This window comes from Ammospiza caudacuta, chromosome 6, assembly GCF_027887145.1.
Source record: "Ammospiza caudacuta isolate bAmmCau1 chromosome 6, bAmmCau1.pri, whole genome shotgun sequence".
NCBI classification, from domain to species: domain Eukaryota; kingdom Metazoa; phylum Chordata; class Aves; order Passeriformes; family Passerellidae; genus Ammospiza; species Ammospiza caudacuta.
The window spans coordinates 61,517,303-61,577,886 of record NC_080598.1 but is presented as its reverse complement, the minus strand read 5'-3'; the positions used below and the strand labels follow the sequence as shown (position 1 = coordinate 61,577,886).

Here is a 60,584-nt window from a genome sequence, read left to right as displayed (position 1 = left end):
TTCTGTTCCTAAAATCACAATATTCTGAGTTGGAAGGGAGCCAGAAGGATCATCAGGTCCAGGATCAGACCCATGAGTTTGGTGTTTGTAGCACACACTGTGAGCTGCTAAAGGGACTGAAGGTTGTCTTTGTGTGGCCACACCACCCATCCACGCCTCTGATCCTTTCAGTGACAGCCACTCACAGCTGGGGACAGGAGCTGGAACCACCCACAGCCACATTTCAGGGCACAGTGAGAAGAGCAGGACCAGCTGTGCATATTTAAAAGAAAAAATTGAAGGAATATGAAAAGCTAGAGGTGCACAGCCACCTACTTGCTTATCCAAAATCTCCAAATAACTACTTCTTGGAGAACATGGCAATCTAAAAAGCTCCTTTGAGGATCAACACTTAATTTTTCTGTACCTTTTCACCACAAGCAAAAAGTCCCATGAAAAGCAATTTCAAGAGGCTGTACATGCAAAGTGCTCCCCAGTGTCTTGACTGTCATGGCAAAGTTTAGTTAATACCAAGAAGGTTATTACTGTCAGATTATTTTCCAAATTTAATCATTAATTTACCAGAGTCCTGTTGATGAAAATTTTATGGTAAGGAAAAAAACCTACTTTCATTTCTACTGACTGCAGATGGGGAAAGAAAAAAATGAGCATTAGAAAGTGAGAAATTTGCTTTTTTTGGGAGGGGAGGGAGGGTCAAAGAGGAAACAGAAAACCAGCAGAATTCTTTTTGATCACAGGTTCAGCATTGCTTCCTCTTGTCAGCAAGGCCCAGGAACATTAGAACAGATTTCTAGCCCAACTCATTCCAGCAGAAAACTACTGCAACTCCCCTGTGACAACTATTTTTGTAACCCTGCAGTTCCATGAGGCAACCACACTGTATTTAACAAGTAACTCATTAATTTTAGTCACTTGAAAATTAACTAATTATACAGTAGTGCATTAGTCATCATAATGTTTCAGTAATTTAGTCCACAGCTGATAGGCTAAACAGAAACTTGAATGAGTTTTGCTACTGACAATTATTTACTTTTTGCTGTGTCAAACACTGGAGTTGAGAAGGGGAAGAAATGTTTAAAAAAGAAGGAAGTGGCTGCTATGGCCACACTGACCAAATGAACTAAAAATGCAGTGGGACAGCAAAACATGATTAAACTTTAATTTATGTTGAGGACCATTTTATTCTTAATAGATGGAGCTGTCTGAAGGAAATCACTTGGTGAACAAGTTCCAGAAAGGCTCAAGCTGGATCTGAGATTATTTAGGTGACAACTAGATCTGTTCCAGAACAAGACAAAAGAACATTAAATTGCAAACAACCAAAAAGCTTATATTTAGCAGAGGCTCTCTTTTAACTACAGGACTAGGGGGGGAAATCTGGCTGTGTTATAGATGCTCCCATATCCTGCAGGCTTAAACAACATCTAAGGACAGGAGTTTGATTTAAGCCCAGAGAACAACACCTGCTCAGGCAGCCAAGGTTTGAAAGGCAGCATGCATTCCTATAGAAGGAAGGCTTGGATCCCCTTCCCTAAAATTAAAATTAGCTTTTGCAGCTGGCTTGAAAATGGTCAATTGTAACTTCAGTGTAACTAAAATGTAGAAATGTTTTGCAAGGCAAACAAATGGCAGGGTGAAATCTTCTGAATTAGAGATTTGAGCAAGAGGTGAGTCTGAGAGTCTTGCTGGGTTATTTCTGCCCAAAGCACTGGGAAGTTCCAGATCTAAAGATAGCAGAAAAGCAGCACTGCTTCCTCCAGGCTCCACAAGTAACCTACTTTGTCCTACTCTGGCCATTTATGGGAACACATCAGACAGCACAAAGTTAAATTCCCACTTGGAATGCAGAACTCCAGTCCTTGCTGTGCTGAAACACTGCAGGGTTTCAGTGGGGTGTCCTTGCTCAGGACCCAAAGCACGGGGCTGACAGGACAGCAGGAAGGAAGAGGCTACAGCCCAAATCATCCCTGAGCTCCAAGTCATCCCTCCACCCAAGGAGTGGTTCAGAAGCTCAGATCCAAGGATGACACAAGAGCAGCCTGTTCAGTGAGATGCTTCCTCCTCCCCAAGTCTCTCACATCCACTGGCTGTTACTCAGCACCTGATGAATCACTACTCTGCTGTTTATTGAGGCTGGATATGTCACATTCCTGTTACAATTATTTAGTCAGCAAGTCCACATACAGCAGCTCGGCTCAAGGAAATTAAGAAGGGAACTAGGTGACAAATGACAAAACTACAGGCTCCAGTATCTGGTTATTTTATCCATCTCCATGACTGCACCAGGGCAGATTTTAGAATATGAAAGTGCACTTACACAGTTCAAAAAACAACTTTAGGCTATTGCATCAAGATAATTAATTTTATGCTACTCTAATAAGGTCATAAAAGTTATTGGCTTGGATAATAGCCTCTTTACAACTGCTAGTAGTGCTGATGAAATGATGGCAAGATTGTCAGAAGTAACCCATATATGAAATATTCTGTGTGGCATACATCCACGAGGCCATCTCCAAAAGAAATCCTACTCATCTGTATTTGGTGCTGACTCTCAGAAAGGAAACTTTCCAAGCAGAACGTGCCTTATGCAGATCTGAAGTATGCCAAGCATTGGGTCATTCATTTGTAACTTCTCAGCACCAAAAATAGCTCCATGGCCTGAGGTTAAAGCCCCACATGCTGAGGGTGTGATGGCCATGTGGAAGCAGCACTGCTGGGATGTTCCTGCCTGTGCAGTCCCAGGCACCCTTAAGGAAGGAGATTTGGAACAACTCCAGGGCTGTTTTGCAAGTCTCTTCCTGAAGATAAAACCACAGCCATAGAAGGGAACACAAAACAGCCAATTCAGTAATGCATCTCAGCGTGACCTTAAAATTAAGTACGCAGTTGAAAGATTACAAAGAGAAAAAATAGTTTGGATTGTCATGACAATTCTGATGCTGTAATTGCACCAAAAATACAGCAGAAAGTCTGTTCTCTCCCCCTCATTTTCTTCTTTCAGTTGCATGTCTGTAAGACAAGGACCAGCTTTTCCTCTGCCCACCAGTTCTTCAAGTTGCATGCAGCAAGGAAGTTTCTTCTACTTAAGAACTGAGAGCTATTTTGAGATGCCAACTGCTTGTAACTTTCCTTTCTAGAGATCTTGCTGGCTATTATGTCTAATTACCCAGAGTTGCAGAAAACAAGTGGTAGCAGAGTTAAGCCTTGCCTGACTGTAAATACATTCTAGTATTTTAGAACACAGGATCTACAACCAAGTTTCCTTTTTCCAGATGGATGCAGCCACCCCCTCACAGTGCTCTTTCATCTTCAGTACATTGCTATTAAAGGACTCTGAAACACTTGTTTAAAAATGGTTCTTAGAGTTGCTGTGCCAACCAAAAATGGACAACTAGAATGAAGCAGGCAGCAGCATCACACAGTTTGTAGTCCAAACACATGCATATCTTCAGATACAGGAAAAAACTGAAATCCCCTCAAGTCTCCCCTAAAAACAGTGTAGGAACTGCCCACTGGTAATACCATTTTAGGCAATGTGATAAAACAAGCCAATCAAAGGTTTAGAAAGAACATGGTGTGCTTTATTGCTTCATAAAATTAGATATCATTTGGTTCACACAGTGTCTGCATATCCAAAATCAGTCATTAGGATTCCAATTTCACCAGATTAGGAGTAAGTTCAATTATAGTGAATTCACCCAAAAACTGATGCATTCCAAACACACCCACACACCCCCAAAACCCCTCCAAGTGATGCCTAAATATTTGTAAGTTAAAATTTATCTTGTTTGTTGGGGTTTTAGAGGAGCAGGAAATCTGCTCCTTTCATTACCTTCAGAAAGAACAGAGAGCTGTTCCATGAGACTGCATTAACAGGTGACAGGAGCAGCACAGGAAGCAGCAGCTACTTTAGCAGAATGTTCAAAGCTCACTTTCAATTCTAACCCCAGGTGCTCCCACAGCCAACAAAGCCCACCAAGGAGAGCCTATTTCCCCCAAACACTTCTGTGCACATCAGGAACAGAAACAAACCTGAAACCTGTTTGAGGCTGAAGCAAAATGTACTAAATGTGTTTTCCATCAGTTGGTTTAACAAGAGCTGCTTCCCCCAGCTTGTGTCTACCCTCACACCAGTGTATCCTGTTGTGCTGCTTGCAAGGACAAGACAGATCACTCCCACAAATACATCTTCCATTGATCCAGAATAACAAAACCCTCTAAAAAGCCATGTATTTTGCTCTGTCAGAGTTCTGAATGTCACACAGCTCTGTTTAGAGCTGTAGCTAATGAGGTGACACTGCACAGGAGCCCTGCAGGGGAAGGCACATCCCTGAAGGTACCAACTCCAGCAAACAGCACAGTCTGGCAATTAATTAACAGCTTTAGTGTTGATGGGGCAGCCAACTCCCTGGGCACCTGGAAATGAGCTAGCTGGAATAACAGCCTCCAAAAACACACACAAATGAAAAATGGCTTTGGAAAAGATGGCTGAGCAGGAAAAAAAAATAATCAGAATTTAATCACTGGCTGAACTGTAGGTTCTCACCAACAGCAGCTACTTACAGCTCAAAACATTTAATTCAAAAGACTGAAGGCATTAATACTTTTAAGTAAGAATCAATACTGACCAACTGCAGTCTTATTAGCTGAGGCTGAAAAGTAAATTAGCCTGCAGTGACTGAAATAATTTGGACAAGCAAAAGCCCTGGAAGAAAGGCCATGCAAGCACTGCCCTCACCAGCTTTCTTTTGCTGAGCAGCCATGCTGAACAGCAGCGCTGCTGCTTCCCTCTCTGTGCCAGGCTGCAGGCTGGCAGTGCCACACAAACTGCAGTGTCACACACACACTTCAGGGACACACAGAGCCCTGGAGGGTCAGAGGAAGGACTGGGAATCCACAGTCCTGATCCTGCTGGATCACACTGCTCTACACTCTGCATGTGTAACAATAAAGGATTTTAATCAGCAGCTTATCAGTGCTGGCAGGCCTGAGACACCCCTGGTGTGCAGGGGCACCACGTCCAAGGACTCACCAGCAGTGCAGGACCCTGTTCTTTATCTGCACAAGTATGAAAGATGCCTTTTACTTAAAGTCTGAACCCTGCAAGCCACTTGCACAAGCTTTTTCAGACACTGGTGCATGAGAACATGACTCAAAACCTTTATTTCCTTCTTGGACTTTTATTATATGGCTACTGCTGCAGGAAAAAGTCTTCACAGGAAACAGTGAGGAAAAAAAAAATCAGTCTAAAATATAAACCAGCAACAGGTAGGAGAAAAGGATAAACAGGGAATATTGTTATATATATAAGAATATATATTTAAATATGTACTTATATACAAATACAACCAGCAACAGGTAGGATAAAAGGATAAGCAGGGAAGATTCTTATATATATAATATATATTTATATATGTATTTATATATTATATATAAATACAAACCAGCAACAGGTAGGAGAAAAGGATAAGCAAGGAACATTCTTATATATTATATAGAAATATAAACCAGCAACAGGTAGGATAAAAGGATAAGCAGGGAAGATTCTTATAATATATATTTATGTGTGTATTTATATATTATATATAAATACAAACCAGCAACAGGTAGGAGAAAAGGATAAGCAAGGAACATTCTTATATATATAATATATATTTATATATGTATTTATATATTATATAGAAATATAAACCTGCAACAGGTAGGAAAAAAGGATAAACAGGGAAGATTCTTATATATATAAGAATATATATTTATATATGTATTTATATATTATATAGAAATATAAACCAGCAACAGGTAGGATAAAAGGATAAACAAGGAACATTCTTATATATATATATAAAAAATATATTTATATATGTATTTTTATATTATATAGAAATATAAACCAGCAACAGGTAGGAGAAAAGGATAAACAGGGAAGATTCTTATATATATAAGAACATATATTTATATATGTATTTATATATTATATAGAAATATAAACCAGCAACAGGTAGGAGAAAAGGATAAACAGGGAAGATTCTTATATTTATATATTATATATAAATACAAACCAGCAACAGGTAGGATAAAAGGATAAGCAGGAAAGATTCTTATATATATAATATATATTTATATATGTATTTATATCTTTAATAGAAATATAAACCAACAACAGGTGGGACAAAAGGATAAACAGGGAAGATTCTTACTTCAGATTGGCCATGACAGATCACTGAACTACAGACAAAGAAGAGCCTGAATCTAACAGAGGTAAAGAAATGAATCCAGCCAGTCAGTTCTCCACACCCATCTGAGCCATGGGCAGCACAGACACCTCTCAGGGAACATTTCCTCCCAGTGGGGTATCACAAAAGGCTGGAAAAGTGACCACACTTGCTACAAAGTAGATCTTAGAAGTTAAATATTTATGGAGGAGTAGCTTCTATTTCAGCATCTTAATTTACTCAAAGACTGCAGTAGGGTTCTTCAAATACAACAGGCAGAACTTCAAAGAGTTTTTCTCCTGCTGGTTTTCATAGCAATGAAATCAGTAATTGCCACTCCCAAAGCCACATGGGTTTTGCTTTCAAGTTTTACCCTGTACATTTGATTTAGATGGGAGTTTACTAAAGCAGCAGTAATTATAAACCAGAGATTTGACTTTGGTAGGAAGAATACAGACTATTTAGAGATTCAGGTAGAAGTTTAAATGTTTGCCATTTATTTCAAGAACATAAAATCTATTCAACCTGTAGATGCGTAACTGTATTTACCAACAAAACTATTCCTTCAATCCTGTAAAAAACATATTTTCTCCCCTTTGAAAGATCAAAACTTTCACAGATAAAGAATTTACATCAGAAATAAGGTTTTCACCTCAGAAGCCAAGAAAAAGGCTGCATGATGCAGAGATAATTTGGAAGCCAGTTAAAAAGCACTGAGAGCTAAAAAAAATTTAATTTACAACATTGGAATGTTTGATGCACTGTTGCAGCCTGAACATGCACAAAATACATTTCTGGTACTAATCACTGTCTTGTGCCTGCCATGAAAAATGTTACTCAGAAAGCCTGAAAGGGAACTAATGACAGGTAGATATAAATATCTGATCCTTCACCTTTACTGCTGGCATCCAAAGTGTTCTTTTGAAAAACATGTAAGAACATTCTCCTGTGAGCAGTGCTACCCAGAACAGTAACTAAATTCTCATTTGACTTCAAGCACCTACTTCAAGTTTTGAAAGACAGGCTGATCACTTGATTGCAGGTGATGACAGAATCCTTTGCCACATCTAAATTAAAGCTGCTGCACAAATCTCCAGCTTCCCTGCAGTGCTGTGCAGTTGTTTTGCAACACTGCATGACTTCCCCAGGATAGCTGTAACTATCCTCACCAACGTGAACTTGCAGTCCTGGGAAATAACACAAGAAATTCAGTGTATTTGTAAACAAATTCCATATCCTGCATCCCTTTATTGACAACAAAACAGAAATTAAACATTTACATTCAGATAACTTAACAGCACTTGCCAAAACATGCAGAAACTGGCTTTAGAATCCATGCTGAAGTAAACCCTGGCAATAAGCATGTAGTTCCTAAATTAGCCAACATTAACATTTGATACAAATATGTCAGCTATCATAAAATTCCATACCAGAAAGAATAAAAATAGCCTCTTACAACACAGCTCTTGTTCTGTCCAAACACAAGATTACCAAATCAGTCTTAAAACAAGGAACATTTTCTGTGTGGCATTCAAAGCTTGCCTGACAGATGTCAGAGCTGGGGGAAGGAGCAGCTCCAGGAGCTGAGAGGGCTTTGATTCCTGCACACCCTGCTCACACCTGCAGCCACAAAGCACAAAAAATCTTTATTTTTTTATTCAGAAATCTTTGTTGTGCACATGGTTTATTCAGGAAACGGGGCTGCTGCTCCCTGGACATCACTGAGGCTGCTGCCAGAGCTGGGCCAGCTGAGCACAGATCACTTTACTGGTGTTACTGGGAAAAGCAACTACAAAATAAGTGTTATTTCTGCAGAGCTGATAGAAATGCCAATTCTGAGATTTTTCTCACACAAATATTTCTGACAGTGCTCTGCATCACAAATATTTCCATCATTACTCATGTCCAGAAGACACTGCACTGCTGTAAAACACCCAAGAAATCAGCACTGAACTTTAGTGAGGAAATGCATCAATTTTCAGGCCTCCTGAGGGCTGCCAGGCTTTGTGTCTCCAGTGAGAACCCTCCCAAGGCAATGATTAAAATCAGCATGAAGTTATGCTTGAATAATTAAATGTCTAAATAATTAAATGTCCATTATCTGAACTTGAGGACAGGAATGTCCCAGAGCTGGGGAAAATCTAAGTAAGCATTTAACAGGTTTCATTCAAGTTGGTTTGGTTTTTCCCCCCTCCTCACACATGATTATAAAAATGAAGGAAGTTAATTCTGATAGTTTAATTTTTCTGTGACCAGGAAAGGTATGATCTTCCATTTTTACAATCCAGCTATTCCTGACTGATCTTTTTGCTGTCAACTTCAAATTTATTGGGATTTTTTTCTCTTTACACATGCACTTCACAACTTCTTACCATGCTCCTGTGAGCAGTTTGCAATCACTTAGATAATAAAGCTTTGTGGGAAGCATGTGACCTTAGTTTGTACAGAAATACTGCAGTTCCACACAGGCAACACTTCTGCAGATTCTCTGTCTATATAACTACAGAAACACCAAGGAAAAGGTGATTAAAAAAGAACAATAGAAACAGAAAGAAAAGCTAAAAGTCTCCTGAACTGCAAAGTCAGAGCAGCACTGTACTTCACTACATAGAGAGAAGCTCAGTGTTAAAATAAGATCTAATATTTTTAATATTTCTACAGGATTTTGGCTGCAATTGTACATGTATTCTGAGTTCTTTTAGCTACAAAAAAAATCCAGTGTGTCAAGAGCAGGATGTGATTACTGAACAGAATAAAACCATCTCACTTATCCCAGAAATCTCCTTACTTTATCTGTGATCTGAAGGAAGCCATGTGCTACATTCAGCAGTTCTGCTGTTCTTATAAGGAGCTGAGATACAGAAATTCCTAAATTTGCTTTTTCTTATCCAGTGCCACATGTGTGGAAGACTTTGGGCAAGATTTCTGGAATAAGTTTATTCTGCAACTAATGCACCAAACACATTTTCAAGTGCTTAAGTGGATTATTTTTATTAATTTACTTACTGCCATCACTCAGAATTCCATGTGACCAATGGCCAGTGCCATGCTTACAGTGCCTTAATGCTTTTAATTGTTTTTCAATGAAGAAGCCTTTAATTTGTTCAAGCTAAACTCAAATGCATTTTCCCAGGCAAACCTCCCATGCTGTATCTACAAGACCTTTGGCACTAACAGAGTACAGATAACCCAGCACTGCTGCTTTCAACAGTGATCTAAAAAATGAAATATTTTTACCTCACAGTGTGTCTGTTTACAGAGAGATTAGATCCTAAAGGACTCACTGTGAGTGTCCCACTCTAGAGCTTCTCAGCTGTTAACTCTGTGCAGGGAACACTCCAGGCCATGGTAAAAAGGCTCCAAGTCACCTCCTCTGCTCATTTCTTCCACTCATTCCCAGAGTTTCCCTCTAAGGGTTTGCACAGGGGGATGGGGCACAAAGATCCAGCACAGCCAGGAAGGCTGCAAGTTTCAGAGCTGTTTAACAATGACATTTAGGATGAAAAATTTCAGTACCATGGAGCAACCCTTGAGCCCTGAAGTTCATATTCCAATGAAAAGATATTTAAATCAAAATTAGATTTTTTTCCTGCCTTGCCAAAAGCACAGTGTTCTCATTCCATCACACCAGACATCATCCCTAAGCTGAGTGAGAACATTTGTGCTGTGCTGAGCTGCCCACTGGGCATTCTTAGGTGCTCAAAATACCATAAAAGAACAAGTCACCTCTCCTGCTCACTGGCTATAGAGAAATAAAGTCCTTTTGCTCACAGCAGCTTGGTGGGTGATGTGCCATGAGCCTCCCAATTGTGCTGGCTGTAACTGCTACATCCACAGGGGCAGGATTTTTATGCTAGAAATCAGAAACAAGACTGATTAGTTCAATCACAAACTGTTATTTATTGAATGGTTCTACACCCAGTACAGATACAAACCATGCCTCAGGAACAGCTCACAATCCAAGCCAGGATTTCCCCAATACATTCCACAGAGATCACAGGTTCACATTCAAATGGAATTTTGGAAGTTTTGTTAACATTTGGGTTAGACATAATATATTCTAAGTCACAGAAGCAGAGAATGGTTTGGGTTGGAAAGAACATTAAAAACATCTTCCAATTCCAACCCCCCTGCCATGGCAGGGACATTTTCCACTATCCCAGAGTGGCCCAAACCCCATCCAAACCCCAACCCTGGCCTTGGGCACTGCCAGGGACCAGGGGCAGCAACAGCTTCTCTGTGCCAGGGCCTCTCACCCTCACAGGCAGGAATTCCTTCCTCTATGGAAGCTCTCAGTCAGTGCAAAGCCATTGCCCCATCCTGTCACTCCATGCCCTTGGCCAAAGTCCCTGTCCAGGTCTCCTCTAGGTTCCCCTCTGACACTCTCCAGTTTATCCCCTGCATAAAACAGAATGACAGCACAGAATCAAAGCTCCCTCAACACTAAATGCCTCAACTTCTACTTATTCTGTAGAGATCTTCAGTTATCTTTATACTTGCAACCCAGATCCAAACACCAAAATTCCAGACCTTTCCTCCATGTCAGGCATTGCCTGCAGTCAATTCCAAACAAATCCTGTGTGCTTTGTGTATTATCAAGCCTTCAGAGCTTACCTGCACCACCTCTGCTCACTGACCTCTCTAGAGAATTCTTCCACTACTTGCCAATTTCTAAAGCATCAGATTTAATAATATTAAAAAAAATACAAAAGCCATCTTCAAAGCAGAACTTACATGGGGACCATACATAAATTAATAATCTATTTCTGTATTTCTGTCAATTAACACAATGGTCCCCCACTGTTGCTTTAGGTAACCCTTAGAGATACCTTTCAGCTCACAGTGAGCACTGTCAAACAGATGCTCATCACTCTGGAATAAAAATTATGCATCCATTACTTCAGAATAAAAACTATGCATAAGTATTGCCATAAAGCACAGAAAAAATTCTGCATAGTAGGTCAAAATCTGAAACTAAATTTAAAGCATTTGGTTTCATCATAGGCTTCGGCCTGTAACTCCTACTTAGCAAAGTGAAAGCCCGTCTCTAACACCGAACTCCCTCAGATACCCTGACGGGTGTGGATGTCCCGCCTCGTACGGCCGCACTCCAGGCCAGGAAGCACATCCCCCATCTCCCAGAGGGATCCCTCATGTCCCCCGCACTGCTCATGGCTGTCCCTGCAGAGAGAACCGTGAGGAAGCGCTGGAGCAGCAGAGCCGGGCGCGCTCCCTCCCCACACGCGTCTCGGGGCCGCTGCCGGGCGGCGGAGCCGCGCCCTCCCCCGCGGGAAGGCGGCGCGGGCCGGCAGCCCCTACCTGCACCCCGGGCGTGTCTCTGCGGGCGCTCGGGCCGCCCCGGCGGCTCCGCGCCCTCACGGCGGGCGGTCCCGGCGCCTCCATGGCGGCCGCTCCACTTCCGGCTCCGGCCGGGCCCGCTCCTGCGCCATCGCCGCCGCAAGCGGGGTCGCCACCGAGACCCGGAGAAGGGGTCGTGCCGCCGGGAAGAGACGCGGTGCCGCCTCAGTGGAGCTCAGGATAAACCTCCCGGCCGTTCGCTCCGCCGTTCCCGCGGGCGCTCCCGCTCCTCCCTCTCCCCGCGGCCTAAAATGGGAAAGAGCCGCGCACAAAATGGCGCCTGCGACGCTGCGGCCGCCGCGCCTGCGCGCCGCTCGCGCCGGCTCCGCCCCCACCGCCGCCGTCCCGCCCCCTCCCCGTCCTTCCCCCTCCCTCCCGCCCGTCCCGCCCCGAGCCAATCGCATCGCGCCGTTCCCCTTCCGGTCCCCGCCGCCGGCCAATCCCGTGCTCCCGGGCCCGCGCCGCCACCCAATGGGGGTGCTGTCCGCGGCGGCCCAATGCGCGCGGGGCGCCGGGGCGGCGGCCAATGGGATCGGCCCCGCTCCCGCCGCTTGTTTATTGGGGCTCGCGCTGCGGCGCGGGGCGGGTCCGCGCGCGCGGGGGGGGGAGGGGGGCGGGAGAGAGGGGGGGCGGAGCGGGGGCCGCGCTCAGCCGGGGCCGCCGCCGTCTGCGGAGGGGCCCGGGCGGCGCGGGGGCTGCGGAACGAGGAGTTCGCAGGTATGAAGGGACGGGCGAGGAGGAGGAGGAGGAAGGGAGAAGGAGGAAGAGGAGGCGGCGGTGGCGGCGGCGGAGTTGCGGCTGCCGCGCCGCCGTCCCGGGGGAGGGGACGCGAAGCGGCTCCGGGAGCTGCGCTTTAAACCCCCCCCGCCCCCCCTCCCCCGCTCTGTGGGAGCGCACGGGCGCGCGCGCCGCCCCCCTCACGGAGCGGGACCCCCGGGACCGGGACCCCCCAACTCTGTGCCGGTATCCCCGGGATCGGCCCCCGCGCTCCTTGGGCCGGGGGGCTGCGGCGCTGCCCCGGGGGGCGGGAGGCACAAGTCCCGGGAGGAGGAGGGGGCCCGGCGGGGCCGCGGAAAGTTGAGAGGGGGCCGGGGCGGGTGGGGGGCGGCGGCCCCTGAGCCCCGCGGAGCAAATGGCGACGTGACACACACCGAGCGCGGGGCCGCCCGGCGGGAAGCGGCGGCCGCGCTCCCTCGGCGCGGCCGGGACGGGCGGCGGCTCCTTCCCTCCGTCCGTCCCTCCCTCCCTTCGCCGAGCCTTGCCCGGGCTCCCCCCGCCGCCCCTCGCGGGGAGCCCCGCGCTCAGCCCTCAGCCTCCCCCGCTGTTGTTTTGCAGTGTTGCCCGTGCGAGGAGAAGTCCCGGAGCTGGAATCGCTCGCATAACCCTGAAAGATGAAGGTAGGCGGCTCCGGCGGGAGCGGGGATCGCCGCCCTGCTCGCCCGCCGCTCCGGAGATTTCATTTTTAATCGCTCTCCGTCTGGGCACGGCAGCAGCGGGAGAACGCGGGGTTCGCTGCGTGCTGTGAGCGCTGCTCCCGCTCCCCGGCGAGGTGCAGGTGATTTAAAGCTCTCACCGCCGTGCAGGAGCGCTCGGAACATCCTCATCGCCTCTGAGTTGTTGTTGTCCTTCGGGCTCCCGTCTTTAAACGCTTCCTGTATCAGCAGCTGCTATGGCAAGTTTGCAAAACCACAGCTTTTGTCCCGCCTTTGCCGTTGCAGGTTTGCTCAGTACAAAGGCTGAACAATTGCAGTATAATTTACAAAACTTTTCCTTTTCCCTTCAGAGTTGAATGAAATAATCAGGTTATAAAAAAAGCCCTGTCCATATCCCATTTTATTTTAGATTCTGCACCCATTTCCTGTCTTTTCAATGTGGTTATTTTGTCCTTGTTTATCGGTTGCAATGAGCACAGTAAAGTGAAATGTTGAGTATGAAAGTTCAGCTTAAGGAAAACGTGATGAATATTTCTCTTTAAAAACGCACTGGCAATTAAGCTTTAATAAAGGCATTCCAGGAAAGAAAAATAATTGTTAATAGCTGTTTGAAAGATTGCAACAGATTTCTCTAGAGGTCTCCTTTTAGTCACCAGGAAAGAAATCCTATATATAGAATGTTATAGACTTAATTGTAAGTGTTGGGATGACACCAATCTCAAACGTTTTAAATAATCTGTGTCATTGGATTGCTTATAGCTGAAAAAACACAGCTGTCTGTTGCCTTTTTGTACAAGTAGTTGAGTTAATAGTTGCTCCTTTACTTTGTTGCCCTTTTTATAAGCAGTCTTCAGAATCAATGTGAACATCCTCAAAAACATTTCTGGGAGAGGCTGGCAATGAATTGACAGGAGGTGTGTGTCAACATCAGTGACAAACCAAAACTTCCTGTAACTTGTTTGTTGGTTTTTTTTGTTTTTTTTTCCTCTCCCTTTTGAAGAACTCTGTGCTGGCAATCTCTAGGACAGACAGTTTATCAATTAAAAAGTCAACAGGTCTAAAAGCCTAGGTGTAAAACGAAATAAATAACGATGCAGCTGTAAGTTTAAGCAAGAGCTGAAGTTTGTTTTTGTGTTTTTTGTTCCCCTGCAGGCAGCAGATGAGCCTGCCTACCTGACAGTGGGGACTGATGTCAGTGCCAAGTACCGAGGTGCCTTCTGTGAGGCAAAGATCAAGACGGTGAAGAGGCTTGTGAAAGTCAAGGTGAGTGTCTGAGACTGCTGCTGCTTTTGGTGAAACATTGTGCTGAAAGGAGTTCCTACTCCTGAAGATTAGGAAATGTTCATCTCTTCACTGTATGAATTTTAAACACTTAAATATGTGTTTTTTCATATTTTGTTTTTTTTTTCATTCAGAATGAGTTTTTTGGGGTTTTTTTGCCTCATTTTGCTATTTTTATTTGGTTTTTTTATTATATTTTTTAGTGGGATGCTGGAACAAAAATGAGCATTCTTGCTTCTTTTTTCCTGACTGCATTTGTTTTCTGTTTTTGAATGCATCAGTTTCCCAGCAATAAGTTTTCATGTCACAAATACAGGATTATGGCTTTACATGAATAATAAGGAATAAGAGCAACCTCTTCAGAAGCAAAAGTTCTATTTCATTCCAGCTGGCACTCTCACTTTTACAATTTGGAACTGAAAAGGCAATGCAAAAATAAGTTAACAGCAAGAGAATTGGCAATAATTTGTTTCTTAGGCCAGGTTTTAGCAATGCCTAGGGTAATATTTGAGTTTTGAGCATCTTTATTCAGCTCTAGAGCAGCTTGATCCTAAAGCAGCGTGCCCTGGCTGTAGCTGAGTATTTGTGCATGGATAGTGTTGGCACATAGTATTCATTCACATTTGCAGGGCTTTTGGAAAAACAAAGTTGTCATTTTGGTGTTGTAATACTGTTGTAAATGCCACTATGTGAGAATAAGAATAAAACATTGTTAAATGCAAGTTAAAACTGAAAGTAAATACAGAAGTTGTTGTTGTTCTTTGTCTTGTTAAAGTCTTCCTACTTCCTACTTTAGTGCCTGCTGGCCAAGATATGTAAATAAGTCCTTAGTGACCCAAAATCCCCAAGAATTGAGGTGAAAGCTGCTTTTTGTAACCATACATCCAAGCTTTTGTGTGCTTTAATGCTTACATCAAGTAGAACAATCCTCAGCCTCTTCAGTTACATATATGGATCATATCACTTTATCAGAGTGCTTTTCATCAATAGAAAAAAGTGTAATTCAGATCCTGGAGTCTTTTGCTTGTTCTTAATAAGTACTTGGGGGAACTTGTGGTGTTCTTTGAAATGTGTGTTAATGAGAAGCTCTGTAGGAAGCAGTGTGCAGGTCTGACAGGCTTCATTTTGTCTGCATCTTTGGTCTGGTAGAGTATTTAGCTGTTAATAGGTAGGAATTGCTTTTTCTCATTAGAATCAGGTGCTTTATTGCTCCATGATAAGATTTGGAATTACACCAGGCTGCTGGGACTTGGTGGAAATTCCTGTCACTGCCTCTCAGTTCTGTTATAACAATAGGAGTTTTAACAAGCTGAGCCTGATACTGTCATTAAGATGTGTAGGCACACCCTGGCATGCTTGCCAAGAGTGCAAAAAGTCCAAAACATCCCCTGGCCTTTTCCTGAGCAGCAGCACAACCTGTATTCATCCCTCTGCCATTTTATTTGAAATTTTGTATCAGCATTGAGTGCTTTTTGAACCTGAATGTGTGTTAATACTGCTGCTGGTTTGGCATGCCACTGGTGTTGTGTTTATAAATACAGTGCAGTGGAGTCTGTGCTTGCAGGATCATTGGGGGAGCCAGAAAACTGAACATCACTATCAAAGCAAACTTCTGGAGCTTTTGCTTCCTGAAAACAAATAGAAATTTTGGATTTTTGAAAATTAAACTGCATAGGATGATGTTAACTCTGTTTCCTCACTGTTCTCCTCTAGAATGTAGGATTTTTAAAGGCAGAAGCAAAGTTTACTTACACTGTAACTAATCCTTATTTTCATCAGGTGGGTGGTGTTCCACATCTTTGCCATAAAAAGTTGCTCAAGGTGGCAGAAATGCTGTTATCATGGCCAGTTTGGTGATTTTTTGATACATTCTTAATAAAGAGAGGTTTTTATTTTGGTTGTAGTTTAGTATTGAAAGTGTTGTCAGTGAAATGCTACAGTTGAATCAGAGAGAAAAAAAAAAAACCTGCTTAATCTCATCTGGAAGCCCAGTTCCAGGTTTGCCCTGGATTGTGTCAAATTCTAAACTCACCTAAAAATGTATTTTCTTTTTTTCTTTCCTTTGGAATGACTGGTGTTTGATTTGCCCTATTCTTTAGTTGTGATGTTTCAGATTAAAAATTAAATGTGATACTTGGGGCTTTGTGTCAGTAAAATTAGCCATGCCAAGTGTTTTCTGTTGAGTAACATTTGAGTCTAATTGATAATCTTAATGTGGATAATAAGATTTTTTATACATACACACATTTTCTTGTGTTTTTTGTTTATTAAATAATCAGATGTGTATTAAAAAGTTGATGAATATTTTTCAGGTGGTGTTGAAGGGGGATAACTCAACTCAGTTAGTGCAAGATGACCAAGTGAAAGGACCTCTAAGAGTATGTATATTGCATGCCTTCTTTTGGTAATCACATAAATGTCCTAAAACTCTTAAATGTTGAAGTTCTTTAGGTGGGTACCTGTTCTTCAGGATTGAAATCAACAGAAGGAGACTTATCACTTTAGATGGGTTCTGAGGAATTAGTCTTAATTTTTGTAGCTGTTTATGCTTCTCTGTGTTGTGTACTTGATGCACAGTTTTGCCTGCACAGGAATTTTTGTATCTTCTCATAAAATACAAAACTTCCTATAAATAATGAAACCTTGAAACTTCTCAGAAGTAATTAACATCTTGAGTGCCAAGCCATGTTCATGCCCATTAGACAAGAGTAAATACAATTACTCAGTGCTTTAGAATAGTTGATATATTTTACATAAAAAGGTGTTTGTATTTTCATTTTATGTAACAGTTGTGTGCTAAAATGCAGAGCTGTGTCATGAACACTGAATGCAAATAGAGTTCTCCAGAGAAGGTCATCTTGTATTTGTCTTTTCTGTGTTGCTCCTGCAGGAGCACCAAGGCTGCTACTGAATTTCTGATCTAGCTGACACTAGAACTGTGTTTAAAGTATAAGAAATACTACTAATTGAATGATTATCACCAATGAATTAATGACTTTGGATATTTGTTTTCTATTGGCTTTTTATTTCTTGAGATGATGAAATCATGCTGAATTAGATGTTCTGAGTTTCTCAGTGCTTTGGTGTCTGCTTGTAGTTCAGCCTTCCTGCTGAAGGACCTTTGTTCTTACCTGTAACTAAACAGGATCTTACAATAACTAAACTTTCAAAGCACACTTAACTAAATGGAGTCTTTACAAGCAAATCTGCCTTGCTGGGAGGGTCAATGTGTTTTTATCAATTTTCTGAGTGTGGGATTCCAGGTAACCTTGAGCTGCTTCTTGTTGCAGGTTGGAGCAATGGTTGAGACCAAGATGCCTGATGGATCTTTTCAGGAAGCAGTTATCAGCAAGCTGACAGATGCCAGCTGGTACACTGTGGGTGAGTGGCCACGTTTCATTTATGGGCTGTAATCTTTGAACAATGTATTTCTAATGACAGGTAACAATGTCAGTAATTTACATCTTGTTTTGCATAATCTCAGATAGTTTTTGGAGGGGACTTTTTTTAAGCTTGTCCACATATTGATTCCTTTTCCATTTCAAGCAGGATAATAATTAATTGTTGTTCAGGGAGGCTTTTGCACAGATAATTGCAGGGCTGAATAGTAAAGTTTTGTTTGATACAATGTACCTGTAATGATAGAGGTTGCACTCAGTGAAATTCAGAATCATTTGTGCAGATTTTAAGACATAAACCTTGTAAAATCATTCTTCCAGCTGAAAATCTGTGGCATGAAATAAAGGCCTGAAATATATGAGCCTCCTTGCATTGTATGCAAGCTTGTACACAAGGAAAACAGGGATAGAAGACAGAATCTATTTCTTTTTAAGAGAAGAATCACATACCACACAATAAAAGAGGAGACATTCATTTATAGTGTGAATAGCTGTTTCCTTTAATATAATTTTTGAATAATGATCTAAAGAAAAATAGAAAACTACTTTTCTCCTCATGTTGGAGGCTCATGTGGTGTTAAGTGGTTGAAATAAAAAGTTCAGAATGCAGGGTCAGCGAAATGTCAGTGTTGAACAAGAATTCATTGTAAGACAAGTTTCCTTATTTTCAATAATTCTGATCTCCAGGTTTTTCTGAAACAGCTTTAAGAACAGAATGACAAAACTCAGGGACATTCAAGTATTAGTACAGAAGCAAATATAAAAGAACAATATTTGAATCAGAGGGCTTTGCAAGCACCCATCCTTTCTTTGCACAACTTTTTACAGCACTGGAGCCTTCTGTTCCCTAACAGCTGCCTAGAAGGAACGTGCTCCTGTTAATTGTCCTGTACATGCTGCTCTTGGGCATTGCTGTGGAGATTAGGACTTGTAAATTTAAACTCTGTGTTTCTCATTAGCTGCCTTGGGTACCAAATCTATTCAGCTTTACTTCATATTCTTCCATCCTCTCTTGAGGAGTCCTCTGTCCCATGAACTCTTAATCATTTTGGTTCATTAACCCCTTTTTAAGATTTAAATAAGCTGTTTTCAGTAATTCAGCATTTCCTTTGCAGTAGGTGAGGTTCTGTTGTCTTTGGTGGGATCAGGATAAAGCTCTGCAGATAATTTGGAAGGATTTATTGCTTTATGATTATTATTGTTAGTGAGTGCTTTAACTCTAAGCTGGTTGACAAAGCTCACTGTTCTTTGCCTTTTTCTTCAGGATTATAACATTGCTGTAAAATTGTAGTGGATGTCAGGTCAGGGAGGAAGGGCAGGGTTATTTTGGAGTGCAGAAGATTTAAAATCTGCATAATTTAGTACTGTGATGTGACATACTCAAGGTACAACACTGGACCTTTAACTTCTCTGTATAGATTTTCAGAGGTTCACCATTCTGTTACAGAAGTGATAAGAAACACAGTCTTGCACAATTTCATGGTTTATGAGTTAACATTTTAATTGTAGAACTCCCAGCTGATTTCAATTTTCAAGTAGCTCTTTCAGCTAATTCTGTTTGAATTTGGGCCAGAAGACATTTGTCTTCTTACATTTGACATGTGAACTTTAAATCCCTTGTTTGGGGCATGAGTTTTGTCACTGTTTTCTTTTTTTTTTTTTTTCTTTTTTGCTTTCTTTTTTTTTCCCTTTTCTTTTGAGCAGTGCATTTCTGCCAAAAAAATCTTTACTTGATGAGCAGGAAATGTGAACAGTGAATAAATGCTCTGCCCTGTATTAATGGATTGTTGTTTATATTTAACAACTTGTTGAACTCTCCCCAGTTATGTAAGAGAGAAATCATGCATGCCATGATTTTTACTTAACACATTTATTTAAGTGCTGTTCCTCAGAAATTTGAACCAATGGATTAATTAACTTCTGTAATTTTCTTTCCCCAGATAATGTTTTTGACAGACAGAATGGAGAAAATAAAATACATTTTCCATATGCAAATATGTTATGGCTGCTAGGATTTTGTAAAAGTTTAGAGCTCAGGGGGGATTTAAGTAATTTTATGGTAAATGAACATGCAGAGCTGTTACATGGTGCTTTAACTGTGAGAATACAATTGTAATTGTTGGGTTTAGATCTTAGGAACATTTCTGTTAGTTCTGTGTGCAGAGTTGCTGTTGGAGTTGGAAGCACAGGTAACACCGACCAGAGTAAGCAGATCATCAGTTTTGCATCATGGTTCTTCTGCAGTTAAAACTGGGAAGGTGTTCTAGGTTGAGTACAGGAATATTGACATGTGAAAAATAAGCTTTATCTTCAGCCTGCTGCTTCCATTGTGTCTTTGCAGAAAGTTTTGGATAGACATGAGGTGGATATTTATTGTGCTAAAGCAAACAGTTGAGTTGGTTGTTGGTGGCTGTGCTGCTCCACAGCCTCCCTGACTGATGCAGAGCTGAGAGGGAAGTGGATTAACCAGAGTCCAGGTTTTCAGGGTGCCTCCCTGAACATTTTGAGATGGAAAGCACAAGGGAAAGCTTGTCTTTCAGTAGTTTGTGCATTTCCCTTACTATTTATTCTCTGTTATCTAACATCTCTTTCTCAGTGGTGTGAAAGCAAACTGATCTCTGGCTAGTGAAACCAGGAATACATACAGGCAAACATTTTCAGAGTATTAAGTAGAGATGTGTAAAAAATGCCAAAACAAACTGCCTGCATGTCTAGTGAGAAGTGATGATGTTCACTTTTGCATATCAGTTTCTCTGTTTCATGTAGGGATGTAAAGGAGAAAAGCCACCTGGAACAACTTTGCTTTGGTCAATAAATGGAGGCAGTGGCAGTGCTGAGCTTGCTATACTGGGCTGCTTTGCCACCCCTGGAATGCAGGAGCCACAGGGATGATCAGTTTGTGCATTTCAACATTCTCTCCTGGCTATTAATGGTGCTCATGTACCCAGAATAAACAAGGCTTTCTTTTTATTGTAGCTTCAACAGAATCACTTTTTTATCTCTTTTTATATGACAATGATGTTAATCTAGCCATGCAGCCCTCTTGGACAGTTCAGCTGTGATTTGGAAGTACTTCTGAAGTTACCTTTGAAATTCAGCTTTTCAGTATAAGCAGGTAGAGAGGCAAAAGCTGCTTGGAGTGGAAGTTCAGAAGTGTCTGGGAAATGTCACTGCACAAGGCACTCCTCAAATCCAAAGTGATGTGACACTAATAGGGGTTTAAGTTCTTTGGTTAACAAATGGCTCAGTTGGACCTGGTGATTTTACTAAGTGATGCAATGATTTGATGATGCTTTTCTTTAGAATGCAGTTATCTAAAGTGAACTTCTTTAATTTACAAATTACAAAGTGCTGCATTGATGCTTTTGAAGTGCTGAATATATTGTTAGGTGATAATTGCATAGAACTAGAATGGTCTGTCACATCTGCTTTAGCTGAACAAGGTTTGAATTACAGTTTACTGAGTGTACCATCCACCTGATTCTCTGTTAACTTGTAAAATGTTTCAGGTGAATACTGAAGTAATGTCTGAAATGACTGACAAAGAAACCACAACCTGGACCACACCTTACAAAGTGCATTGTTGTATTTTCCTTCTCTCACACTCTGCCTGGAGTCTTACAAGCATTACCAGAATTTCAGAAAACAAATCCTTATGCAGATGTTCTTTGAGGAAACACTTTTGTATTACTTCTGCACAGACCTAGAAGTGATGTAATACATATATATGAGTAAGAAACAGGATTTCATTTGAGCAATCATCCAGGAGTTGCTGTTGGAATGGCCTGGTTTGCCCCATGTCATCTCTCCTTTGAGAAAGCTCAGGTCAGTGATCTGGGTGTGCTTAGGTCTCTTTTTATTATGTAACATAATTTCCACAACTTTAAACAAGTTTAAACCAAAACAGATCAAATACATTGAGCCTTGTATTTTGCTAGGTATACTAATGGAAATATGTTTCTGAAGAAAGAAATAAAAAACATTTATCAACTTCCAGTAATGTTTCCTGTGAAATGAGTGGGAAATAGGAGAGGGAAACAGTGAGAAGTCTTGGCAGTTGTTTGCTGTCAGATTTTAGGATTTTATGTACTGCTTAGAGTGAAAGGAATGTGATCCCATACTTTTTGAGACTTTTGCCTTTCAGACACTCCTGAGACACCTCAGTGAGCCCACAGCTCTGCTGGTGGCAGTTTCCAGGGAATGCTGAGTTAGGTGTGTGTGAGCAGAGTTGCAGACCTGGGTGCTTGTTCCGGGTATGAAGTGGAGTCACCCCCAGCTGCATCACTTCACAGTACTGTGGTGGTGAGGTCATGGAAATTAAAGATAATGAAGATTTGGTTTTAGTCATCTTGCATGTTTCATGGATTTTGAAAATTCCAGTTCATAATACTGAGGATATTTATCAGCAAATGAGCCAACATTGATGTCCCAGGACTTTAGGAGCAGGGTTGCTAACAGGAGCTATTTATAGTCACATTTTCCTATTTTTAAAGAAGTTTTCTTCTGATGCTTTGTGGAGATATTTATGCTAAGAGGAAGAATAGGCTTGGTCCTGGGTGCACTGCAGCTGTAAGCTCTTACTCCAGGGGTGCTGGGAGCTCTGAGTGCCCCCACAGCTGGGTCCATCCATGGCACAGAGCTGTTGGTTTGTCCTGTCCTGTGCTTGTGCCAGGCCCTGGCCGTGGCTGCAGGGCTGGTCTGACCAGTTCCCAGCATCCTGCTGAGGTCCACGTGGCACCAGCATCATCTCTGGGCTGTGCATGTGTCACAGGAATCCAGAACCACAGGTGTTTGCCTCCACTGGGCCGCTGTTCTCCACCACCATGACCCACCACAAATTATTCTTTTTAAAATTTGCTTGTGTGGATTTTGAGGAAACCCTGTGTTGTCCAGAGCCCTTCCATGGGATGTGTTTTCAGGTGCACCTGTGGCTCATAAAAATGCTGCAGTAACTCTGTTGGTTGCTCTCTGGAGAATCTAGAAAAAAGAACAGCACTTTGTGTTGTGTTTACTCATGTTTAGGGAACAGGTGTGTTGAGAAGCAAGATTTGTAGTGAAAAAATTAGTATTTTAACAGTAGAACCTTGTTACAAATCAACTGGATCTAAGCTTTGCTTTTGAAATCACCTTTGTTACTATGTGAACTGAGTGTTAAAAATATCTTAAAATTGTGTATAAACAATACTCTAGGGAAAGCAAGGAGGTAGATTTTTTCTCTAATCTCTTTATGTGTAACAATAGTAAGATCAACATTTCAGAAAAAGCAGTTTCAGGCAGCAGGCTTTTGTTTGTGAGGTGATGGTTTTCTATGAGTAGCCTCAAAGGTCACTCAAACTTCCCTGTTCTCTGGGATATTTCAAATATATTTTTGTAAGAGGAACTTGAGCTCACTTAAAAGAATTTAAAAATATTAAATGTGAGTTGTGTGGTGTCTCAGTAGCACAGTACAGTGCAGTACTTGCTCTTAAATCCTTTTGCAGTGATGGATTAGTGGTACAGCCCTTGTCTACAAGGACATTTAACAGGCCCTGCACAGCTCCTGGTACTTTCTATATTGTTTCCACAGCTGAACCCAAAATATCTGCAAAATCTGCACACATTAGTCGAGACATTCCTAGACTGCATCTCTTGTAGTTCATAAATTGCTGCTTTGCCAGGCAGCCAGTGAGAATAATTCAGTGTGCACAGTGACACTGAGCAGCTTTAATTTGTGGTATGTACTTTCATTTCATTGTCTTGGTGACTTAAAAGTTTCTCAATGGGTTGGGAAACGAGACCAAATTGTTTCCTTGCAGTGTAGAATCTAATCTCTCTTGGTTTGGGCAGCAGCACTAACACAGCTTGTTGGATTTGAAGCTTGCAAGATGCAGCCTTGAGGGTTGTTTTCCCTGTGCACTTGTGTGTCACAGAATTGTCACAGACACTGCCTTGTCCTGGTGACACTGGTGGCTCTGTGGAAGTCATCTCATAACTGCCATGAGGATGTTCTCTCTGGAGTTCTGTTCTCTTCTCCTTTTTCTGTCTGGTTTTTTTTTTCCCTTAAATCTATTTATAATATAGCTATATATATACTTCTAAACAAGATGTAGTCAAAGTGTTCTGTAGTATTTTGTGACAAGCTTCTTCACAGTTCCTAAAAATGATTTTGATTAGTTGGCTGGTTAATATTATGTATTTAAATACATGAAAACTTGAGAGAGGAGAAAAAAACTTGAGGCAGCCCTATTGTAAAGCCAGGGTCAGTGGATTTTTGCTGATGGTGTGCATAAGTCTGCTATAGACAGGAAATGGAAGATACCAGCTCATCAATAGTGAGTTTAAAGTTGCATTTTGAGGCACTGAACTTGCAGTAAATTTTTTTGTTTTAATTCTTGCAGTGTTGTATTGATCACCAGTGGGAAGTTTGTTTTTATTTTTCTGTCCTAGATGAGGGTTGTGTAGATTTCCACAAACAGAAAAAACCCAATTCTGTTTCTTTCCTGTTATTGCAGACAAGGTCAAGATGCAGCAAAATTCAGAAAAATTCCATTTTATTGTCGCTGTTTCAATATGCTCTGTATGGAACATATTGAACTCAGTTCTTGGGACTAGACCAAGCATTATGGCAGAGACTGTTCCTCCAGGTTGTGCTGCTTACTCATCTCTTTCCCCCTTCTGTCAGTGTTCCTCATTAAGGAACGTGTTTGGAGGAAAGGGCTCTGCCCAGCAGAAATGTCACTTTTCTCCCTTCCTTCCCAGGATGCTCCCTTGGCTGTTCTGCAGTTCCTGGCTAGTTTGTACCCTTCCCTTCCCTTCCCTTCCCTTCCCTTCCCTTCCCTTCCCTTCCCTTCCCTTCCCTTCCCTTCCCTTCCCTTCCCTTCCCTTCCCTTCCCTTCCCTTCCCTTCCCTTCCCTTCCCTTCCCTTCCCTTCCCTTCCCTTCCCTTCCCTTCCCTTCCCTTCCCTTCCCTTCCCTTCCCTTCCCTTCCCTTCCCTTCCCTTCCCTTCCCTTCCCTTCCCTTCCCTTCCCTTCCCTTCCCTTCCCTTCCCTTCCGTTTCCCCTGCCCACTGGGAGATGAGGCAATGGGGGGACCTCAAGGGCTTCTGCTTTTTCACCCCTGTTTTTTTTTGGAAGGACAGGACAGTAATTTCCTCTTTAGAGATGAGAATGGTGACACTGTAAACACATCCTTTGGTGACTTCACTGTGTCTGTGTGGATGGGGAGATGTCTCCTTGTCTTCTGTTCCTGTTTCCTGCCCTCTCCCTCCTCAGTAAATCTTCCTCATAAAACAGAACCTTTAGGATTTTTGCTTTTGAAGAATTTGGAGTTGGAGCAATAACCCGTTGAAAGAATTAAGTAATTGATACAAGTTATTCGACATTAATTTAAAAGTTTGTTGGTTGTAGGCATTTTAGCTAAGTCAAACAACTTTGCTTCTGGATGAGATTAAAAAGAGGAATGAATTTGCAGCTTAGAGTGTATTAAGTTCTTGTGACACGACTGTTATCACAGCTTCAAAATATCTCCTAGCCAAAAACTGTGCCATCTGCCTTACTGCTTATATTTACAGAATCCTTCATGTTTGATACTGTGCCTTGGACAGGCATTTCCCTAAATCCTCCAGGGCTGGCATTAAAGAGTCACTCACAGGGTGACATGGATATGAGCAGTACTTTGGTGTAGCAGATTTTTCTGAAGAGTGAGATGGAAACCACAAGGCCTATTTAGTTTAAGAAATGATTGTATTTTTAAAGGTGCTGAGTTTATCAGTGGGAGTTTCTGGTTGCCCTTTCAGTCAGGCACAGTCAAGTGTTTTCCCTAGAGGAGAAGCAAGTTTGAAGTAGCTACAATTTTGAAATACTTCAAGCATCATGATTAATTGGAGAGACTCCTTACTTGGCTCCACCTTAGTAACTCAAATAATTGCTATTTTTGTATGACAAATGGTGCTATCTTTTCTCTATTGAAACTTATTAAAGTGATCACTTATGTAGATAAGGAAATCTTTCTTTTTATGCTGTTCTTTTACACTTTGTTTTTCTGCAAGGATGTTTTGCTCTAAGTTCTGCAGCCATGCTGGCAGTTGCAGGTGCTTTGTACATGTCCACAGCATAAACTGTTACTCTTGATTGTCATAATTTCCTGTGTGTCTTAATTTAAGTGTATTTTACTGAGGGTATTTTACTTAACTTTCAGTATTTATAACATTTAATCTTTTAAGGAGGAAAAACTGAATATGTCATCTGCTTTATGAACAGTTTATTTGCTTTATCCCTCTACTGGACTATCTTTAAATAAAGAGGTAGAGCTTCCAATTTTGGAGTTAATAAATAAAAAGAAGTAGTTTGGTTTTATTGTCAAGTATTAGGTTCTATTTGCTTTATTCAATCAAGTTACTTGTTGCCAGTCACCAGCCATTTGTCCCCTAAAATGATTATTCTTGAAAATTTAGTAGTTTGATATTTTTGGAGGGGGAAAAGTGAATTGTTTCGTGTGTAGAAGTGTTCTGAGCCATTAAGATAATTCACTAGTGGAGCATATGGAGCGTACCACAGCAGTATTTACTCTGAAGATGGAGGAACCTTAAAGCTTATCTTATCCAGCTTAATTAATTTTATAAGTATGCCAAAATTACCATACTGCTATGCACAGCACTTGAAACTTTCTTTCACTAGTGCACAAAGCCTGTTTCAAGTAGTTTAAATACAGAGAATTGTTCTGTTCTGCACTTTGACCCCATACAAATAAACTGGGACCTTGCTGGGATTCCAGCCTGCAGCCACCTGGGCCCTGCTCTTTGCAGTCAGGGGGAATTGGGAACTTTGCTTTTTTTCTCTTCAGGGATATTTTCCTGAAGAGGTTTTCTCTCAACTGAAGAGTAGATCTTTCTCAGCAAAGCTTGCAGTTGCCTCATGGTGTTCTATCCTTCTGCTGTATATTGATGGAAATTGATGGAACTTCCTATTCACACAACAAGATGTGTCCTAAATGTTCCTTATCAAGTGTCAGACCTGGAATTGCAGCTTTCCAGTATCTTGATCTGTTTGTAAGATGGCATTGATAGTGTAGCAGAAACTTGTTTTTCTTTCCATTGATCTTTCTGTGGGATTGCTCCTAGCAAGAGGAGAAGTAAAAAGTACCATATCTATTAAATGATGATAAGTAAGGAAGAAATGTATAGGGTGGAAAAAAAATCCACAAAACCAAACAAACCCCAGAGATTGCTAGATGATAGTAACTGGTGTGCAGCCAGGCCTTGGTTTGAAATGTGCAGTTGTATTGATAAGAGGAATGTCTGAATTACACTGAGACTTGCATCCAAAGCCTTGCTTGGTCCTGCCTTGAATCTCTGTGAAAATCTATTCCAAGACTGAATGCTGAATACTGACTTTCCTTTGGCTTGTGGACTAAAGAAGTAAATTAGGCTTGAAAGTGATGTTTTAGAGGATGTTCTTGATTGTGGGATAAGCAGTAGATTGGGATTGAGATCTGATCAGCTTGTGCTGATGGTTTTCTTGGCTTGCCCCTAGTTTTTGATGACGGTGATGAAAGGACCTTGAGACGAACTTCATTATGCTTGAAGGGAGAAAGGCACTTTGCAGAAAGTGAGGTAAGGCAGTGGTGGGCATGGAATTAAAAAAGAAATAGTTAATTCATATTTTTTTATAACAAGATATTGCAAACCATTGTTGTTTCCCCCTTTTCTGTGCAGACACTTGATCAATTGCCACTAACCAATCCAGAGCACTTTGGAACTCCAGTTATTGGGAAGAAATCAAATAGAGGGAGAAGATCTTCTCTTCCTGTGTGAGTTTTGGGAGTGTTCTGCTTTTCCTTTAGTGTTCTTTGCTAAAACTGAAGCGGTCCCAGTGAGTGAATGCTCTGGCACCTGAATTTTGTGCACAGCTGATAGACATGGTCCTATGCTGGCAATATTGTGAAATTGAAGGGTTTTTTCCCTGTAGTATCCCTAAGAACATTTCTGCTTCTTTCATCTAATAGGAAATGTAAGATTTTTTAACCTTCTTTATATTGAACACAGTAAAAAAAAACGAGGTACTTTTTAATTTTTGGGGTGGAGAGCATTTTTCTCTGTTTCATGTCTGTGCACAATAAAAACCTGAGTCATGTCTCCAATTCTAACGTGATGCTGTTGTAAAATACTGCTACTTAGAAAGAATTCCTATAAAATTCCTCTTACTGAATAAGTGCACTTAATATTTAAGTGTATTTCAAGTAATTTCAGCTCTTAAAATCATAACTTGTTTTTGAAGCTTTGCGAAATAGGAAGAAAAATCTTTTCGTAAGCTCTTTTGGTTTCCAAGTAGTAACTTCAGACAAACTTTAAAATATTCTACATTTTGATAATTCAGTACTGAAGATGAAAAGGAAGAAGAAAGTAGTGAAGAAGAGGATGAAGATAAGAGGCGCCTCAACGATGAATTGCTTGGCAAGGTTGTGAGTGTGACTTGTAATTCAGAGAAGGCAGACTGGTACCCAGCTTTGGTGAGTTCCTTCTGCAGCAAAGCTGTGAATGCAGTCAGGCTAAGCTCTACTCCCATGTTGGCTAAAAATACAAGTGTTTGCAGTATCTCTGAAGAGTAGGAAAGCAGAGATTAACATTTATGTGTGAGTTGGTTTCGTGGCATTCAAGTGTTTTGGAACTGCATATAAAATGATCAGTGTGTAATGATACTTTTCTTCTAAAAATAAAGTATGTTAGGACTTGCACTCCCAGGCAATTTAAGAGGATCTAGATGTATGAATTTTAATTGTAATGGGATTTGAATTTTTTTAATGTAATTGTCTTTTTCCCTAGACTTTCAGTTTTATGAAATACTGATTTCTTTGATGCTTGCATTTCACTGGTCAGTTACTCTAGGAGCAGATGTTGGTGCTTATTTTTATTTGACTGCCTATAAATGATACAGCTGTTCATTGCCACTGCTGAAATTAAATATACATTAAATAAATCCAAGTTCAACTGGACCTGTATTGTAAAGGCAGAGACTTTGCATCTTATTGATACACACAAAAAGTTTACATGTGCATATTGAAAGTTGCTTTCAGTAGAAAACTTCTTGCTGTTTTCAGAAATGATGTAATGTAAACAGCTGACACTGCCTTATCCACCTGTATGTACCTCAATTTAAAAAGTGGTATTTTACATGTTCTGGCTGTAGCTCCTTTTAGTAATGACAGATTTTTATTTAACATGGTTCTGAACTGGTGGGTTAAGTATTTGGAGGTCATATATTTGCATTTAACATTTTCTGCTTTTATATGTTCTGGAGCAAAACAAACTTGTTCTGTTTGTGGTAATACAAATACTGCAAATGTATTTTTATCACTTGCTTTATACCTAGAGATGATATTGGTGTGGAAGGATGTGGTGGATTCACAGTGGTTTGTATTATCCACACCTCAATAAACAAAATAAACCAAAAAACCAACTTCAGTCTCAGTTTAAATGCCAAAAATCAGAAGCTAGTATTAAATAAGTGAGTTTGTGACTTTTTAAATAGATGCTTTTAAAAAATTTTGTGTGAACAAGAACTAAAAAAGCAGAGTGAATGAACAGGATCCTGTGATGTGACCTCAGCAGATTAGTTTCCAAATGAAATTTTAGACTTTTTTGGCTTGTACAGAACAAGTCGATAGCTTGGGGTAAATTGCTTCTTGAAATGTGTTGTTGTTGTTGGCCTTAGTAGTATAAATGGAAGTAGGTTTGTTTATCCAGTACTGGAAATATAATTGAAGAAACAGCAAACAGCAGTTTATATTTTTTCCTTTCAAGATCAGGCGTTTGTTTGTTTGCTTTTGGTGTGTAGTTTGTTTTTTTAATAAAGGAATGTTTTCTTTGGCTCCTCAGGTGGTGTCACCGAGCTGCAATGACGATGTCACCGTGAAGAAGGACCAGTGTTTGGTTCGATCCTTTGCAGATTCCAAATTGTAAGTGACAGCTCACTTTGCTGAGATATCTGTGGGGGAAACTGGGAAACTCAGCACATATTGCTCCTGGAGATGTTATTTCTTCCAAAAGGAGAGGGTGCATTTTTCTGTAATGCTGGATGGACACATTTGGCATTCACAGTCTGTTTCCAGCTGACTCCCTCTGTGCTTCCTCACCCTTCTTTCCATTGTGTGTAACAAGAATTCATTGAATCAAGAAAGTTTCTGGTGCATCTTCATGTAAAAATATCAACAAGTTAGAGTGTAAACACCTGGGTGTTCTTCCTTTTTTTTTTTTTTTACATAATTTCTATCCTTTAAGGTGAGTTTTGGTTTAAATTATTTCCCTTACTGCTTTAAATTAACTTCTTTATGGTGTCAGTTGTAGTAGTTTGGGAATCTGCTTCATTACTTCCAGTGCCCAGATGTCCATAGATGTTTAGATGCTTCATAAGGGTTTAATCTACATTTTTTAAATAGGAAAGAGAATTTTAAAAGAATTGCTAATCAAAATGTTTACAGAATCTGAATCATATTCCTTCAAAAAGAAAGAAAAGTCCTGTTAGTCCATCCTCCACTCCAGAGGGAAGAAGGAGGAGAGAGAGACAAAGCTGTGTTTTACATAATGAACTGTGTATTCATAAGAGCATGAAGGCTGCTTTGGGGTTTTTTAAAGGCTGCTCCCCTTTATTTCTCTTCATTGTTATTGCATTGCATCTGTGGTAACACATTGTAACTAAAACTTCCTTGCCAAAGGCCACCTGTCACCCTCTTTCTTTCAAAGGGAGCAGTTTTTGATTTTTGATAGTCATGATTTTGAGTAGGTTATTTAGTGGATTACTGAAATGTACTTCAAGTACCTGAAGATTTGGTTCATTTTGGCCTCTTCATGTGGATATATCATCAGCCTTCTGGCTCTGTGCTGAAGGTTAAATGTTACAGGTAAAACATCTTGATCTGCTCTGTCTGATTTATTTTTTCTCCCCTTAGTCTAATAGCTTTAACTTAGGAAAATGGCAGCCTCTGATTCGTGAAGTTTTACTCCAGATTTTCTGAAATAATGAAAAAAGGGAAAAAATGTGTTAGTCTAACTCACTTGTAAGGCTCTCCCTGCATTTTGGTTGGGATTTCTCTTGTAACTCAGTGACTGGATATCCAGTATGATTTTGGAACAGAGCAACCTCCATATGTTTTGCTCTGAGAACACTTTTGTAATTTAAAAATTAAAATCAACTGTCTATCAATGCAAATCTGTGAATTGGCTTCACTGTTGTTCTATGCTAGTAAAAAGGCATTTTGAAAATGGAGGACTTTTCTGTCCTCTTAGCCAGATCCTTGTTTTGGAGAGCAGCTGTTGATTCTTGTGCATATTTTCAGTTCAGAAATTTTTTTTTGCCTGCATGTTTAACCTTTGCAAATTTGTCCTTTATTTTAATTGCTTAGCCTGCACATTTACAAAGGTTTCTTAATTACTTAAGGATGCTTTAATGCCTGGATTTCAAAGATTGGAAACTTACCCTGGGTAACTTACTCTTGTATTTGGATCATACAACAAGTGCCTTAGGCAGTTAGTTGTTAGCAAGGACCTTGCAAGTGAATGATAACTCTTGAAAATTTTAGAAAATGCTGTTTTTCTAAATCAAATGCTTGCTTTTCTGTGATGTAATCACAAAACCTTATTTTTTACAGTTACTCAATAGCAAGAAAAGACATTAAGGAGCTAGATCTTCAAAACTTACCAAAATCAGAGGCCTCTCCTAAAAAAGGTAATTTAAAATAAATTCTAGGTGTTTAAAATAAGTAATTTCATACAAAGGTTCTTTTAACATTTGCTGATAAATGATGACTTGTTGATTTCTGATAATTGCTCTTGGATATTTTGTAAGCAATTTTAAATGGGAGAAATTGGAGAAACTTTGGATATAGCTTTTGTCTAGTAGAAATGTGATTTTTTTAAATTTGATTTTTTATTTTATTTTTTTCTTTATTTGATTTTTAGTTCATTATTTTGATCCAGTCCAAATTTGTGGAAAATGAATAGAATATTTTCAGTGTAGTCTATTTGAAGTTGCCAGTGAGCAATGGAATATATACTTACCTCTCCTAATACTAAAATTTTGTGCTACTGCTCAAAACACATGTTTACTTTAAAGATACCCAGACAGCAGGGTGTAAACTTCATAACAAGTCTATGATTAATGTTTAATTTAAAAATATAATTACAGAATTGGATGAATGGATAGATGACATGGATACCAGAATCCATCAAAACATGAAATGTGTTAAGGAGAAATGCTTTGATTGTATTTATTAAAAATTATAAATGCCCACTCAACAACAGTATCTGGTGTGACTAAAGGTGTGCAGCAGCTGCTTAACAAGTCAAAATTTAAAAGGCTTAAAAAAAAAAGGTTGAGGTGGTTTTGATTGATTTGTCTAATACTATATGATTTCTACTTTGTTCTTAGTAGCTGTTTCACAGTACAAGAACTTTAGAACAGCAAAAAAAAAAAAAAAAGAACAGATGCCAGGTTTGAGATAAATTGAAGAAAGGGACTTTTTTTTCCTGTGGAGAACATAATTGGGTTGTGACATTCCTTGCTACAAGGGAATATTTTGGAACCCAAGGTACTAATGGTTTATGGTTTCAAAAAAAAGAAAAGAGTTGAGACCAATGTCTGGAGGTTTTTCTGTCAGCAGTGTTAAAAACTGGTGCCTTTTCTTCTCTGCTAACACTGAACAGTTCATTGCAGTATGTTCTTCTTTTGGGTGTTTTTCTGGCTCCTTTATTAAAGTCTTTTATTGTGACTGAGGGGCAGATTTTGGGGTTATCTGGGTTTGTTTTGCTTTGTTGTTTTCCACCCTTGGAGCACCTCTGAAAGGAAAAGAATTTGAGGTATTTCCATTTTACAAATGTAACTTGTGCCTGTCCCATCACTCCTTTGCTCACTAACATGTTTTCCCTCTGTTCCAACCATTAATGTCAAATCTCTTTGGGCAGTGCTGGTTTTTTCTTTAATTTGAACCATGGTATTTTGAAAAGAGCAAAGTAAGCCATGGTGCTTGATCTATGGTGGATTCATTGCATTTCAGTTGGTGTTGTGATTTACAAGAAGGTGAAAAGGAAATAAAAAAAGCTTTGTGGCTGTGAATGCTGCAGCTGAGGTAAAGCCAGGGCCCTTTCTCCTCTAGGGCTACAGGAGGCAAGCACATTTCTCAGCACCAGGGCTGTGCCTAGGAACTGGAAAATGGACATCAGTGAGATCCTGGAGTCCTCCAGCAGTGATGAGGAGGATGGAGCTGCTGCAGAAACTGATGAAGAAGAGCCAAAAAGAGAAGAGAAAACAGAAGAAGTAGCGGTGAGTCTGCTCAATTTGTCATTTTTGGACAATCTCAGTCATTTCTCAGGGATAATTTCATGACTTGCTTGCCTGAAAATTCTGCACTTACCAACATACTGTTCTCAGACTCAGCTCACTTCAGTGTCTTTTCACTCCTGCTCATTTTCTCTCTGCTACAGTTGTCTCTGTTGGGATTTTTGAACAGTGGCAAGTTGTCTCCTGTTACCCATCTCAGAAACTAAATTCAAGGCAGAGAAGAGTGAAAGGTTCTGGGTCAAAAGAAAAGGCAAAACCTAAAAACTTCTGTTGACCCTAATAGTATTAATACCACTTTAAATGCAGTATCTTTGTATTTTTCTTTTGTAATTTCCTTTTGGATTTTTCTTTGTATGTGTTAGAACTCTAGATACTAATTTTTTAAACTTTCTATACTAAAAAACACAAAGCCTCAAGAGAGCATTACATTTAACCTTAAGTCATAGAGAAAGCTTCCAAAATTAATTAATAATACTAAAATTATGAGTATATAATTTAAATAAAAACTTCTGATATCACAAAATAAAAACCTTAGAATTTAAAGTTCTAAAATACAGTAATATATATACAACAAAAACTAATCCTTCTTCTTCACCCTCTTCATAAATTTATGTAATATTCTATAATTATAGAAAAAAGTCTGCATTGCAGACTTCAAATAACTAATTATTAAACTAAAAATAATTTTAAAATATTTTAAATAATATTAAAAATAATTTTAAAAATAAAAATAATTCAAATTATATTTAAATATAATTTCTTAAATAATTTAACTTTAAAAAATCTTATAAAAATAATAAACTGTTTTTTAGCTTATTAATAAAATACTGTAGAACGCATGTGTATGTAGGTTATATAAAAGTAACTTGTTTCAGAAAATAGTGGTGTGATTTTAAAAATACAAGAATTTCAAGCAAAAGCAGGAGGTTGATTGAAACCATGAGCTGATTCACAGGGCAGTAAATGCTACTTAGGAGCAGCAGAGGACAGACCTTGGTGCCTGTTAGGTTGGGAGTCACAGAATGATGTGGAGGATGGATTTTCTGTCTGACGTGCTGTGGCTTGTCCAGACTGGGACAGGAATTCATGGAGAGCAGCCTGTGGAGAAGAGCTTGGGGGTTCTGTGGGTAAAAGGCTGGATTTGAGCCAGCAGTGAGTGCTCATGGCTCAGAAAGCTGAACGTGCCCTGGGCTGCCTCAAAAAGGGAATTCTCACTTTCCTCTGCCCTGTGAGACCCCTCTGGAGCTCTTTGTCCTCAGCTCACAGGGAGCTGTGGGGGCTGCCCCAGAGGCGGCCATGGAGCTGCTCCAGCCTGAGAGCTGGGGGTGTTCACCTGGGGGAGACCTGAGAGCCCCTCCAGGGCATAAAGGGGCTCCAGGAGAGCTGGAGAGGCACTTTGGACCAAGGGCCAGGGGGAATGGCTTTAAACTGACTGAGATTTAGGTTAGACATGAGGAAGGAATGCTTGGCTGTGAGGGTGTGAGGCCCTGGCACAGGCTGCCCTCAGAAGCTGTGGCTGCTCGTGGATCCCTGGAATTGTTCCAGGCCAGGTTGGACAGGGCTTGGAGGAGCCTGATCTGGTGGAAGGTGTCCCCATGCAGGGAGTTAGAACTGGATGATTTTAAGGTCCCTTCCAACCCAGGGATTCCACGTGATTCCATGATTCTCATAACAACAGTTTTTTCTGCATTCGAATATTTCAAGTGGCTCCTTTTCCATGAAGTTAACCAGTTTCCTCATGCCATCAGAACTGCTTTTACAGAATTCTCTTCTATTTCTGCTCCCTGCTTGTAACCTGGATGTTGGATTTAGAAGCATGGGCGGGGGTGGGGAGGGGAGGCACTGCGGGATTTATTTGTTCTCACAATACCCCCAAAACCACGACCCGCGGACCCCGGCGCGGCCTGTGCGTGTGGGCAGGAAGGTCAAAGGCCGCTTCCCTTTCCCTTCCCTTTCCCTTCCCTCCCCTCACGGAATGGCCGATGGCGCTTGGCGGCGGCCTCGGCGTTCCCAGGGCAACCGGGAGCGGGCGCGGCGCCTGCGCGGGGAGCGGCCGCGGGAGCCGGGGCTGGCCGGGGGCTCGGAGATGGGCTGGCCCTTCCTCTGCCTTTCATCTAATGCCTCGCGTTCTCCTTAGTCTCCCGAGTTCTTTTGATTAGTATTTTTTTATTATTTTTTTTTCCCCTCTCCCCGTGCGGAAGAGAATGTAAGTAATGCCGGTTAACCGCGGCCGCCGCGCGGGGAGAGAGAGCGAACGCGAGCGAATATTTGGAAGTCAGGCTGAAAATATGTCCAGGCAGTGGGCAGATTAGATAGAAAGGAAGTAAAACCATTTTACGTTTGAAAGAATGCAGCTGCTAGGTAAGGATCGGGTGCTTGGATGTGTGATGTGAGCGTGGTGCTTGGGGATGGGGGTTTGACTTGGGTTTCTGAGCTGGGAACTGTCTGCTGGAGCTTACAGCCAGGGGAGATCTTTCCAGGTAAAAATAAAAAAAAATAGACAATAAAAATCTATTTTTAGATGGGGATTTTATGCTCGGGTATCAGTGTTTTGGAAAATGGAGGAGATGGCTGTGTAAGAATAATGGTATGATAAGATAAATCTGAGATGAATGTGTGCAGAAATGTAAAATCCTCTGGGTTTTTTCCCCTCTGTTTGCAGTGAAAAAGACTGAATAGGCCACATTTTGCAGGGTGTGAACTGTTGCAGGCTGTATTGCTCTGTCTGTATTAACATTGGTTAAAATTTCAGAGTATCAGTCACTGAAAATCAAGGATTGCTGTACTAGTTTTCTAGTATCCATTTTTATTATAATTTTTCATGCCTATTGCATAAAATGCTGTGTGTTTCAAACAAAGAAGGGGGAGGGGGAAGCTTGGTGATTAAAAAAAAAAAAGACATTCCTGTAAAAGAAATAGAGATTATTTTTAAAGAAGGATGTTAATGTAAAATAGTGAAGCAAAGGATTCCAGACAGGTGGATGTGCTGATAGGAGAAGCTGTGGAATCCATTATTTCCAGGTGACAAGTAGCAATGTAAGGTGAGCATCTTCATGCTGAAGCTGTGTAACAGAGGGTAGATATGAATCTATTTAGATAATGTCACAGCAGAACTGACATGATGGCCTATTAAGTCAGATTCCTGGTTCAGCTGTTAAAATACATATTTTTAATTGTGGGCCGTGCTAGATATTGCAACAGACAACATTTAGGGAATTTAAGGAATTTATGGTTTTTTTCCCTAGAAAAGCAGTAATACTGGCTGCAGAGAGATTTGACAAGTTAGTGATTGGGGTTTTTTGCCTGTATTTGAATACAGATTTTGAATTACTGAAATTTTACATTTTATAGAGTGCTTCCTTTTATTAATCAAGGTCAAAAAATGCTTCTGTCCATCTTCTCCCAGAATATTCTCAGTGGGCTTTTTGTTTTAGCACTGTAATTGGTTATATTATTAGAGATGGGAGTGAGATTATTAAAAATACCTTTTTATTTCCCCTCATTCCCATCTTTTGGTGTGCACAGCAGCTTTGCTGACAAGGCCTGTCCAGCTGCTGCCCAGGCATGATAGGCCATCATTAAATAATCAAATGGACACAGACCTACTTAATATATAATCACAGGATAAAGTCAGTCAGAAAAGTCTAATTCTGGAATGGAAAGGATCCTTTTTTTCTGAAGTAGGATCTTTTATAATGATGATGGAGCAGAGAGATCTGCTGTAGCTGGTGACATTAGATCCTGCCATTTTCCCAGTAGCTGGCTTAAAAATCTGCAGCTTTATTTTGACAGAAACTTATCTTTCTAAGTGTGTTGCCTTTTGTGACATCTTTAAGAGGTGGTGGAATTTTAAACCAGGTTTACAGAGCTTTAATAAGCTAAGGAGGGGGAACAAACATGGGGTTGGTTTGGTGCTCCTCCTCCTCACCCCTGGGGAGTGACTTGTGTGGTCCAGAGTAGACTGGGAAGGAGGACAATATGGAAATTGCTTGTCATGGGCTCTAACAGGGATTGCATTACACAGAGCTACTCAGCATGTTCAAATTGCTGGAATTTTGGTGATACATGGTGCAACTCGGGATTATTTTCCATTAGTAATTAAGATTTTAATAACACATTTCATAAAAAGTGAAAAAAATCCAGAGGTATTATAAAAATAAAATCTTTATTGAATGAAAATGAAAAGAATAATTCAATTAATTTGAATCCAGATAAAAATCTGAATATTGCTTTTGCTTCTTAGCCATTTTTCAACATGTCAGAGGAAGATAGTCAACTGTGTTTGGAGGGTACATTTGGCAGCCTGTGCACTGCAGCTAAAAGGAAAGAGAAAATCTTCACTCCAGTATCTCCACATAGAAACAAAGCTTTTGGAATCTTGAACATTACCTGATTTTTGTTCAAAACAAGTTGTATCTCCTACTGTATTTGCTTGTCTTGAAGCTGTTCTGTCAGGGAAGAAGAATCTAATCTAAACATAAAGCAGTGAAGCAAAGGATTCCAGCCAGGTAAATGTGCTGGTAGGAGAAGCTGTGGAATCCACTGAGATCCATCACATTTGATTCTCAAGCTTAAATATGGAAATCCTCCCCTTTTTTACAGGGGGATGTGTAAGCAATATTTGGGTTTGGCTCTGTCTCCCTGTGAGCCATTCTGATTCCATTAAAATGAAGATCTTAATGTGCAGTTATTTCAAATATCTTCTCAGTACATGTTCTCCACAGATACATTCACTAAAGACCAGACTAAAGGCAAGGAATTTCTTCAGAAAAAATTCCAGGTCTCCATGGCTCATTGAGGGAAGATTTGTGGCACCTGCAGGTGTTTGCTAAGAGGGATTTTCTTCAAGGCTTGTTTCTGACAGTCACCTGGAGAAGGATGGATGTGTGGCATGTTTAATGGGGTGCATTCATTTAACCTTTTTAAGGTTCTTGCATCACAACAGCATCAAAAAAATCAGTCACAGTTGCTTTACATTGTTGAAAAGGGAAGATGCCAGAGGCATTTTCCAATGTTCCTACTCTGCAAATAAGCAAGGATTTCAGTTCTCATGATAAGTTATTTCCATATATTTTATTAACATTAAGTCCATAATGTAAGGATGAGAAATCCATGATGTGTTTTAGGAGGCTTGAAATTCCTACAAATAATCAGTAGTCGACTATTAAATATTTACATTTTCCTTCAAAATAATTCTTGTGTTCCCTGTGTAGGCTCTGCTCTCAGTAAATGTGGGAGATCACACAAAATCATACCCAAATTGCCATGTCTGTTGCAGCTTATTTGTATTTTAAAATAACTTGGAAATAGCTGACTCTGAAAGTTCAATACAGGAAAAGAGTCATTTCAAATTTAATGAATGGTGATATCCATATCCAGAAAGAAGTGGTTTATTAGATATTAAGAAAAAATGATTTCCTGTGAGGATGGTGAGGCCCTGGCACAGGGTGCCCAGAGCAGCTGTGGCTGCTCCATCCCTGGAAGTGTCCAAGGCCAGGCTGGAGCAGCCTGGGATAGTGGAAGGTGTCCCTGCCCATGGCAGGAGATGGAACAAGATGGGTTTTTAGGTCCATTCCAATCCAAACCAACCTAAGATTCTGTGATTTATATATATAAACCCCCCTAAGCAGCTGTGATGTGTAATGCACAGAATAGCCTTTAAAAATAGCTAAACATTGATTAGCAAATCCTCCTCCTCATGCATGTGTGCATTTGTAGGAGTTGTGGCTACTGTGAAGCACAGCCTGCACCATGCCATGCACAAATGTTCTTTAGAGCCTTCCTTGCTCACAGTTTTATGCAAAGAGGCATTCTCAGAATGTCACTGCAAGGGAAGTTGCAAACTGAGGCACAGCTCTGGAGTGAGTCATTGTTGGTTTGTGGAATTTCTGGTTTCTTGTTGGTATAAATTAACATTTTAAGACCATGCTCATCTCCACGTGGTTCAAAGCTGTTAACTTGTTGCAATCAGTTTAATTCTTGTCATTTCCTTAATTAGTTTTCAAGCTCAGCTTTAGAAAGCAAATGTGCAAGTGATGAAATCTCATTGAAGTACTGTGAAGCAACAAAATTACATTTACTGTAATTCTGGCAGCTTGTCTTGATCATCTCTTCCTCTGAACTCCAAATCCTGTGGATGCTGCTCTTCCTCTTCACCTGCATTTCTTTCACAGAAGCATTTATGGTCCTGTCAGTCTATTTATAACATAAAAGAGAGATCTGTCCCTGGTAGCTCCACCTTGGATTGCCTGAGTGCAGGGTGTACGTGCTTGGAGGTAGAGATTCATTCTTTCTTTTGTAGAAGCAACTATTTCATCCTTTGTGCTCCCACTCAGCTCTAAAGGTTGGCACCCACAGAAGCTTGAACATCTTTCTGGAGAGTGAATGATGAGTCAGGATAACAGAGCCACATTCTTGTTGAAAATCATGCTAAGGACAGAGGCAAAGCTCATGGTGAATTAGGTGACTCAAAACCAAATGAAGCAAAAGTGTTCTACACATTTCTGTGTGCTTCATGGTGCTGGTACCAGATAGATCTGGAAAATACATGAATGCTGTTAATGTTCCTAAGAAATGGAGTTGGGAAGGAAGCATGTCCATTATACAAAGATAAAAGATAATGTTCATGGTCAGTTTTATTGTTTTGCTATTTCCATGTGGCCTGCTTGTCAAAAAGGAGGAAAAAAATCTCAAACTCATAAAATTTCAATCTTTAAATTAGAAAAGGGGCATCTTAGAGATTTTTAAATTTATTTTCATTTAAATTAAATTCAGCCTCTCATCCTGAAACTATAAAGTTTTTCTCATGTTACATTTAGCTGTGGATGTTGGATGAGCAGCAGAAAGGTCTCAGTTTTGAACTCTTGCAGCTTAAAATTTTCCTGTTGTTTTGCCTCTCACTTGGACTTAACTTTGGCTATAGTCTCCCCCTTTTTACAACATCTGTATAAGAAACAAAATGAAATGGAGAGACAGAATTCTCTTCAGTAACAGGTTTTAAATAATTATCACTGTAAACTTACTTCTGCCCAGTCTAAAATGGGCACATATGCCTGGATAGTAGCAGTGAGTTTTGGAGAGCAGCACTGTCATCCTGTTCCTGCTGCAAACAGTGCTGGGAATTTCAGCTCTCCATTTGCTCTCTGATGGTGATCACAGGTTCTGGCATCAACATTTCTCAGCTATTTCCCCGATTTGGTGCAGATTTACAGCAGCTTAGATGAACCCCCATGGCAGGAGGTTGGGACTGGGTGATCTTTAAGGTCCATTCCACCAAACCCATTCTATAATTTTATGATGGCTGATAGATTTATAGTCATACTCACTCAGAACAGCAAACACTCTTTGGAATTCTTTAATGTCCACTTCCAAACAGATAACCCTGGTAAAAAAAAAGACATTTTATCCTCATGTTTGCAGTAAGCATATCCAGGAGGGGTTGGTCTTTGTCATTTTGGCCAGAAGCAGAAGAGCAGCTGATCCAGGCTGTGTTCTGTGGTGACAGTCACTCAGGGCTCACTCAGGGGACTTCTCAGAAGGTTCTGGTGCCTGCACTGCCCTCAGTGCCAGGCACAGTTCAGCCTCCCTCTGTCAAAGGGCTCTTAAACCACCAGCAGAGAGAAGCAGCTGCAGACTTTGGGCTGTCTCACAGGTGGATCATTATTGCAGCCAGGTTTTGTGCCCCCACCCTATAATACTTTCCATCTTCCCTTTTTGCTTTTCTTCATCTGCATTTCTTCCTCTCAGTCTCAGTGGAATGGCTAAATTCTGGCTGCAAGATTGCTGTTTCTAGCCTACATTTCTGCTGTTCTGACCCACAGTTCTGGTTTGGCTTGGTGCCCACGCAGAAGAAATGGCTTTAATTCAACTATTCAGAAGTATTTCTGGATGTTTACTGTTATTAGATGTATTTAGTTTGCACAGTTTGAGCTGTATTGCCTTCAGCCAGTAAACATTACAGTAGATGTAGAAATTTCTCGATCTTCAAGTTATTTTGCAGTCTGGATGGAGAGAAAAAAGCTGTGGTTTCTATAGCAATACTTCACTTGATAACCTGGAAGAGCATGCTAATTCTATAGATAACTGTTTCTCCTTATATAATCCCTGTGATGTGCTGAGCAAATGGTAACTGATGCTGTACAGCTTTGTGATTCCACATTTAATTTCCTCCAATTATTCCACAAGAAAAATTAGTGAAGTAAGACACAGATATTGTCTCTGCCTGATTGTAGCTGAGCCCTGTTGGGTTTAGAAGCTCAGAATTCAGTGAAGCAGGCAGGGCTGGGATTCATTCTGATGCTGGGCAGATTGCTGGTTAGCAAGGCATTAACATGTACATCCCCATTTCCCTGCCTATCTCCTTGCCTTGCAGCTTAAAGTTTACAGAATGCAGAGATGACTGAAATCTAAATTGTTGTTCTGCTTTCCTTCTGGAACTGCTTGTCACTTTCCTGTTATTTTTAATAATGTAATGATAAGATTTTTTGACACGTACTGTACGTCTTTCCTTCAAGACAGCTGCAGCCTGCCTTGTGCAAACTGCCAGGCTGGCAGGAAGAAAGTGGCATGCAGAAAGCAGTGCAGGGAAAAGGCTTTGGTTTTTTGGTTTTTTTTTTTTTTTTGGTCTCTGCTAGAATCTCAAAATTCCATGAAGATACGTAGACATTATTTCCTCTGCCTGCCCCTTCCACCCCCTCCAATAAATTGACTGTATTTTAAATAATTTTCACTGGAATAAAATGGAATAAAAGGAATTTCTTTGTTTCATGCTGAGGGTTACTTGCCATAAATTTATCTCATAGTGTTTATATCTTTGAGGCTTCAAGTTGTAAAGGTGAAACTAAGGAATTTATAATAATAATAAATTATAGAAGTGACTTTAGAGGTGTTTCCAAATATAAGCTGAAATCAAGCATTGGAACTTAATTACAAAACAAATACTGTCTGGAGCATCTCCAACAGGTACTGTTGGAGAAAGAATTGATCTGCAACCTGAGATAAAGCTGGGATATGGAAAATGAGTTAAACAAAAAAGCCCCAAGCAAGCAGAAAGAACCTAACAAAAAAAAAAAAAAACCAAACTGGAATTCCTGTGAATTCTTTCAATCTTGTAAATACCAGACCTCTTCTGTGCTAGGCAGGTATGCTGTGTGTATCAGAGTTTTCATTTTGAGGGTCACTCATTGATTCTGTCCTGGACTGATGCTTTCCCCCCCTGACTTGCATTTTCTTCTTTTCCTCCTGAGGTCCCACTTCAGTCTTCTTGAGTAAATTTTGTTTTCTGCATATTTCACCATTACATGGGTTCAGGGCCAAATGGGAAGTGGTTTGGGTTTAGTTCTTGCTCTTAGGCTTTTGTACAAATAAATGGTTACTTTGCATATTTGCTGTTTTCATTTATGACTGCATTTATTTTCACAGCCTGAGGAAGAGCTTGATCCTGAAGAGAGGGACAACTTCCTCCAACAGCTTTACAAGTTTATGGAAGACAGAGGTAACACTGAATTTTCTTTTTTTTTAATCTCCAGTCCACTTCTTTAGTGGCACAGCACTCAAAGGGAACTCAAATCCTCCCTGTGGTGTTTTGGTTTTGTTTTGCTTTCACAAAGCCTTTTTTTAAGTTCCCAACACTTGTTAAATAAGCCCTTGGTTAATTTCTGGTTGTCACAGCCATGGCTGAGAGCTCTGCTGCTGTTAATCCCAGGCTGGAAGCTGAGGAGTCTGTCCATGGATGGTGATATCCAACCAGCACAGAATGGAGATGTGCCATCCTATAATCTCTGTGCTGAAATGGAGCAGTGATACCTGAAGAGACAACTTAAAAGATTCTATTTTATCCTGTAGATCCAACAATAAAATAGTGTATTTTAAACATCTGTCTTTACAGAATTAAGTGAGGCTTAATAAATTAGAATAGTTGAGGTCTGGGTTTCAGAAATATCAGAAGTGCTTGTGCTCTGCATAGGGAGCAGGAGGTACCTGCTGGCTTGGGAGAGCTGCTGCTGCATAAGGCATGTGCAGTTGTGATGGGACTGACATGAAAATGGAAGCTTTTATGCTCCTTTTTAAAAATCTATATTCAAGCCTGCAGAATTTTGTCTTTTAGAGTATATTGGTTTGATAAATTTTACACATGAAGTCACCATTTCCATCCTGTATTTCCAATACCATTTTCATCCTGCAGTAGCCTTGGTGTGGAGGTGGATTATAGGTGTAACTGCTGCCCTTTTCCCTTTGCTTTTCAGCTTTCTTTTCTCTTGACAGCAGCTACCTGAATGATATTTCCATAGCAGCACAGAGTGCAGCAAATGTTGATGTATGTGAATTTGAAATGACCAGAGCTAAGGGTGAAACATGAAGAACTTGCAGAGTCTGAATATTTGCCCCTTTCTTTTTTGAGGGTGGGAGGTTGTTGAAATTAATGGGGAAATCAAGCTGCCTTTGTAAAAGAGGGTCTGTTCTAAGGAGGGGTGTTCTAGAGCACAGAATCATAAAAGCACAGTCCAAAAGCTGTTCAGTATTACCAGTTCTTATCAGAAGTTTAGAAATTGAGCATGTATTATAGCAAAGTGTTCTGGAGCTCATCCAATATAATTTTGAAGGCCTCCTGTGTATATAACCAGTGTTTCTGGAGAATAAGCTGCATTAGGGGAATAAAAGGCTAACTTAGGGGGAAAGAAAAGAAATCATTCTGCTGCTGGGCTAATCCAGAGTTTTCCTTTCATGTAGCCTGATTCTTCCCACTTTCCTGTTTTCTTGCCTTCTCGTTCTCTTTCCTAAACACTCACAGACTACAAAACCAGTGGGGATGTCAGGACCTTGTGAAGGCAGAAGAGGAAAGCATTTGTATGATGAATTTGAAGACTCAGTCCATGAAATATTTTTCAAGCCAGTCTGTGGATTGAGCAATGCACAGGACTTCTTCAGGACTGGGACTTTCCCCTTGCCTGTTTGCTTTTTATTTTCCTTCTCCATCCTTATAGCAAGATTTCTGTTCCCAGCAGATTTATTCTACATTCTCTTCTCTCAGTATAAATGTTTTGATTCATGGAATCATGACAGTGTTCCCAAAGTCCTATAAAATTATTTTAATGATTCCAAATATAATTGCATGGAGTTGAGGGAAGATACAAAGCAGCAGGGAGGAGGTTTGGCATTCTTCCTTGCTGGGAGGATTATTGTCTACGTATGCAGCCACTTGCCCTAAGTCACTTATGGTTTCTCCTTCTGCAGATAATTACTGTTCTGTGTGTCACTGCCACTCAGCTGATCTGAGTTCTTTCTTTTCCCTGGAACTGCCCCAAATATTCATGTCCTGTCAGGTCCTTGTGCTTTTCCACATTCTGACAATTTGCCTGAGTGTCTCTTCCTAATCCAACCTCTCTGCTTCTTCCTCGTTCCTTTCAGCCCACGGTGCTTTTAGTTAATCTCTTCACACACTGCTCTATTCCAGCATTCCTCAGGTGTTCTCTGCAGCTTCCTGCACTTCTGGCTGTGCTCCCTGTTCAGGAGAGGAGCAGTGGGATGCAGCCAGGTGGACCAGGTGGATGGGGGTTGTTAATAAACCTGGGAGGCTGATAAACCACCCAAGGATAATGATGCATTCAAAACAGAGTGAAGCCTTGACTGATCATTGGAATTTACTGACTTGGGAACATACCTTAATTCATTAAATACAGATTTTAAAATGCAGAAGAATACTTGTAATCAAATGTGTGCTAAAGGAATGCAAGAGGCACCTTGCTGTTCTTTGGGATAACTTGTTTCTGTTTTATTTCATTCAGGTACTCCTATCAATAAACCACCAGTTCTGGGCTACAAGGACCTTAATCTCTTCAAACTTTTTAGGCTGGTTTATCAGCAGGGTGGGTGTGACAATGTAAGTGCTGGATGTTCCCTGAATTAAATGGCTGTTTATTCATATCTAGAAATGGTTGTCCAGGGAAGCTGTGGCTGCCCCATCCCTGGCAGTGTTCAGGCAAGCTTGGATGGGGCTTGGAACAACCTGGGATAGTGGGAGGTGTCCCTGCCCATGGCAAGGGGTTGGAACTGGGTGATTTTTAAGGTCCCTTCCAACCCAAACTGTTCATTGATTATAAAAGACTTTGGCTTTTAGCTCTGTTAGATATTATTCCTTAATGTTCTAATTTAACAAAACCTATAAACTTCATTTTTTCTCTTTTTTTTTTCCCCCAAAGATTGAAAGTGGTGCTGTATGGAAGCAAATTTATATGGACCTTGGCATTCCTATTTTGAACTCAGCTGCTTCCTACAACGTAAAAACTGCTTATAGAAAGTAAGTACTTGTATTGGATAGTGATGAGAACACTTCTTTCTTTTCCTAGTTGTAGCTTGGACAATATTCAAGAGGTTTTTGGTAGTTAGAGACAGTATTTTATATTCTTCAGTTAATGAACAGTTCTGAGCATTTTCCAGTGCTGATGTGGAGGAAAGGAGGAAGCAGTCAGGGCAATAAGTTCCTGTTGTGCCAATACATCAGAATTCTACTCATTTTTTACCAAGAAACTTTCACTTTCCTCCTGTGCTGATGCTTTTTCAGAATAAACCACTGAAATTTATAAAATAAGCTTTGGCAGATCCAGTTTTGCCAGTTAGACAATTAATAGTAATAAGACTCCTTAATCTTTAAATCTCATATGCATTGAGGAGAATTTTATACCAGTTGCTTTAACTTTGTGAAAGGTTTTGACTGAAAAAAGGCATGCTTAAATTGTACATTTACATAAAATCTTTGCAGAATTTGTAGAATAACTGTGTGCATTGCTATGGTGGATGTGAGAGTTATTAAATAGTAAAATCATTACTTACATTGACCAAATGCATAAATCTTTTTCTTCTCACCCTCACTTTTCAGCTGTGTTTTAATTTTTGAATTGGAAACCTTTCAGGAATTACATTTTCCAAGCTTGTTTTCTAAATAAAAACTGTTTTATTGTTTATCCTCCTGGAAGTTTGACAAGAAACAATTGGGCTTTTTGAGTAAAAGGGAAGAATGAGATTCTCTTGACTCAAACTTAAGGAAATTTGGAAATAGGGATGAGTAATGACTCAACTCATGTTGATGTCAATGAAGATGACAATGTTGAGACACTCTTCAGTGGGATTTGAACTGGGCACATGTTTAAGGTCTGTATTTTACAGAGAAGAGTGTTTATCCTGGAAAGAGTAATTGGTAAATGTGTACTCGTTTCTGTTACAGTGGAAATAATGATGATGTTGTTTGGACACATGAAAATGTGTTGTGACAGTGATAGTGTGTTGTAACTTGCATATTAATTCTTTGAGGAATAAACTAATTCATACCTCTGTCACCTATAAATGGATTAAAGTGTGCACAGGCAGTTTCCAGAGAGCAAGCTCATGCATGGCATTACTGTCATGAATTCTTAACTGGATGGAAATGGAGTTAAATATATGAGAAGCACCTCTGTGTATTCTTTTTTAGCATTTGTTATGAAATTGTTTCACTTCAAAACCTTCTCTAGCTTTTATGTTTTTATTTGGTTGTTGTGTGCTTTTTTTATTATTATTTTCCTGAAGTTACTGAGCAGGAAAATAGGTTTTATGCACTGCAATAAATGAAAAATAAACCATGGAATATAAATGGAACCTTGCTTGTCTGTAGGTATCTTTATGGTTTTGAAGAGTACTGCCGTTCTGCAAACATTCAGTTTAGGACCATCCATCACAATGAACCAAAAGTGGTAGAAGAGACACAGAAACACGTGGAACCAATGGAGGAAAGTGTGAAAGAGGAACAAAAAATGCCCCCAACAGAAGTTAAAAAAGAAGCAGAAGAAAATTATTCCAGCAGTGAAAGTGAGAAAGAAGAAGTTGAACTAAGATCCCCAAGGGTGAGTGGTCTGGACTGATTTGTGTTTACTCCCTAACAAAGCCCCTTTGTGTAGTGAACAGTTCCCATAGTGAGTTTTCCCTGTGCAGCAGCTGCACATTGGAATTGTTGCACTGGTCCAAGTGTGGAGTTCTGGGAGTGTTAATTATGTTCTACCTGGACACAGAGTCTGATTTGATTATTCCTTCATATTCCACACCATGCCTGGGATCTGCTCAGGCTCAGCTGGAAGTGCTGTGGTTCAGGGATGCCTTGGAGCTGTTCTCATCACAGCAGTGAAACACAGCAGGACAGTCTGGTTGTGGGTGAGGGTTTCCACAGGCACATGGAACCTGGAGCCTTCTGGCAAGAAACAGGAATATCAAAAACCTGCTGTGGATCTTAGAATCAAAGGAAGACCCATTTCTCTGAGCTTGATTTTTATCACAGTTTCTCTTCTAATAGAAGAAACACTCAGATCTTAGAGTATATAGACAAAAGTAGAGGGAGGAACAATTAAGTTTAGCCTTCATTTGTCTTTAAATGCTGTAGAAGTGAGAGTTGTGTTAGTAGCTACATAGATCAGATCAGTGGCCCATCAGCTGGAGGGTACTAAACACCATGAAGAATACAGACAGTACTTCAAAGGTGTTGGAATATGACTACAGCACTCATTTAATTATGTTAAAAGAACATTTTGTGCTCTTCAACAGAGTATAACTACTAAAGGACAACAATTGCTGCTTTTAAATTGTTCAAGTTCTAAAGATTGTGTTTGACTAAAACGTTATTCAGTTGAAGTCGTCCTTGCAAAGCAGCTTTTCAAGCAAATATGTGGCCTTATAGATTAATAGATGAAAGGACATGGTGTAAACACAGGTTGAGACTTCTGTTATATTTCTGTTTAAATGAAAATGGTTGTTCCAAGCTGCATCAGCCTCAGTGAACTTCCTGACATGACATTAGCTTTGTTCTTAGTTTGTTCATTTATTTTTGAGTTTTTCTTTTTGAGAAAGCTCAAAAGAAGGATAAAGAAATGTAAGAATTTTTTGTCTTTATGATAATTAGCTCTTTGTTCTGACTAAAAAACAATGATCCCATCAAGAGACTTCTAATAAATCAAATTATAATCCTGTGCTAAAACTCTTAAGAATCAGTTGCAGATAGTCCCAGGCAGCAACTGCCTTGAGTACTCAAGGTGCCTTTTAAAAATGGGATATTTAGAGTTTTTTGAAACTCTATTTCTGCCCTTGATGTCCACAGGTGACTGTCAGGATTGAAGATGCCTCCCCTCCATATTCCTATACAAGCACTCAAATAATGATATTGCTGTAGGTGAACAAGACATTTTGGCCTTTTCTGTCAGAGTAACAAACATTACAGGTCCAAACAAATGTCCTGAAATCCTCCATCAGTTAATCAGAAACTCATCCTCATTATTCCAAATGAAGCAGATAGAAAATACTTAAAGCTTTAATTTTACTATTTTAGAATATTTTTCACTTTTTTTTTTGTCATCTCCAGCCTTTCTTCTCTACAGGAGTTGCATGTCTCACTTTTTTGCTGAGATTTGGAGAGGTTATGAAGAAAGCAGGGGACAGGAGTCATTAGAGTGATTTTATTTCTGTTCCAGGGACGAAGAAGACTTGCCCGTGATGCAGCCCCTGCTAAAAAAGATGGTGAAGAGGATAAAACACAAGACAAGTTAAAAGACAGTAACAAAGAAAACAAAGATGTAGAGGAAACACCTGAGAATGCAGAAAAGAAAGAAAATGAAACTCCTCTAGGGAAGAAAAGCACACCAAAGCAAAAAGAGAAGAAAATTAAAAAACAGGAGGATTCTGATAAAGAGTCAGATGAAGAGGAAGAGAGGCAGAGGGACAGGTAAGCACTGACTTGTATCACCTTCTTTGAGTCTCTCTGTGCCATGATTGAGCTGTTCTCCAGGCAGGAGGACACAGACTTGATCTTCCTGAAGTGTGAAAATCAGCAGCCTTATTCACTCAGACAGGCAGGGAAGGGAACATTTTATTTCAAGCTTGTAGAGCCTGCTGTACTTTCTGGAAGCATCTTTTTGTGCTCGATGCCAGGCTGTATTTTTCACTGTCACTTCACTTGCCAAGGCTGTGTTGGTGTTTTATCTCACAATACCTCCAGACACCAAACTGACCAGGCTGTGAGAGGGTGGGAACAGCTTGGGGACACTTCCCTGGGCAGTGGAAACAGAAATATGGCAAATCCCTCTTCTCCTGTGCTTTGAAGGGTTTGCTGATGGCTGGTGAAGCTGCAGGCTCCTTGTTTTTACTCTCAGATGATCAAGGCAGCAAAGTTTTCTTTAAGCTGTGTGGGTGTTACTTGTCCTCTGAGTTCCTTGCCACAAGATAATTGATCTTTCACTGGAGGCCAACAAATCTGTTTCATTAAAAGCAAACTCATAGTCCCTTTTAGTATTTTATCTCTTGCTGACTTTTTTGTAGAGTAACTTCTAAATTATGCCAAATTGTCCCTTAAGTAGGGAAGGAATTATAGCTAAAAATAGGTTTGATTGTAGTTCATCAAAATATGTTTGAGTATAATATTTAAACAGTAGCTAAAGTTGTAATGAGAGGTGGATGTATCTAATAAAGAGCTCTGCAGACACTTTTAAGCTTGGCTGAACACTTTTGTGATCAAGATTTTTTCCAGTGGAATGGTGTTTGTGTCATGAGAGGATCACTGTGATGGATTCACTGTAGAGGATCACAATTCAAACTCAGGTGCAGTTAATAAACTGTAGCATGTTAAGCCAATGGTAAAAGTACCTTTTTTTTATAAATAATGTGTCAAAATCAAATATTTCAGAAACTGAAGTTACTTCTTTCTTCCTATGCTATTTAGGAGACACACACTGAGTTAACTTTTATTCCTTTTTGTATTATCAAAATATCAATTTAAAAATAATCTTTAAGCTTTGAAGTAGTTGTATGCTTTATAATTTGTGTTTAAATTTTAATAAAACTTGCTGGATATTTTTGGCACTTAGCCCTATTATCCCTAAGTTCTGTTCTTGATTTAAAAAAATCTGTTTCTGAGCAAGCTTCAGAGATGTGACAAGGTATAGAAATTTAATTTCTTTTTTTGTTGCAGCCTTTTTCTACCTCGACTACTCTCTAAATTTTAAAATATGATTGTTACTAATTAGTGGGCATTTAAAATATATTTTACTGCAGGGAAGAAATTGAGAACAAAGGAGAATCAGAAGGTGAAGAGGATGAGGAGGACACAGAACCCTGCCTGACTGGAACCAAAGTGAAAGTAAAATATGGACGTGGAAAGACTCAAAAAATCTATGAAGCCAGTATTAAAAGCACAGAAATTGATGATGGAGAGGTTTTATATTTAGTTCATTACTACGGTTGGAATGTAAGGTGAGGATAAGAAATTGCCTTGCCTTTCTTTGTTCAAAGGCTTATTTGCAAAAGAAATTTTTGTTTTTAAGGAAATAAAGTGAGAGATGGTCAGTGACCTGGCTCCATATTGAATTATCAACATAACAGGCTCTGTCTTCTTCACTTTTCAATGTTGGTGATTTTGTTCATGGTCTTGCATTGAAATGTCAGAATGTACTTGTATTTTTCTAAGTGTCCATCTGCCTTACTAATCCTCACCCGTTCGAGGAGTATCCCTGATATTTATTGTGTCTGTCAGTGTTAGCATTAGCAAATTTTCCTTTAAGGGAGCCATTGATAGTGGTGAAGATATTTACAATTAAGTGTATTAAGCACTGGAATTTTGGCAATAAAATTGCCAAAATATTCTTGTATTGAATGTTAACTGGGATTGTAAAAATGCTTCTCCTGGCAGGCAGTCTTTATAGCACTTTATTTACTTCTGGTATATAACATGTGGTGTTCCAAATCCATAAGCAAATTGCTTTATGTGGCAAAATGAAATTGAGAGTGACAGTATTCCCTAAATATTTACAGGTTCCCTTTACTAATACAATTAGGAGATTTTGAGGAGCATCAGTGTTTGTGCTTTTCAGAATCTCATCCTGTTTGGTGCCATAATTAAAAAAAAGGTACATTTTCCTGCTGAGGTATGGTGAAAACACACCATATGTGTCTGATGTGGAACAAGTGACACTTTAGAGCTGACTCAGTCCCCTGAGTGCTCCAGTGAGAGACTGGGAAGTTTGTACCTTAATTCCCTCATCCCTTAAGGTTTTTTTATGGACTGGAAATGTCATTCACCTTTCCAAGGCCAGACTACTGCATGAGTTGTAAATAGAGGCTCTGCTGTCATGGTGTGGATTGGGTTGGAAAGGAAATCCCATCTCATTCCACCCTCCTGCCATAGTCAGGGACACCTTCCACTACCCCAGGGTACTCTGAGCCTTTTCCTACCTCATTAATAAATATTTTGTGTTAATTCATGTCTTTTACTCCTCATATTCAAACAACATAACAGCATGCTTTCATTCCCTTTCAGGTATGATGAATGGGTGAAAGCTGATCGGATTATCTGGCCAGTGGAAAAAGGAGGACCAAAGAGAAAACAGAAGAAAAAAACAAAAGTAATGATTTCAATAAGTCTGTTGTAGTACTGTTTTTAAAGAAAAGTTTTTCAGGCCACGGTCTAGTTTTTAATAGAGCAAAAGGTTTGATAATCAGCAATGAAACATTAATAAAAATCCACTGTTTCCTCTGCAGAATAAAGAAGATGGTGAAAAGGATGAGAAGAAGGATGAGGAGAAACAAAAATCCAAGCGTGGGCGGCCCCCTCTGAAATCCACTCTCCCATCCAACACGTCCTGCAGCCTCCCCAAAACGCCCAACAGCGAAGGTAAATGTGGCTCCGGAGGTGCAGGGACAGCCGAGCCCGGAGCCCTCAGGGGGGAGCCCGGGCCGGGCCCGGTGCCCTCAGAGGGAGCCCGGGCCGAGCTCGGTGCCCTCAGAGGGAGCCCGGGCCGAGCTCGGTGCCCTCAGAGGGAGCCCGGGCCGAGCTCGGTGCCCTCAGGGGGAGCCAGGGCCGAGCTCGGTGCCCTCAGGGGGAGCTCGGTGCCCTCAGGGGGAGCCAGGGCTGAGCTCGGTGCCCTCAGGGGGAGCCCGGGCTGAGCTCGGTGCCCTCAGGGGGAGCCCGGGCTGAGCTCGGTGCCCTCAGGGGGAGCCAGGGCTGAGCTCGGTGCCCTCGGCTGGAGCCCAGAGCTCCTGCTCCGCCTTTCGGGACTACGTCACCGGGACTGGGTGCTCCCTCCGATCGATACAAATTAATTCTTTCGATTTTAATTTTAGCAACACCTCGCAGGCAGACCAGACGTAGCTCAGGAATGTTTGATTCTGATAGAGGATCAAACGGTGAGTGATCTCAGCCCTGTGTATGCTTTGGAGGCTTTTTCAGTACCTTTTTGAAAAGAAGTTTGGGTTTTTTTGGGGGTTTTTTTTAACCTTTTTTTAGTTGGTTATTTTTTTTTTCCTTTCTCCTTGTAAATTTTGTTGAGTAAGCAGCTGAGCTGACACTGCTGAGGAGCACAGCTTGCTCACACAAGAGCAGTCAGTGACTGTACAAGTCATCCCATGTTCTTCAGCCAGAGCCTTTCAGTCCTGAACAGACCAAATCCAGGGCTATAATGATGGTCTTTATTGTGCTAATTAAGTCCTCAACCTCAATACTCCATCATCCAGCAGAGTTGTTAATTATACACAAATGGGAGCACATCTTGGGTGTTTCTAAGCCTCTCTGAACAAGAACTGAAGTGAAATCACTGTCTCCTTTTAGTACAGGTCCCTGAGTAATCTCCTGGTAATGTACTAATGCTTGCTCTCTGTGTGGTGCAGCATTTGTACAATAGTTCAGCAATGAAATGTCCATACTGGGGTTTAGAAGGTTTTTATTTTTGGGTTTGGGTTGGGTTTTTTTCTCTGCATGGAGGGGAGAAGTGGTTTTTTTTTTTGGTTTTGTAGTGTCACATGGGAGAGGCAATATCCATGGGATCAGGGGAATCTCTAAAACTGTTTTTGCTGCAATAAAATCTAATTCACTTATATTGGCTTATTTGGGAAATAGTAGGAGAATCACAGACTTCAGCTAAATCACGTGAGTTAAGAGCATCATCCAGATGCTTCCTGCACCCTGACAGCACCATCACTACTGCAGTTCCATAGAAATTTTAGGTAAAAATAAGAAGTGTAGCAAGTGTGTTGAGTAATGCAGGATTTTTAAAGTGTAAAGTTATTACTGCAAACTGATGTTAACACCATAGATTACTGAAAGCAGGATTTTTGTGAGGTTCAAATAAAAAGTCATGCTGCAATTCATTATTTAGGGTGCTGTTTGCTTCTTTTTAAATTTTTTTTAGACTCTGGCACATCTGACAGTGAAGCAGATGAGTCATCTGAAAAGAATTTGAATGAAGAATTTTCTCCAGAAACTTCAGAACTGGAAAAAAGTGAAAAACTCCGTGATGAGAAGCTGGATGAGGAAAACCCAAAGATTTCTCATGTGCTGAAGGAAAACGACAGGACTCAAGTACAGCAGCTAGAAACACTGAAACTGGAAGTTGAGGAAAGTGAACAAATTGTTCAAATTTTTGGAAACAAAACTGATCAAATGGAAGAAATCAAAAGAGAGGTTGAAAAATCACCTAAGGGAAAAGGGAGAAGGAGCAAGACAAAAGATCCTTCGTTGGAGAATGCAAAGATTGCACCCGGAAGCCAGGAAGAGGTGGCAAATGAATCTCTTACAGAACCTGAAAGGTTAGATGTGTCTTCCTTGGACTGTAAAGACATTTCCAGCACTACTGAAAGTGAAACAGAGCCCTCCACAAAAGATAAGAAACTTTTAAAAAGGAAAACTTTGGAACAGGCATCACCTGAGAAGAGAAACCGGCGGGAGAGCGAGATGGAAGTGCCAAATATTGTATCTGAAGAGAGGACCAATGAATGTAGTGGAGCAGAGGAATGTAGAGGGCTGAATGCTGAGGAGTCCCTCAGAACTGAGAACCAGGAGATGCCGTCCCTGGTGGCGGAATCGGCGCCGCACGGGGCAGAGCTGAGGAGTGACAACTTCCAACGGCCAGCTGAAAACAACGAGAGCCTGCCCTTGAAAGATGAGGATGACACAATGCCTCAGATTGGCCCTGAGACCTTGCTGTGCCATGAAGTAGACCTGGATGACTTGGATGAGAAGGAGAAGAGCAGCACTGAAGAGACAACAGCAGAAAAGCCAGACCCCAATGCTTCCAACTCTGCCCCCTCTGCCTTAGCCCCCGGCATCCCCTCGAGCTTCCCGGTGGCCTCTCCCCTGGCCCTCAGCCAGGACGAGTCCCGCAGCATCAAGAGCGAGAGTGACATGACCATTGAGGTGGACAGTGTGGCAGAGGAGTCTCAGGAGGGGCTCTGTGAGAGTGAGTCTGCCAATGGATTCGAGGCCAGCACCACGTCGAGCAATTGCAGCATGGCGGGCCAGGAGAGGGAGACGGGAGAGAAAGGTGAGCGATTCCTGGAGGAGCCACTCCAGCTCTGATCCTCCTGAAGGTGTCTTGAGGCTGGTGTCACTTGGCTAAAAATTGCTGCTCTGTTTTGTCTGCATGGAGGGAAGAAGCGTTGTTTTTTGGTTTTGTAGTGTCACGTGGGAGAGGCAATATCCATGGGATCAGGGGAACCTATAAAACTATTTTTGCTGCAATAAAATGTAATTCATTTGTATTGGCTTATTTGGGAAATAGTAAGAGAATCACAGATTTCTGAGTAAAGAGCATCATCCAGATGCTTCCTGAACCCTGACAGCACCACCACTACTGCAGTTTCATAGAAATTTTAGGTAAACATAAGAAATGTAGCAAGTGTGTTGAGTAATGCAGGATTTTTAAAGTGTAAAATTAATACTGTAAGCTGATGTTGACCAGCTCTGATCCTCCTGAAGGTGGCTTGAGGTGGGTGTCACTTGGCTAAAAATTGCTGCTCTGTTTTGTCTGCTGGTTATAGATTCACAGAATGGTTTGGGTTAGAAGGGACCTCAAAGCCAGTCTTGTTCCAGTCCCCTTCCATGGGCAGGGACATCTTCTACTATCCCAGGTTGCTCCAAACTCCATCCAGTCCTTGAGCACTTCTAGGGATGGGGCTGGGCATCCTGTGCTAGGGCTTCAGCACCCTCACAAGGAAAAATTCTATCCCAATATCCCATCTAGCCCAGCCCTCTGGCAGTGGGAAGCCATCCTCCCTTATCCTGTCACTCCAGGCCTTTGTGCCAAGTCCCCCTCCAGCTCTCTGCAACCCCTTTAGACCCTGGAAGGGGCTCTAAGTTCTCCCCAGAGCTTCCTCCTCTTCAGGCTCTCTGGTTTTAATTTTCTTTGTTGCTTATAAAAAGAGCTTTTTAGTAGCAGAAGTATTTGAGGTATATTATATTTTATTTTGATTTTTTTTTTCCTCCTCTCACAGGTCAAAAAAGACCCAGTGACAGCAATAGTGGAACGCTGGCAAAAAAGCAAAAGCGAACTCCAAAGCGAACCAGTGCTGCAGCCAAAAATGAAAAGAATGGAACAGGTATATTCCTGCAGAGAGGGGAGGGGGAAGGGTGTCCTGGCCTGTAAATATGTGTAAGAACATACTGTTCTCATGTTACAAACAGTTTCCAGTGGATGGGGCTTCCCTCTCAAGGTTTTTTATTTCTATTCATTGTGATTATTGGTGACAAACTGGAGAGGAGTTCTGAGCTCTCTCCCAGTGTAACTGGGAAATCTCTGGCCTGTTTTATATTACTTACTTAAGAAAAATGTCTAAATTATTGTTTATATTAGCAGCTAGTACATATTTAGCATTATGCTGATTTTTAAATGTTGGATGTGTTATGGATTTGGCAGAGGGCACATTTAAAGTCTTAAAACAGGTGTTTCTCCTGGGGAAAAAATGTTTTTGAAATACAGAAAAATGTTGGATGCTAAGGAAAAGCTTTTCATCCAAAAGCATCTTGTCTAGTTTTTCTCTCTAGCATCTGATTATTTTATGACTTGCTATGAAAGTCTGAATTTTTGTGTTTCTGCAGCTCATTTTTCAGAGAATCAGAGAGTGGTTTGGTTTGGAAAGGACCTTAAAAGTCATCTTGTTCCAATCCCCTGCCATGGGCAGGGACACCTTTCACAATCTCAGATTGCTCCAGGCCCCATCCAAGCTGGCCTGGAACACTGCCAGGGAAGGGGCAGCCACAGCTCCTGTGGGCACCCTGTGCCAGGGCCTGACCATCTTTTTATAAAGAATTTCTGTCTAATATCCCATCTGTCCCTGCCCTCCCTCAGCTTAAGGACATTCCCTCTTGTCCTGTCACAAAAGTTTTGACAATCACTGCACGACTGAATCTGTGATTTTGGCTTTGTGGCAACGCTGTTATATTTTTAAATATCAAACTAAAATACTGGCTAATATAATTATCTGACATATATTCAGATATATTTAACATGCCTGTGGAGAACTTGGCAGTTATTGTGGGAATCTAAAATATTTGAATATATGAGCTAAAAATTTTCTGTTACATGTTGAACTTCTGTTGTTTTAGTCATATTTCAGAGTTGTTCCTTTAGATGTGTAAAGCAGTTTAATAACTAAATACTACCCATAGTAATCCACCCATAGTGCTACCTACCCATAGTAATCCAGGTTTAATCTTTAAGAAAGGGGTTTTAGTGCCTGCTTTATATTAGAAAGCTAAAATAGGTGATGTAAGGCAGTTTATCAGTGCTCTAATATTCTAATTTTGGTAAATTTATTTATTATTTCTGTACAGAAGTTTGGCTATTACTTTTTAACTAGGCCTAGCTAGCCCTGCATCAATTATTATTACACTTGAGAGTTCAGTGCATGTTGTGTCTGATCAGGTTATCCATGGAATCTGAGATCATTATTCCTTGGGTGTGTTCTGTGATCTTCTAAGCAAGAAGCAGCAGAGTTTTTTGGATCATTGTTTTCTTTATAACCACAATTTTAAAAATGTCAATGTGGAGTTTTTAAGTCCAAATGATTTTTTTTTCCTGCAGGACAAAGCAGTGACAGTGAGGATCTCCCTGTCCTGGACAGTTCCAGTAAATGTACTCCTGTCAAACACATCAATGCATCCAAACCCCAGAAGATTTCCCGCTCCCCTGCCAGGGTGGTTTCTCCTCACATCAAGGATGGAGAGAAGGACAAGCACAGGGACAAGCAGCACCACCAGAATGCTTCACCCAGAGTCTACAAATGGAGCTTCCAGCTCAGTAAGGATTCTAGAAATGACTTGATTACAGGGAATTGGTGAGAAAATTTGTTCTGAAGGAAAAACATGAAAATTTTGGGATTCTAGATTAGATGTAGGCCTTTTCTGACATTGTTACAGAAATGTGTTGTCTTCCATGCTGTGTCTTACGTCCTCTTAAGAACTGCATTCATTTGTTTATAATCACCTTGACAAAGGTATTTTTTCTTTCCTTTCCACTTGCAGATGAACTGGACAACATGAGCAGCACTGAAAGGATCTCCTTCCTCCAAGAAAAGCTACAGGAGATCCGAAAATACTACATGTCCTTGAAGTCAGAGGTAGCAACCATAGACAGGAGAAGGAAAAGGTTGAAAAAGAAAGACAGAGAAGGTGAGCTTGAGATTTGCTTTATGATTCCCATGAGGAGTTAATTTGTTTGGAAATGTGTGTCTCAAAGCAATTTGAGTTGAATTGATGATATTTTAGAAGAAAGGAAAGTGTTACCATCTGTTTGTTGTGTGTATTTAGAAAGAATATTTGTGGTGTTTTGGAACTTGAACCTGACAGAAACATTTGCTGAGTCTTTTATAACTGTGTGATAGAAACTTGGATTTCCTAGTGCAGGTCTTTCCATTAGACTCATCTGAGTTACCTTTTCAATAACTGGGTAAGGCTGATCCTGTGTGAATACAGCAGGAAAAGCACTTGGCAGAACCTCTATATCAGTTTTTTGTGCCTGGGCTGCTCTTTGATGTCTTTTACACAACCTAAAAGCAAGGAAACCTTCCTTGTGAGCTGTACTTTGATAACCTGATGCTGATCTGCTGTTCTGTGTGTTCAGTGTCCCACACAGGAGCATCCATGTCATCTGCTTCCTCAGACACTGGAATGAGCCCCTCATCATCCTCTCCTCCCCAGAACGTGCTGGCTGTGGAGTGCAGGTGATAAACATTTCTCTGCCTTGCCAGCAGCTCTCTGCCATGGACATAAACCCTGAAATTCTGCCACAGAAAGCACTCAACTGGTTGGACATTGCCAAGTATATCCTGTACACACTTCCACTGCTGGACTGTACCTGTTCCCCCCTCCTACCCTCTTCTTTTGTTTAATTTACTGTTCAGAGAACTTAAGCTCATTGGTAACTGAAGGTTTGTAGGCACAACGTGGCATCCTTGTAATTGTGTTTGTTTTTGTTTCCTGTTTGTTTCTTTTTGTTTTGTTTTTGTTTGTTTTTTTTTTTTTTTCCTAACACAGAGGAAGGGCACTTATCAAATTTGCAAAGTTAATGTCCAATGAAGCATTCAGGTGTTCTAGGGTGATCTTTAAAAAAAAAAAGCAAGTGTACCAAGCAGACATCAGAGTATTATCCAAAAGAACTGAGCAACTGCTGCACTTTCACCAAGCTGTGGGTAACTCTTGGTGAGTAGTTCCTCTTTGTGGAAGCACTTGCTATACAGAACTGCCAAAGTATGTGTTCAGCAATGTGCCCAGTTTTAAAGCTGTAAATGGGACAAAATAAATTGTGAAAGGAAGTGTAGTTGACTGAAAACTACAGTTGTAATAAGTCTTCCACTTTTTATAGGATTTTTGAGCACACAATTATGCAAATGTTTTAATGTTTATTAATGTTTACAGTGGAATTGTGAATAGGTTTTCAGTGGACTATCTTATCCCTTGACAAAAATATTTTGTCTTTTTTCTATGTAATTTCAGAGTTTTTATTTTGTTACAAAAAGACGAAAAATGAAATATATAACAACAATGAAGTTATTTAACAAGATTTCTAAAGCTGAAATTTTTGTGTAAAATAAGGTATCTTGCAACTTGTTAAATATATTTATTCAGACATTGGATGTTGTATTTTTATGTATTTTTTAAAATATTAATAAAATTGGAAAAAAAAATTCTAGGTTAGTTCACTCTTTGGACAAAACATCCTTCTCAGTTCTGGCTCTGCAGGAGGAGTTATCCAGTAGCCAAACCTGTACTTCCAATGGGTCTGTCTACACATCCTCCACCTCACAGATCTGCCAGCAGGCATCTGGGTTAAAATAAAACTTAATTTGGAAACTTTGGCAGTCCTAGTACTTAACCTTGTTTGGAGGAACAAAATTTCTTGGGTTGCCCTTAAGATGCTTTGTCACAAGTTCTTGTGTTTGCTGTACTGCCGAATAAATTTCTATCTCCCAAAGTTGAGATGCACCAATAAAGTAAAAGCAACTGTGTGTGCTCTGCCTGTGGATTGTCCCACAGGCTGATGCAGCTTGTAAATAACTCTTCCAAACCCATGTATTTAAAGCAGTTTGCATATACATTATGTATAAAAAGTGATTTTTTTAAACAATTTTTTATTCATGTTTGTACATTGAAAGGGGGCCTGAGCCCCTTTTTCTGTGTTTAATATGCTGTAGAGTAATAACATAGATGCTCTAGACTGTATATCAGGATATTCTGGTTCCACACAGCAGAAGGTCAGGAGGAAACACTAGTGATGGCGTAGCATTACTAAAATTGATGTTTCTTGAAATTTCATTTTACAGCATTTGTCAACTTGTGATTCCAATTCCTTCCATTTTCGCAGAAAATTAAAGAAAAAGTACTCTTGTAAATGCACTTTTTCTGTCTTTTCTTAAGCAAAGCAGAACTATTTCAATGTAAGATAAATATGGAGCTCACTAGACAGCGCTAATAAAGGCCATGTTTTAAACATAGGCTTTATATTCTATTTTTATTTAAGTGATTGTTCTTGTAAATGTCTGGACTTTACCCTAAATAGGAAAGTTAATCTCCATAAATTACTGTAAAGACTTTTTCAGAGCTAACTTTTACTTGTTAATCTTCTAACAGCTACGAATAAAAAGCAATACTCATTTAAAAGGAAGTAACATGGGTCAAATGTTTAATATTTACAGAAGCAATCTAAAATCCTGGCAAATAACAGATTAATGCCATCTTGTGCAGATCTCTGATCTCTAACCTGTGTGCACACTGTGAGATCTTAAACAGGCACAGAGGATGGAGGAGCTGCTGCCCTGGCTTGGATGTTCCCCGCGTGTGTTCTCAGCTGGCTGCTGTCCCTGTCTCTTAGAAATGTTTAAAATGCTGCTGGAAGGCTCCAGGTATGCTCCCATGGATCATGGAACCCCATTCCAGCCCTGACAGGGAGAGCTTCCTCCCTGCTTCCTCTCCCACCTGCTTCCCATGCTCACCCCAAAACCAGCTGGGGTTACTCTGGCAGAGCACTGAACCTGCAGCAAAAGATGCACTTTGTGCCAAGGCAAAGCCTCCAGCCTGTCACTGATTCCCTGGTTTTTATCCTTCTGGGAAGGAGCACATCAGATTATTCAGTAGAAGTTTGCAGTAGTTTGCTGTGATGTTTAAAAATTGCACAGGGAAAAGAAAACCAGCTGGAATCATTGAACTGTCCTGGGTTAAAGGTGAAATCAAGATGAAACCCTAATAAAATCTATGATTTCTAACTCTACAATAATCCCCTCATTGAAGTCTTGTTTATATAAATTCCAAAGTGTCTTTCACTA

The 60,584-nt window shown here is 40.5% G+C and overlaps 1 protein-coding gene across 3 annotated transcripts; it reads left to right on the top strand.

The window, feature by feature from the left end:
• The first annotated feature begins 12,217 nt into the window (after positions 1–12,217).
• ARID4A (AT-rich interaction domain 4A) lies at positions 12,218–60,061 on the top strand. 3 transcript variants are annotated; one of them, XM_058807921.1, is made up of 25 exons: positions 12,218–12,287; positions 12,906–12,967; positions 14,156–14,266; positions 16,597–16,662; positions 17,575–17,665; positions 27,192–27,271; positions 27,374–27,468; positions 28,035–28,167; positions 29,534–29,613; positions 31,303–31,379; positions 32,806–32,972; positions 42,411–42,483; positions 44,774–44,868; positions 45,188–45,285; positions 46,636–46,864; positions 48,476–48,726; positions 50,052–50,249; positions 51,313–51,397; positions 51,534–51,666; positions 52,116–52,178; positions 53,180–54,310; positions 55,260–55,364; positions 56,849–57,064; positions 57,289–57,435; positions 57,887–60,057. In XM_058807921.1, exons 2-25 carry the CDS (start codon positions 12,962–12,964, stop codon positions 57,988–57,990), a joined length of 3,834 nt encoding a protein of 1,277 aa, XP_058663904.1. In that variant the 5' UTR covers positions 12,218–12,287; positions 12,906–12,961; the 3' UTR covers positions 57,991–60,057. The 3 variants fall into 3 exon arrangements, with proteins under 3 accessions (XP_058663904.1, XP_058663903.1, XP_058663902.1); XM_058807920.1 differs by lacking the exon at positions 52,116–52,178 and having other exon boundaries at positions 57,887–60,061; XM_058807919.1 differs by lacking the exons at positions 12,218–12,287; positions 12,906–12,967 and adding an exon at positions 13,225–13,246 and having other exon boundaries at positions 14,160–14,266; positions 57,887–60,058.
• The last annotated feature ends 523 nt before the right edge of the window (positions 60,062–60,584 follow it).

What these genes read in the sequence shown, in the direction of transcription:
- ARID4A (XM_058807921.1), top strand. An exon ending in AGAAGATCTTCTCTTCCTGT is followed by an intron (nt 27,469 to 28,034) that starts GTGAGTTTTGGG and finishes TTGATAATTCAG; the next exon opens with TACTGAAGATGAAAAGGAAG. An exon ending in GTAAAAACTGCTTATAGAAA is followed by an intron (nt 45,286 to 46,635) that starts GTAAGTACTTGT and finishes GCTTGTCTGTAG; the next exon opens with GTATCTTTATGGTTTTGAAG.